We start from the raw sequence: 72,089 nt of genomic DNA on the forward strand, positions 1-72,089 counted from the left end.
ATTTTCATCATTTCATTTCATCGACTTTCATGTACCATCATGTTTAACTTTTACACAAGTTGACACAGTTCCCTGAGGTCTTTATAAGATAGATGTGATTTTTTTTTTGTCAAAATACCACAAGGATGAAACGTGGAAACGTGCAGATTAATGGGTGGTAATATTATAACTAGATGTACCGCATGGCGGTACAAAATATGACCGCCGCTCAGGCCTGCACTGGCTTTCCACAAAAATAAATGACGTGGAGCAATTTGGCTGTATTGCGTGTTTATGTATATAAGTTGTATATTTTAAAAGACTGTCTGGAGTATTCCTGTAGATCATGGATAATTTAGAGTTTTGTAATTATTTGCCATTACTATTTAAGTTTTATATCAAAAGTCATTAGTTTAAACACTTAACATCCATAATGTGAAAACGTCACATCCATAACAGTGGTTTTCCCTACATAATGTATTACAAAAATGAGTTTCAAAAACACACTTATTGTGTTCAAGCAAGTCTTTTTCATCGGCAGTTTGTTTAATAATTCACAGAGTTTGTAGGACACTTGTAAAGTGTGTGTATTTCATGTTATGTCCATAACGCTGATAAAATGTATTCATAGTGTGTGTCTGTGTGTGTGTGTGTGTGTGTGTGTGTGTCTGTGCGTGTATGTATGCGTGCGTACATGTGTGTGCGCGTGTGTGTTTGTGTGTGTGTGTCTGTGCATGTGGATTTGTATGTGTGTGTATGGGTGTGTGTCTGTGCGTGTGGATGTCAGTGTGTGTGCATGCTTGCGTTTGTTTGTATTCCTGCATGTGTGTGTGTGACAGTATCATCCTAAACCAGCTACCCTTCGCTCAACACCACCATCTACAGGCCGATGAGTGTACAGTCACTAAATGTGCACATAAATGAATTTATTTTATACCCCCCCATGGATGAAATTCTACGAAACTTAGCATACCCCAGAGGATGTCAAGTTAATCATACACATGAAATATGGTGCAGTTCTGAACATCTCCACTGAAGATAGGGGCGATTAAAGCAGAATAATATTGCATTTTCATTTTTTATGGGAGGGGCGCAAATCACAAATGAGTGATTATGGGCTAGGTTGATGTTGGCCCTTAAGACCAACATACCATAAAAATGTCTTCATCCTCGGTGCCACGGTTCAGGTAGTTATTTAGGAAAAACTGCATTTTTTGGGTTTGGGGGGGCCCAGCGCGGGGGGGGAGTGGCCCCCGGGGACCAAACGGAAATTTTCCGTAAAAGTCTAGTGGGGCTACATGCCCACCAAATTTCATGTTCCCCGGTGTTTCGGTGTCCCTGGTATCGTTGACCAAAAATTCAGTAGATGACGAAAAAAAAAAAAAAAAAAAACTTTGACAATCCCTATATGACCGCTTTCGCTAGCTACGCTAGCGGCGGTCATAATAAGATCCCCTTCCTACTTCTGGACGGCTTATTTAATGGCATGCTTGCAGATAAAGGCTTACCAAAACAAAATTACTGGGTTTTCACGTTTTCTGGGTTGGTAGATGCACTTAAACACTAAGGGTGTAACGGATCGCAGTTGAACTTTGTCAGTTAGGCTAGTATTTTTTGATGTAGTCAACTCCTCCCCCCCCCCCCCCCCCCATATATATATATCATTTGTATTAATTTTTTTGCTGATCCAAAACCATAAATGATCCGAACCGTGAATTTTGTGATTCATTCCACCACTATTAAAAAGTCAGATTTTCATGATATGTCCCCTTTAATTTCTTCTTGCTATGATAGTCATTGATCTGCTAATGAATAGTCTCTCATGACTCCATACTGCCACCTACGGCTTTGGTATGAACAGAGAAACACATTTGTGTATCTATTAGTTGCAATGTGGCCTTCATATGAATGCACAGTGTATGTATTTGTGGTGTGTATGTTTGTGTGTTTGTGTGTGTGTGTGTGTGTGTGTGTGTGTGTGTGTGTGTGGGTGGGGGCTTATAAGTGCTTGCCGTATTTATGTGTGTGTTCACATAATGATGAGATGATGTTGTCCGTCGCTCAGATGCTGATTTACTCCCACATGTGAGAACAAAGAGAGTGTTTCTACACACACAGATGAAAGTTTGACAACATCAGCTCGACACACAGACGCTCCTCAGACACTGTAAGTACTGAAGATATATAATATAAATTATGTATAAATATATGGTAACACTTTATTTCGATAGTCCACTTTAGACATTCTACTAACTATAAGTATCTTTGCAACTACATGTCAACTAACTCTCATTAGAGTATTAATAGACTGTCTGCTTAATATTTGTTAACACTTAATTGTGATGCAAGTAACTTGGCAACTGCAAGTCAACTTATTCTACTAACCCGAAACCTAACACGTAACCATAACCTGACAGTCTACTTCAGCTTACTAATACTCTAATGAGGGTTAGTTGACATGTAGTTGAAAAGTTACTTATAGATAGTAGAATGTCTAAAGTGGAAATAAAGTGGAACCAAATAGGTATACAGTATATACATGCAAATTATCTTAAATATAAACATGCATGTGTATTTATATATACAAAATAATTACACACAGTACACACATATATTATGTAAACACAAACCTTTATTTTGGATACGATTAATCACGATTAATGTTTGCCTAGCACAAATTTTTATATATTTTTAAGGGAGGGTCATAAAACTCTTTCCCAAACCTAGCGAATGTACACACACACACAAAAAGGAAACTTTTTTTTTTTATAAATAAATCTCCTGTATTTTAAACTCCATTGTCTTTCACAGAGTGAATCAATCATTGGTCATGGCGAACACGAGTCTTCAGGTGATGGGTCTGGTGCTGGGCATCGCAGGCTGGGGTTTCGGGGTCCTGGTCTGCGCCGCCCCCTGGTGGCGTGTGTCTGCATTCGTGGGGGGCGAGCTGGTGGTGTCGCAGGTGCTGTCGGAGGGGCTGTGGATGACGTGTCTGTCGGAGCGGGGCCGGCTGCAGTGTAAAGCCTACGACTCGGGCCTCGCGCTCACAGCCTCCGTCCAGATGTGCCGCGGCCTGTGCGTGTTGTCGCTGTTCCTGTGTCTGCTAGCGGTCCCGCTCAGCGTAATCGGGCTGAAGTGCACGCGTTGCCTCGGCAACGCTCACGAATCCAAGGCTCGGATGGCGCAGGTCGGCGCGGTGCTTTTCCTCCTAGCTGCGTTTTTCTACCTAGTGCCGGTGGCTTGGACCGTGTACGTCGTGATTCGGGATTTCTACGACCCGAGTGTCGCCGCACCGCTCAAACGTGAACTCGGATCGGCGCTCTACCTGGGATGGGGCGTGACCGCGCTGATGCTGGTGGGCGGGGCTGTGCTATATTTAGGCTCCGCCTCCCCTGGAGCTATTCCTGTGTTTGGACGAGGAGGAAAAGCGAACCCTCCCTCCACGGCAGAGAGTAAACCGGAGAAAGTCTTTGTGTAAAAGGAAAAAGAATCAACCTGGAAAAAGTGGTCACATACAAGGTTTAATCTTCAGAAATTCGGGAATATCATTATTTACGCACTGTCATGTAGTTCAAAAACTGTATGCGGTTATTGTTTTCCGTGGAACACAAATTGGAGAGTTTTGCATAAATTTATGCAGCTCCTGTGATTTAACTCTTATTATCCATTCTCATGGATTCTTAATTTTCATTTTTTATTTCTACTTTTGTGTGCTAGAAAGAAATAACACATTGTTTTGGAACGACATGAGGGCAAATTTTAATTTAGACAGTCCAATTGCATTAAGAAATCTGACTGTCCTTCAAAGACTGAATTTGGGTACATTTACAATTCATAAAGTCTTTTATTTTGATTTCTAATGAATCTTTTATAGGAGGTCAATTCAAGCTCTGTAATTAGTTTACTCTTTTTTTGGTGCTGTTGTTGCATAACAGTCTCACATATTGTTTTTGTTTGTCTTTTTTCCAATGCTCAGTATAATTAATGATTATATCTCATGTGATTTTATTTATTGATGTATTACTGTGCATTATTTGTCTAATAAACCTCATGTAATAATATAGACTGACTATGTGCACATGTATATGTTGATGTGTGTTGACAACATGCGTTGGCAGAATATCACACAACACAATAGCAGAATACAGCGCAGGGACAATAGACACAGTGTCCACTGTGAGCCCGATGATGTCATCACAGTGTTCGTGTTCCATAGAACTCCTTCAGAATCATCCGTCACGAGAGGAGGAGGAATGCAGAAACATCAACACTTCAGAGACACCAGGAAAGAGTGAAGGGTCTGTTAGTTCTGAACGGGGTTCATTTCAAACCCTTGCTGGTTTAAGCGGGAACATTATTGATAAGGAGGGATTTATAGGCCCACTGAAGTGCCTTGAAACGTGCAGCATTATTTAGTGTGTTGACGGAATTTCCCCTGAAAAGAAGGGGCGGGGCATATTGAGCAGCTCCTCCCTTTTTTAAATTAGCCAATAGCGTTTCGTTTATATCACAGAGCTGTTGAGCTCAGTAAAGCCGCACTTTCCTCCTAACCGTTTCTCCTCCTAATCTCATCCATGTCACTTTAAAATACATCATTCTGTGTTGAATTCAGATGGATCCGATGTGTTTTCTGGTCCACAGAGACTCGCTCATAGGATCCGCTCTGTGTATCGTGTCTCTGGATCAGAGCTGCGGAGGTTCACGTGACACTAACATGAAACCAAACTTCATTCGCCCCGATGGAAAGCATTTACACTGTCTGAATCGTTCCCTATCCCCTATATAGAGCACTATGTGCCATTAACCATGTATAAAATAGTAAATGTGTGAACAAGTGACTGATTTTAGCTACAGCTTCTGCATTCATTTACAGTGTAGGGGGCGGAGCTTCAGATTCTGGAGAGCATCTGATTGGACAGAAAATTTGATGAGAAGCAGAAGTGCAGAGTGATATCATCAAAATCATTGAGCCCTATAGGCGGAAGTGAGAGACTGGCGGAAGTTTTAAATACGTACATCTTCTAAATGCGAATTGTGTCATTGTTTTGGAGCAAACTAGCTTATATATAACTATAGAAGCTTGTTTCCACCACAGAATCTCACAATTGTGAGTTTACATCTCGCAATTCTGACTTTTTTTCTCAGAATTTCGAGCTATAAAGTCAGTATTGCCTGTAATTGTGTGATATAAAGTTGCAATTGCATATTTTAAAGTCAGAATTGCGAAATATAAACTTGCAGTTGCGACTTTATATCATGCAATTCTGACTTAATGTCAGAGTTGCAAGATAGAAACATGCAATTCTGAGAAAAAAAGTCGAATTGTGAAATAAAAAGTTGCAATTACCTTTTTTATTTTTTATTCTGTGGCGGAAACAAGCTTAGATAACCGTAGATAACAGTAAGAGTAACGTACTAAAAGCCAAAACACTTTTTCATGGGGACTTTTAGCATGAGCGTTTCAGCCGCAGTAACTGAAGTACTGCAAATGTCCACAAGATGACAGTCAAGCGCAAGATCCCATATACAAGTATTTTTATTTAAACAGAAACAAACTTCTATTCTTTTTTCTATTCAGCATTTCTTCTCAGTTTCTCGTTGTCTTTGGATTTAGATTTTACGTTAATTATGATGATACAAGCACAAAAAGAGTATAAAGGTCTCAGTTAAATATTAATAATTATATTTAATTATTGACTAGTTTATGGATATGTCATATATTTTGTGCATAGTTTCGCCACCTGAAAAGCAAAGATCGGGGTTCTGATGGCAACAAATCCCTTAAGCAAATGATGATGATGATGATAATAATAATAATAATAATAATAATAATAATAAAGAAATGTTTTCTTCATGGAACTGGCAGCTGATAAAGATACTTTAGATTGTCAGGTTAACTTTTCAATGTTAAAGTACTTGATTTTTAGACAGACGATAAATATTATATGGTAATAGATGATAAATTATATGTTATTTTTATTATATGGTAAAATGATAAATATTATATGGTAAATATAAGGCCTACATTATAAATTGACATTTTATAGAAAGATAGTCATTCATTCAGTCAGCCATGTCTCCGTTTATTGTTTTTTTGTTGTTGTTGTTGCATAACAGTCTCACATATTGCTTTTGTTAGTCTTTTTTCCAATGCTCAGTATAATTAATGATTATATATTTATTAATTGATGTTTATTGATGAATTTATTTACCTGATTTTTTAGACAGACGATTGATATTAGCCTATATGGTAATAGGCCTACATAACAAATGGACATTTTATAGAGATACAGTCATTCATTCAGTCAGCCAGCCAGTCATGTCTCCAGAACAAACGTTTACTGGCACACTAAACATTTTACACAACAGTATTGCAACTCTGTTGTGCCAATGCAGTGGCTCCACTCCTGCTCTAGAAGTTGCGTGTGAATGAGGAAGGGCCTCGTCTTAAAGTGACAGTGCAGTAACTCCGAGTCCCTCCAGTAGCAGTTTTAACATTAGCGGCTACTGTCCCTTTAAGAGTCCAGCCCTCGTTCTCAATGAACACCGAACACTCGGATTGATGTTTTTTTCTCTCTCTTTTTTGTGCGTTTGTAATGTGTGTGTGCCAGTAGGAGGATCTGGCGCACCGGGAGGCCGTTCCAGATTCCTCGCGAGCAATTGGCTGCTCGTGAACTTTGCGACGCTTTGTTTGTCCGCGCGCACCGGTCACGCACGCCACGCACTCGGCATGTCTCGAGCACATCGGAAACATCACCGTTCCGTTCTTGACCTCGCGGAAGATTAGCGAGATCATCCACGCACGCAGCAACGCGCAGCACGGGACGCGTCGCTCGCAACCAGCACGAGAGAAGAGAAGTTAACGGGGACCGGAGAGATGGCGGAGAAACGCATGTCGCGCTGGTATTTCGGTGGGATCGCGTCGTGTGGAGCCGCTTGCTGCACGCACCCGCTGGACCTGATCAAGGTGAGTGTGTGTGTGTGTGTGTGTGTGTGTGTGTGGATGGTTAGTTAAGGTAGAATGCCAGATAATCGGTCTAATCTTCATCCCCAGAGGAAGACGACATCCGCTCGAGCACATGACTTGTGTGTGGCTTTGAAGAGAAAACTGTGCATATAGTTCCTCATTTTGATAATTGATATTTAAACATATTGAGAGCCCGAAAATATCGGCCAGACTGATAACACAAATCTGAACATATTTGGCTATTTTAACACTATTATCATAATTCTGCTAGTCTGTTCTAAAATATTTTCTGAATATTTAACGTCAGAAAAATCAGACAATATTTGGTCATTGTAAATAAGTTTGTGTGTTCCAGAATCTCCCGACACACACTTGTCAAATTGCAATGAATGTTTGTTAAGCTTATATCTGATAATTTGCATAATCTTTGGCCATTTTAACACTATGGACATAGGCTACTTGTAGTTTTTCAGATTCAATATTTGCCAACATAATTTACCAAATATTATCAGATAATAATCACTCTATCAGTATAATGCTTGTATTTTGTCCCAAAATCTACTGACAGCCTTGTTAAATTCTAATGAATATTTCACGACTGTAATATTTGGCCATTTTAACAACTTGTTGAATTGTAACAAACATTTTACATCCAATAAATCACATAATATTTGTCCATTTTAACACTATCAACATATAAATGCTTATTTATTACAAAATCTATGGAAAACCTTGTGAAGATGTTACGTCTGATAAATCGGTTTGACCATTTTAACAATATCAACATAATAATCCTTGAAATAATTTTGTCTTTCCCAAATCTACTGACAACCTTGTCAAATTATGATATACATATTCAATCTAATTTTGTGTAAAATGAGTGTTTGTTTAACTTTTTTTTATCAAAGCAATTTTGTACATATTTAAATTTAAGCTTAAATGAAAAGCATTTAAATGAATTATATAAATAGTGAATAAATTCATCCTGCACTTTAGCTGTTAAAATCATTGACAGGCAGATGTCAATAGTCTGAGGTCTGATTTGGGATCAGTTTATTGTCCTCATGTGATGTCGTGTGTGACTAAACCAGAAGAATGTGTGTGTGTGTGTGTGTGTGTGTGATCACATTATAACAGGACGGATGTCAGTCCGACTCCCAAAAACGTCCTGAAACTGTTGAAGGGCGTTTAATTACGGTGTTGTAGTTCACAGACGCTCACACTCGAGGTTCTCTGTTGTTCTTGTAATGGATGTGAGGCTTATAATAGAGTTGGATGTGTGTGTGTGTTAATTGTTTTCCAGAACTGTACTGAAGTATTTCACATGGACAGTGGGAATGAAAGGCTGTAAATGTTCTGCATGCTGTACTTTTATATTAAAGGCCAGTGGTATTTTAGGATCAGCTCTCGCTGCTTTATGGGACAGGAAGTGTTCATTCACTATCGACATCAGTATACAAGCGTGTGTGTGTGTGTGTGTGTGTGTGTGTGTGTGTGTGTTCATGCATGCTTTTGTCCAGATTCGTCATGAGTCGCACACGTGTGAGATCGGCACATGTCTGCCATCTGTGTGTGTCCAGTTGAGTCCGGTTTGCTGGACTTTGACTATCTTGTCTTGCTTTGACCTTCAGTGTGTGTGTGTGTGTGTCTGCTCCATGAGACTGTAGTTTTACTGTGTGTTTTTTCCTCAGTTTCACAGAGAAAAGTATCAGGTGGCCGGAAAGCACCGGCAATGAATGAAACACGAATGAATGAATTCAAAGAAGGAGAGCGAGTTTATTGAGTTTATTTATTGAGCAATCCGTCATTTCTCAGCCTCAGATCTTCTGAGGGCTCTCGTGTTTTTGAGAAGATAACAGGCTGAATGATCTCAGATTGTCTGCTATTCACTAAAACCACACAAAAGCCACAGATAAGTGCCCTTCAAACACACACACACACACACACACACACACACACACGCTCACACACACACTGGCTGAAGTTAAAAACAGCGTGTTGTGAGTTCAGAAGTGGTGCTTGACCCGGTTACCCTTCAGACAACTGTGTGTTTAAAGAGAGACAGCGAGACCTTCGTGAGTCCAATCTGAGCGTGACCTTTGACCTTTATAAATCATCTGCAAACGCTTTCGTTTGTTAACATTAGTAAACTACGTTAGTGAACACGAACTAACGATGAAAAACATTTATTGACATTTACTAGTAAATCATTAAAATCAAAAGTTGCATCTCATAATATTATTTAACGGACCACAGCTGACATTACAGATACAGTGTATGTTTATGAACTGATATTAATAAAGATTAATAAGTGCAATAACACATGAATTGCTCATTGTTAATGTTAGTATTGCATTAATGTGAACTAATGGAATTGTATTATAAAGTTTTACCAATGGTCTGCGAATAAACAGGTAAAAACAGGTTGATACAAGTTGCAAACATATTTCTGTAAATAGCCTATTCTTCTTGATATTGTAATATTTCCCCTCTATATTCTGCACACTTGATCTTGTTTATCGCCGACCTGTAAAACTCCTGTTCACTCTCTTCAGAGTTACAGTGGCGTTATTAAACTGCATACAATAACAAAGAACATCTACTTTGAGCAGAATGAAATGAAGTTATTGTTGGCCACTATTCAAACCCTGTGTGGGTGTGGGTGTGTGTGTTTGTGTTTGTGTTTGTGTGTGTGTGAGAGAGAGGTTTTGTTATAACCTGTTGCTGTGCAGGTATTTATGTAATGCTTGAATGAGAAAATTGTTGCACATTTTACACACTTGAGCTCAACTCCGTAGCTCAACATCAGTATAACAGGAACTGTCTGTCTATTTGGATAGATAATATTTACTACACGCGATATATACATTTTCCTGAAAAGTGCATCCTTTTATTCACCAAGGATACATTAAATTGACCAAAAGTGACAGACATTTATAATGTTACAAAACATATTTAAAAAAATGCTGTTCTTTTGAACTTTTTATTCTATTCACATAGAAAACAGCTGATTTAGAGTGCAGTAATATTTCACAATATCACTGTTGTTAATGTATTTTTGATAAAGATAAATGCAGCCTTGGTGAATAGAAGAGAAAAACATACACACGCACACACACACACACACACATCACTCAACTGACTCATTTATATAGGCCGTATATTTTAAACCAGACACAAAATGCGTTTAACACTTACATTTAGCAGACGCTTTTATGCTAAGCGACTTACATTGCATTTCAAGGTACACATTTAACATTGTTATCAGTTCTTGCTTTCCCTGGGAATCGAACCCATGACCTTGGTGTTGCAAGCGCCAACGCTCTACTGTTTTGTGTTGTGTGTGAGCTTTTTTGTTTTTATTGTATTTTGTATCTGTTTCAGACTCATGGGAAGGAAAATGCTGTTTGTTGTTGTTGTTTGTGGTGCTGGTGATGTTGTTGTTGATGATGATGATGATGATGATGATGGTGTTGTTGAACAGGTGCACCTGCAGACGCAGCAGGAGGTGAAGATGAGGATGGTTGGCATGGCGATGCACGTGGTGAAGAGCGACGGTGTGCTGGCGCTCTACAACGGCCTCAGCGCTTCCCTCTGCAGACAGGTCAGATCCCGATCCCATTCATATCCGGCATATCCGGAATTCTGGGAAAACTGAACACTGATAACGCCTGTGAAACTGGAGACACGAAATATGACACCAGCCACTTTCACACAGACAGCCTTTGCCTTGCATTTAATGTGTTTTTTCCGTTAGAGAGAGAAAGGTCATGTGATCAATATAGCGTGTGTGAGCTTTAGACACTGATGTAAAACTCAGAGAGTTTGAGTGGTGAAGAAGCGGACACAAAGGAATTCACTTTGTTTATTTACTGAACATCTTCTTGGTTTGCCTGAGTTTTGGAAAAGATGCAGATGACAAAACAAAACTGAGTTATGAACGTTCACCGTGATAATGCAGAACAATAGTGAGGACGTCATCTTTATCAACAGAACTGATCTACACAACGGCATGAACGTTCACCGTGACACTGCAGAAAGCCTGAACAATAGTGAGGAAGTCGAGCTTTCAGATAAACGACATGCAACACTCACCAGAATGACACATTCACTAACACATTTTGCCCTGTCTTTCAGATGCAGATCTGGCAAAAAGTGTTTCATGGTGTTTCAGTGCTGCGTGTGAATGATAACAATAGCTATAAAACACAAATAAAACAAAACAATAGGTGTAAAACTCCTAAAAGAGAAGCTGTGGTTGTGAGAAACATTAGTCCAGTGACTTGTGAAAGTGGCCATTATGAAGCGTTGGATTACACATGTTTCCGTATAGTCAACCGTTATGAAACTCCTCCACATTATTTCCCATCTGTGATCCTGTAGAGAAGCCGTTCATGTTCCCAGTCTGTGTTTATTCATGAAACTCAGCATCTTCAGTTTAAAGTGTGAAATCTCTCATGGTTAAGTGTGAGATTAAGGGCTGAAGATTAATGTTAGTGTGTACAGGCTAAACCTCTCTAACACAGAAGATGAAGATGATGATGAACTGAACGTGTCTCTCTGCAGATGTCGTATTCTCTGACGCGGTTCGCCATCTATGAGACGGTGCGAGACATGATGGGCAGCGGCAGTCAGGGACCCATGCCTTTCTATCAGAAAGTCCTGCTGGGCGCGTTTGGAGGTGAACACACACCAGCACACAATCACACACCAGCGATCACCTTATGATGAGATGTGATCATAATTAGATGTAGAGTAAGTACCTAAAGCTTTATTTATGAAGCAACTTTGCTTTACAGAAGAGAAGTACATTCACAGAAAAGAAAAAAATATATAATAAAAAGCTTTTTATTTTGGTACAGCCAACAAATTACCACACAGAGAGAGAGAGAGAGAGAGAGATACATAAACATGAACGGGCACATAAACACACAATGATGTCTAAATACCCGTCTCAGCATGTATTCTCTTGGTTAGCCTGTCATAAGTGAACAGTTGAGAGAGTTTATTCAGTCTTAAAGTGACAGCACACACCTAATAATTCTGCTGTTGTCCGTGTCATTAATGTTAATAAAACAACAAAATGCAGCTTTAACAAAGATTAAATTATTACTTTCTACATGAACAATTATTACATTGTGGTTTTTTTTTACATTTAGGCCTAATTATTCATTTCTGTACCTGAATACTACCGTTAGACTTTTGTATTCATCTCTGCTTGTAATTTGTTTTATTACTGATTGTTTTATTACTTATTTTATTACTGACTGTTCACTTGTCTTTAATAATGTTTGAACTTTATCAGTTAGGCTAGTAGTTTTTGATGTGGTATCGAAGAACTTCAAGTGAGCTTTAAGTAAGTGAACTTACATTTTACTAGGAAAAGTAAGAGGATCTTGAATTGAGTTGTGAAGGATACAGCCAGTGAAGGGATCTGAGTGTTGTGAGTAATGTGACTCTAGTTTTAGAGCGAGTTCGCATTCGTGCAGCTGCGGTCTGAACTCTTTTTAGTGTTTAATAGAGAGAGCTCTTTGGTAACCCAGCAAAAACACTATTGCAGTTATCAGGTCTAGACGTAACAAATGCATGAACGAGTTTCTCACTGTCAGAAGGGGAGAGAATGTCACGTACTGTGGAGATGTGTCTGAGGTGATAATATAATGTTTTTTTAAAACTGAGGTCATGTCAATCACGATTCCCAAGTTCCTGACCTGATTACTGGCTGTTAGTGATAAAGAGTCAAGATATGGAGCAATAGATGTTCGCCGCGCGTCATTACCGATAACAAGTACCTCTGTCTTATCTGTGTTTAGCTGTAGCTCTGAGACATCAACACTGTTATGCTCTCTAATCTATGCAGGACAGTACGGTGAAAACTGAATTGTGGGAATCTGGTGCAAGTGAAAGATAGAGTTGAGTGTCATCTGCATACTGGTGAAATTAAATATGGCATTTAATGAGCCTATTAAGCGTGTATTGGTTAGATATTAGAGGAAGGAAACTCAGAGGTGAAGAGCAGGAGAGTCGGTTGTATCTTCGGCTGGATTCTTCATGAAGAAGAACACGAGCTGTTCGGCATTGTGTCTAATGAAGGCAGTGCACATTGTAGCTTATATAGATTTTAGGAGGCAGTGCTTAGAAATGGAGAATGAGAACCTGGCTGACGACCTCAACCTTCATCCTTCCCTCGCACTTTGTAACACATCTTTCCCTCGCGGGTCAAAATGACCCGGAGCCCTAAAATTATACTTTTTTTTTTTTTTTGTCCAGAAAGCTTATTTTATGTCATTTTGATTATATTTTTCTATTTTTTAATGCATTTTTTTTTGGAGATTTTTATTTAATTGTATTTACCTTTAAATTACTAGATTTGATCAATAAATAAATAATAAATAAATAGTCATTTAAGCACATTCCTCACATTCGTTCAACTTCAATTTAAAATAACTCACAATTTCATGCCTAAACCTTTTAATTCAGCTCAAAATATCTCACATTGGGTGTCTTTGCCGATCTCTTGCGGGGAAAAAATATATATAACATGATATTTCATGACTCTAGCCACTAGATGGCCTTAAATCTCTATGTGGATCAAATGAGCTGTTCCGCTGGGTCCTAAAGTCAGTTTTGTCTTCAGTTTGCATTTAGATACGCATGTAGACATTATAAAATAATTTTTAGATTGAATTTTGAGCATTTTTAGGTTTTTCTATGTGTACTGAAGCATTCCTCGCATTTCATTAATTCCTAAAGGGGTCGAATTGACCTCGCAAGAGAAGGATTTGTTATATTTTACAATTTCAACCACAAAACTCCTCAAATCCATAAAAAAAGAAAAATGTGTGTATTCATGGTTCAAGTGCAACCATGGAAAGGATGTAAATGAAGTATCCAGGTGTAGGAACTCGCCCCAGACTCTAGACTAGAGTGTCACCAGTCCTAATACAATAATCATAACTATACAAAGAACTAAGAGCCATTAAAGACAAAGGGTGAGAGTCTCAGTAATCTGACTCATTTGACTTACAATAAAGAGAACAGGACTGGCAGGAACCGCTTGATAAAATCTTTGCTTAAACCGAATCAGTCATCTGATGTCGTCATCTTTAATGCTAAATACAATGTACTTCCCCATAGTTTTTTATGTGATGTTCTGTAAGGATGTAAGATCAACAGATCTTACACAGATTCTTAAGTTTGTAATTCCACAAGGACCCAAAACTGAGCCTTGAGGAACACCACAAGAAATGACGTAACGCCTGACCGACCCAGACATGATAGACCGACCCAGATCTGAAGTCGGTCGAGTAGAATCACATGATCATCGGTGTCAAAAGCAGCACTCAGATCTAAAAGAACAAGGATTACCAAGTTTCCTGAGTCCCAAATAACTTTCAGAAGCCAGACTGAAATATCTCTCTAAATTTATTGGATTTAGTCTAATATCTCTCTAAGTTTATTGGTGTTGAGAGTTATTAATCTGTATGGACACTGTCTTTTCAGTTGTTTTGCCAAGACATGGTTGATTAGAGATTGGTTTGTAGTTCCTGAGCACAGAAGAATCAAGGCTGTTTTTCTTCGGCAGGCCCTAACAATTGCAGTTTTACAAATTTATGGGAAAAGTTTTTGCTGAAGGGACTGAAAAATGATATTCAGGAATCAGGATGTCTGGTAATATGAAGTTCATAACAGTTTTGAGAAATTTAGTGGGTTCATAGAGCATAATTACAGCAATTGAAAGTGTGGTAAATGTGCAAGAGACCCATCGTGTTTATCGCTCGCAATTCACTTATGAAACTACTTGAGCTTATTTAGACAACATGCTGTATGAAATTTTATAAATGCATGCATAAGTGTTATTTTAGTATAGTTCACTTACTATTATGGTTTTTATTAAATATGAACTCGGTTTGCTCAAAATATTGTAATTTTGTTTTGTTTTTGTAACTTTTTGTTAGTTTCAGTATGTATATTTGACCTATATATATATATATATATATATATATATATATATTAGTGAAGTATATATTGTATATTAGTTTTTATTTCAGTTTTATTTATTTTTATATTTTCATTTGAAAGTTTGTCTTTTTTTGTTTTTTTTGTTTTTTTATAATTTTTGTTTATATATAATTTTGTTTAACTAATAAAAAGGACAAAAATACTAAATTAAAATAAGTTTTACCTTTTTTTTTTACATATTTTATTTTCTAGTTAATGTTTATTTCATTTCAAGTAACGACAATATTTATTTTTTAGTTAACGATAATAACCCTGATGCATATATAAATCAAAATATATTGCGATATCCTCTCACAGTCTGTGTTTCTCTGCAGGATTCACCGGCGGCTTCATCGGGACTCCAGCGGACATGGTGAACGTTCGGTGTGTATTGTGGGCTTTGTGTTACTGATGTGTGTGTTTTTTTAGCTCATCTGTGTCCCATCTGGTCGTGCGTGATTATTTCATGTTGTTTATGTCTTCAGGATGCAGAACGATATGAAGCTTCCTGCAGATCAGAGGAGAAAGTGAGTGTGTCTCCATCTAAAAACAGTCTTTACACTCCAGACAGTCATGATGTGATTTACCTGAATCATGTGTGTGTGTGTGTCGCAGCTATAAACACGCGCTGGACGGACTCTTCAGGGTCTGGCGGGAAGGTAAAGCACATTTCTGGATCTCTGACTGTCATTAACATCTGTACATGTGTGAATGTCTCTCTAAACATGCTTTTCTCTCAGAGGGAACCAGGAAGCTGTTCTCAGGAGCCACTATGGCGTCCAGCAGAGGAGCTCTCGTCACTGTCGGACAGGTGAGGGAGCAGTGCATGATGGGAGGATATCAAATATCTGTTACTGATTATCCTTAAAACATGCAATACACTGTAGAATTGAGATTTACCCCAAAATAAGTGCCTAAAGACTCAAGAGTATAAAGTCTATCAGGGGCTGGTTTTATTTCCACACAGATGGATACATAAACGCTTGAATCCACTGTGAACTGCATTGGATTAAGATTAGCATTTTTTTTATTTTATTTTTTTTATTGAGTGTTCATCAGAGAGGTCCAAGACCCCATAACTTTTGTCACATTTGAAACACAAATACAGAAATAAATATAATGGATTTGAGGAGTTTTGTGTTGTTGAAATTTAGCACTTCCCTCGCGGGTCAGTTTGACCCTTAGGAATGAATGGAATGCGAGGAATGCTTCAGTACACATAGAAAAACCTAAAAACGCTAAAACTTTACCAAAAAATTACATTATAATGTCTACATGTTGTATATGAATGAATACTGAAGTGACTGTAGGACCCAGGGGAAACGGCTCATTTGCTCTATATAGAGCTATAAGGCCATCTAGTGGCAAGAGTCATGAAACATCATGTTATATTATTATTATTATTCCACAAGAGGTCAGCAAAGACACCCGATGGAAGATATTTTGAGCTGAATTAAAACGTTTAGGCATGAAATTGTGAGTTATTTTGAATGTAAGTTGAAAGAATGTGAGGAATGTGCTTAAATTACTTTTTATTTATATTGATTTAATCTAGAAATTTATAGGTAAAATATAAAATAACAAAAATTCTCCACAAAAAAAAAAAATTGTATTAAAAAAAAAAATAATTATAAAAATGAAATATAATGAGATTTCTGGACAATAAATAAATAAAAAATAAGTATAATTTTAGGGCTTCATGTCATTTTGACCCACGAGGGAAGGATGAGGGCATGTACCTGTTTATGATGATGAAATGATGCTAAACGTGTGTGTGTGTGTGTGTGTGTGTGTGTGTGTGTGTGTGTGTGTGTGTGTGTGTGTGTGTGTGTGTGTGTGTGTGTGTGTCAGCTGGCATGTTACGATCAGGCCAAGCAGCTGGTGTTGGGCACAGGACTCATGGGAGACAACATACTCACACACTTCCTGTCCAGCTTCATCGCTGTGAGTACCGGAGCCTCTGATTGGTCAATCATAGGATATTTTTGATAACTGATAGTTATTGGACAGTGTTGATTATATTTACTTGTAGAAGTGTAATTGTTTTACATTTTAACTCTTTCCTCACCATTGAAATGTCCGTGTTCTCACTGTTATGCGGTAGGGGGCGCTATTACACATCTTCTGAAAGACAATCTCCTGATCAAAACACAGGAGAAGCAGCAGAAACATGCGATCTCATATGCAAGCAGATGAAAATGTAAAATGACGCGATCATCAACATTAAACAGCATATAAATTAAAACTGCCTAATGTTACTGAATGAAATGTGGACCCAGGAAGAGCTTTAGGGGTGTTGATGGACTATATACACACACACAGTCAAACCAAAAAGTATTCAGACACCTGATATAATTTTTATATGTTTTTACTAGTGTGTGCAGGACAATAGAGTGAGGAGAGCAAAATAAAGTAAACTGTGACATATTATACCCAAATATTCTTCATACAGTGACTACCAGTAACATTTATAAAAATCTGGGACCAAAAATGATTCCGACACTTTGATCTTCAGTGTGTTTTCTTTAATTGCTAATGCTCTTTTCACACACAGACTGAACTAAATGAAGCACTGCTTGGTGATCGGTTGAGCTAAACTGGTATTATATAATTGTGTAGTTAAATTTAACAGCTGACAGATATTCAACATAATTAATTTATGAGACAGTCTGACAGAAGGATGGACAAAACCAGAGAAATATCCACTGATAACTTGTCATATTTTATTATCATTTTCTAAACCATAGCGAATAAACTGTGATAATGTGAGAAATGTTGAATGTTGGTTTGACTGCACATGTCATGTCATGTTTCTCTGTTCAGGGAGGTTGTGCGACGTTCCTCTGTCAGCCGCTGGACGTCATAAAGACGAGATTAATGAACTCCAAAGGAGAATACAGAGTGAGTTTCCCCTCTCTCTCTCTCTCTCTCTCTCTCTCTCTCTCTCTCTCTCTCTCTCTCTCTCTCTCTCTCTCTCTCTGATCATAGTTTCATTATGTTTATCACTAATTAGTAATATGTGTTTGTGTATATTAGGGTGTGATGCACTGCCTGTCTGAAACCGCCAGACTGGGACCACTCGCCTTCTACAAGGTACCAGTGTTGCTTTATTTTTCTTAATTTCTCAAAATAACATTGTGATCATGCTACATTTTCTAAATGTCATAATCATTAGTTTATGACAAATATTCATTACATCAATGAGCTCATTATATCTGCATTCAATTATTACATTGTTTAAATTAATACATTTCTCGCTAACTGTGATTTTGTATATGTACATTTCTGAAACACATAACTTAGACGTTTCCTCTGATAACAGATCACTCTACATTGTAATGTGGACTCGTGTATTTGCTGTAAAGCTGCTTTGAAACGATGTGTATTGTGAAAATAAATGTGAATTGAATTGAATCTTTACTGATGGTTTTGTGAATCGTCTGACAGGGTTTAGTTCCGGCCGGGATCCGCCTGATCCCTCACACCGTCCTGACATTCGTCTTTCTGGAGCAGCTGAAGAAATACTTCGGCATCCTAGTGATCAGCTGAACTTTGACCTCTTGACCTTTCCCCTTTGGCCTCCTCTTGAAGCTGCACTCACTGCTGTATTCTTTCTGGACAGTCTCTCTCTTTCTCACACTACACAGTCATGATAGACGTCACACACCGAACGTAGCGAAAGAGGACTTCATCTCTATCCGAGTGCCAAACCGGGACAACTGAACTGGATCTTCTGGGAAAAGACGACTGGACGCTCATCCTCATCTCTTCAGGGTGAGGTTTAGATCATGGATGTTATCTATCAGGATAGATATGTTTGTAGATTATGAATGAATGATGATTCCAATTATTATTATTTTTTTTTAAATGCTGCTGTTCATAAATACTCCTATTGCTGATAAAGGGATAATTCACCCAGACATAAACATTATCTCATCATTTACTCACAAACCTGTAGGATTAGGATCTCTTTTTGTTTTCTACATAATGTGTTCATGCATCTCTTTTCCATTTAATAAAAATGTATTGTTTCGTTAGGGTGAGTAAATTATGACATTTTTGCGTGAACTATTCCTTTAAGACATAAAATGCACACACAAAACGGTCCATATTTACGGTTTTAAAGTTTAATGCAATTTGTATGAATTATGTTTTAATGATACAAATACTGTATTTTCAAAGATCTGTATTTGACACTGCACAGATATGTTGCTGAGTTTGATTGACAGATGTTAATTAGGGTCAGGGGTCACAGAAAACATTCAAGAGGACAGAAATAAAACGAGTTTTACTTTTATAAACCAACTGGCAGCATCAGAGGAAAAGAAAACAAGAAATGACCGACTAATGGGGATCCAACGTTTTTTTGCAATGTGAAAGACGATTTGTCATTATATTTCCGTTCTGTTCATCTCTGTTTGTAATAATTCAACAATCGACACGGATCCTGCATCATTTCTGACAGAAATGAGCCTCTGTAATTCCTGCAAATGTGCTTGTAGTTTTTTGTGTTTCAGTGTAATGGGGGCATTTAGTGAATAAGTTGCACAAATTACTTATTACTAATTCAGTTTCACGGTTTGGTCCTAAATTTCTAGATTTATCTTAGTGTTTTACTTGAACTAAGCATGTAACAACAAACGTTTATCACATATTTACTTAACGTTTAAACTTAATATTTTAGATTAAGTTGGTAAACTACCATATTGGTAAATGCATACAGACAGTTTGATGATTTGACACTAAGAATGAAATCTGAACACTGGAGAAGCCTTGTTTACCCGTGACCAGCAGAGGGCGCTGTGTCATGCAGTGAATGTGTGTGTGTGTGTGTGTGTGCTTGTGTGAAGTGTTAAAGGGATAGTTCACCCAAAAATGAAAATAAGCCCATGATTTACTCACCGTCAATCCATCCTAGGTGTAAATGACATTCTTCTTTCAGACGAATACGATCTGAGTTATATAAAAAAAAAGGCTCTTCCAAGCTTTATGATGGCCGTAAATGGCTGTTTCTGTTTTGAAGTCCATCAAAGTGCACATATCCATCATAAAAGATGATGGATAGATGCACTTTGATGGACTTCAAAACAGAATCGTCCATTCACTGCCATTATAAAGCTTGGAAGAGACAGGACATTTTTTTTAATATAACTCCGCCTGCATTCGTCTGAAAGAACACCTAGGATGGATTGACGGCCAATTTTCATTTTTGGGTGAACTATCCCTTTAAGGGTTTGCAAGCGAGTTTGTGTTTACCTGGGTACGAAAAATGTTTGTCCACAAATTGAATTGTAATTTATGGTTTGGAAATGGAGGTGTTTGTTGCTTGAACAGAATGTAATTTAGCTGCTCCCTCTATCTCGAAAAAAAAAAAAAAAGTGTGAATATGCAAACTAAATGAGAGATGAAAATGGTCTAAACTGAAATTGTGTCAAACAAAAATGGAAATAAAAGTACTAACACCAGAAAAATGTGACAGTTTTTCTTTAACCTTTTGTATATTTATATTACTTGTATTTAACGCACACATATCAACAGATCTCTCAACATGTTTTCGTTCTGGTAATACAAGCAATGATCAGATGCAGAAGTGCATAACAGTGAATGCCGTATTTTGTCTCATCTCGAAACGGGAAACTCACGAATATATGCATGCTTGTTACCAGGGCAACCAAATATCTCAGACACCAAATAGTGCAACGCTGACCAAAATGTGACCAAAAAGGCGGCTACATGACATTTGCCTACTTCTGTAAAATAACCAATCACTGTCAGTGAAACCCATAGTAATACCCTTGCAGTTTCACTTTAGTGTGTCGACAAGTGAAAAGGAGATTGATCTGAACACAGGTAAGAATTGAGTCTCCATTCATAATGGTCATAATCTGTAGGCTATATGATGCTAGGCGATTTGTTCAGTTTTGTTTATTATGTTGACAAGTTTTATGTTGGTGATTAGTGATTATAGGCCTGGACAGATCACAGCTTATCCACAGCCATAACACACACTTTCGCCAAACAAGCATTGGATGTTATTTAAATGTGAATAACAGGCAAAGTAATAAATAGTAAAAATGCTACAGTAACCTTTTTGGTTAGTCTTCTATGGTGCTCAAGTCCACCTGGGAAGTCGTGTTTAAAACGTCAGGTGATTAACTACAAAAAAAAAAAAAAAAAAACATGTTTTTAAACTACTTATGAAGAACAAAGAATGTGCATCAGGTGTGTTTTTTTTTTTTTTTTTTTTACTTTTTTTTTTTACTATTCATTTATTAAGTCACTTTATCCTTACATAGGCTATATATTATATAAATGTTTCAATGCCATTATATTTTGTTGTAAATAAAAAAGCCTGATGATGTCACTGCTAAATATAGCCTACTGTGAAAAGTTTGTCACTTGTGTAAACCTGCTGAAAATAATGCTTCCAAAAATAATGTCAAAAAATTGATCAATTAAATTCTATAAACTGAATTAGTTTCAAAAAAAAATTTTTTAAAACACTTTCAAACACTTCCGTGTGCGCTCAAATGCTCCCGTGTGTTGATCATTGTAGCCAATCACAGACATATGATGAGCGAGTGAACACAACAGCCAATTGTTTACGTGTTTACGATTCTGCTCAACAGCATTCAGAGTAACAATTTTAAAATTTCAGGGTGTATTCACACCAGGAAAGTCCGATAGTTCACTTGCTTTGGTCCGGACCAAATAGAATGTTGATTTTTTTTGTTTGGTACGGTTCGCTTTCACACTGCTCTTTTTGCAAGTGAACCAAAATGTGTAAACAAAACCACACGTGTGCTAAGGTCGTCCATTCATTGGACAGGAATTCTCAAGCAGGGAAAAGCAGGAAGTGCACAAACAGGCTCAGCATGGAGATATTTCGTTATGTAATATTTGTTATTTTACTGATTTGGTGTTATTCTCTACAAACGCAATATGAAGAAACTAATGAGCATCATATGATACAATGTCATCTATACAATGTTGTAATTAGGATTTAGAGAAGACAACGACGTGCTGCAAGACGGTTCCGGCGGAGAGAACAAACTTTTAAACCATTTAAGCGCGATAAGACAAAAGAGAACGCTCTGTCTGTGAATGTCCTGATGCACACACGACGCGCAGAAAGACGCGCAACAGTATCGCGTGCACAGACAGCGCGCCGGAATTCTCTTTCTCTTTCACGCTTGAATGAACAATAAGACACCATTATGCCAAAATGTCCGTTTTGTTAAGTATCCTCATAAGAGCAGTCAAATAAAAAGGCGCAGTTTTCTGCAATTGGGTCGGTTCATGTTCACACCGTAAACGAACCGTACCAGAGTTCGTTTGGAACCGTACCGAGACCACCTCTTCAGCTGGGTCTCGGTTCGATTGTTTGGTCCGCACCCAAGTTCGATTGCTGTATTCACACCTGCCCAAAAGGTCCGCACCAAGGGGGGAAACGAACTAGAGTTCGATTCAATCGAACCAAACAAGGCAGGTGTGAATACACCCTCAGGACCGACTTGGTACCGAAGTGGGTACTCACAGGTGTCAACTAGTCCAATGGCAAGAGTGAATGTCACGGGCGAGTGACGTCACGACCAGGAAAGGATAAAAGCACATCCGGTCTGACCGGTGTTAGCCTCTGTGCCTCAGCAAGTGCCTCTGTGTTACAAACGGTCTGTCATATTCATTGTTGTCTGACACAAAATCATACAGCTCAGTATCAGTTTATATAATGCCATACAAACACTGATTCAAGTTGTGTGCTTCTCCCTGCCCTCGTTATCTCACGGATGGGGATACACACGAACTTTGTGTGATGTGTTTGGGAGCGGAGCATGCTCTGTCAGCCGTCGAGGGGGCTGACCATGAGCATTGTGAGAGGCTGCTGCTTCGCACGCTCCGCTCTCGCCTGTCACTCTTAGATGAGGGTGTTCAGGTGAACGTTCCCTGCAGTTCGGGCCCCGCTGCTTCCGAGACATCGCAGAAGCTCTTAACGTGGGGATCGCAAATGGATCTCAGGGCGGGGTTTGGGATGGGTCCCGCCCTTTTTCAGCCTCTACCCGTGTGATCCAGTGCTCTATCTCCGGAGTTGGAAGCCCGCCCTGCTGTTCCTTCCGCCCCGGGGGAGAGACTGGTGCTTCAGCTGTCTTGTTCCGAGGAACTAGATGTGCTGAGCGTCGAAATGGTGGAAGATGAATCGCCAGCTCTTTCCCCAGCGCATAAGAAACTGGTGAAGGTGTTGTCTCGCGCTGTGTCTAAGTTTAACACAGAATGGCCAGCCGAGAAACAAGGCGCTCGTCCCAAAAGTTTATTAGATGAGCCCTTATTAACCTCAAGCACAGTACCTCCATCAAAGGGACTTCCATTGTCCATTGTCATAATCTGCAAGAGAATTTAGCCCCCAGATCCACGTCTACTCTTATATAAGGGGGCTAAAAGAACATGGTTATGGGGCGAAGCCCAAAGTAGAACAGGCGCCTGCCAGTTATCTGTCCCCAGCCTCGGCATTGTCCCTGAAGTCCCCAATGCTGCCCACTAAGCCACTAATACATAATCTATGCTAGTGGGTAAAGCATATACGGCAGCAGGTCAGACGCTCGTTATGAGGTATGAGGCCTTCATACTATGGCATATATTGCATATGCTATACGCCCTGAAGTGGAGAGTTTTTACTTGGTGTAATCTATGACAATGGGATCCAGTCAAGGTTCAAGTTTCTTCAAGATAGTTTCTCATCAGGGTTATCTCCTTCCACACTGTTTCCTTCCATAAGGTAAATGTTGCGGCCATAGCAGCCTACCACATCCCCCTGGGGGGTTTATCTATCGGGAGAGATCCTTTGATAATAAGTTTCCTTCGTGGCACACTGAGACTGAGACCTGCAGTTCGTACCAGAGTTCCAGCTTGGGATCTGGCACTTGTTCTAGAAGGTTTATCCTTTCGAGCCCCTTGATTCTGTTCAGAAAAGTTTCTGACCCTCAAAACTGCGTTCCTTACTAGCCATTTCCTCACTAAAAAGAGTAGGAGATCTCCAGGCCCTATCAGTATCTCCTTTGTGCCTTGAGTTTGCACCCAGGATGGTCAAAGCGTTCCTCTATCCGAAACCAGGATATGTACCAAAGGTTCCAACCAATATACAGCGGCCTATCGTACTGCAGGCATTCTGTCCTCCTCCCTTTAAAGATCAAGACCAGGAGAAATTTAATCTCATCTGTCCAGTAAGAGCACTGGACACATAGGTCCACAAAGCTGCCATGTGGAGAAAGTCTGATCAGCTGCTGGTATGCTTTGGGCCCCCTAAAAAAAGGCTTTCCTGCATCCAAACAGGCTGTTAGCAAATGGATAGTCGAGGCTATCTCTCTTGCATATGAGGTTGTGGGCCAGCCTTCACCTTTGACCACCAGAGCCCATTCTACTAGGGGTATGGCGGCCTCCAAGGCCCTAATTTCTGGGCTGTCCCTTCAAGAAGTTTGTTATGCAGCGGGCTGGTCTTCGCCGCTCTTGTTTGTCAGATTTGGATACCCCTGGGTCTAGAATTCTCAAGTCGTGACAGTTTTAACATTACAGGTTCTTGGCCGTACGGCGTTCAGGCATTCTCGTTCCCAAAACAGCATTGTCGCAGTGCGAGTTTCCCTCGAAAGGGAACGTCTCAGGTTACGACTGTAACCCTAGTTCCATGAGTAACAGCAGCAGCAGGGACAAAGGTCATATGGGCTGTATCTGGGCCACACGCAGTAAGCCACAACTCACACTAAGACCGATTTGCTGTGTGTGGCCCTGATACGGCCCATATGGCCTTTGCCGCTGCCAGAGATGAGCCCTTTGTGCCATAGTTTTCTGGATTTTGTCTGTCTCAGTTTTATCTGTTTCTTTTTTCGCAGATAAAGTAAGAGAGAGAGAGAGAAAAAAAAATCAATTATATCACAGAAAGATGCAGAGGAACATCATGGAAGAACCTTCTATTGTGAATATTATGCTGTTGGGCTCGACTGGATCTGGAAAGAGTGCTTCAGGAAACACCATCATAGGAATTAGAAAAACATTTAAAGAAGATTTGTCTCCTGAGTCTGTGACCAGAACCTGTGAGTCAGCACAAACAGAGCTGGATGGACAAACAATCACAGTGATCGACACTGTAGGACTCTCTGATACATCAGTAAAGATTAAAAATGCTGAATCTCAAATAGAGAAGATGCTTACTCTTCATAGTGTTGATGTGTTTCTGCTGGTGATCAGACTGGGTGAGACATTCACAAAGGAGAGAAGGAATGTTATGCAACTGAGCCAGCTTTTTTTTGGATCAAAGCTCTTAACTCACACAATAGTGCTCTTTACTCACGGAGATCTGTTACTTGAGCCAATAGAGAAATATCTGAATAAATGTGAAACACTGCGGTCAGTAGTTGATCAGTGTTTGGGAGGTTTTCATGTTTTTAACAACAAAGATGAAGATCGATCTCAGGTCACTGAGCTTCTGGAAAAGATAAAGAGTCTGCGAGAGAAGAATGGAGACAGCAGATACACAGAGCAGGATAAGAAGACTCTTCTACTCAAACAACATGATGCTGCAGTATCATTATTAGCAGGAGCAGTGGCAGCAGCAGCAGTAGGAGCAACAGCAGGAGCAGCAATAGTAATAGGAACAGTAGCAGGAGCAACAGTTGGAGCAGCAGTGGGAGCAACTGAAGCAGCAGCAGGAGCAAAAGCAGCAGTAGGAGCAGGACTAGCAGCTTCAGTGGGAGCAGCTGCATTAACTATTGGGAAAGCAGTGATAATGGGAGCAGCAGGAGGTGCAGCTTTGGCAGCAGCAACAGCAGTTAGTGCTGGAGTATATCTGTGGTACGCTAAATAATTCTTATAATTATTGACAGTTTCTTATTCCTTAGATTCCCCTTAGATTTCTTACCCCACCCCCCACCCCATGTGATGTTGCATATGTAACAGTGTTAAACAAAAGAACATTCATTTTTATTAAACAGTTTTGATGTGTGAATTCCATAAAAAATGCATTTTGTTATAATCATTGGTGTTGGAGGGCTCCCCTCCTGTGGTTATTTATGGTACTGCAGACAGTATATTTTGTCCCTATAGATGGGTTTCCGTTTCTCGAATTACCCATTATCCTTTGCGGCGCGCCGCCATGTTGTGTGTCAAAGCTGTCATGCTCATGTTTACCGCCTTTTCATTTACCCAAGTATTTTTGACTCTTTTGTGTTGAGATAACGATGACAAATTCCTCCAAACCTGATGCTAGCTCACATTGTCACATTGCAGGTTTCCAGAATGCGACCATTTTTGGAGAATGTGCGAGTTAAAATTTTATGTGGTCGCATTTGTGCGAGTGCATGGTCATGTACTACTCCGTTAAATTCACGCATGAATTCTCCTGCATTGAACTTGTTTTAGCGCCCGCCAAAATAAATTTTTGTCCCGCCAAAGACTTATTTGATCGGTGAGTAATGTAGATGAACTGCTGCACTTGTGACAGGGCGCATGTTTAACTGAAAGAACGAGCAGAAAGAGAAGAGAGAGAGCCGGTCGCGCGCGCGCTCTCTCTTCGGAGAGCCAGGCGAAAGTGTAAACAAGACTTCACCTTCTCCAAACTAAGCGCTGTCTTGCTCTCTCCCTCGTGGAAAAGTTAGTCTGGAGCCCTGCATTGACGGTTCACATCGCTGTAGCCAGGCGGCTGATATCTGCACAGCCCTTATTATACGGTAAGTTACATTTAGACTCAGTGTCAAGACAACAACAACACAACGTTCCGAACTAATTTAGTGTAGGAGAGAGATGGAGAGCAAAGGCACGGAGCAATGTGCTCCAGGTGTAGCCTCTGCCTCTGGCTTGACCAGCTGATGTGGCCACAGAGAAAGTGATGAAGGTGGACAATCGTCAGAGTGTGCTTCTGCCCAGCCTGAGCCAACACCTCTCAAGGGCTGTGTCGATAGTAGCCGCCTGGGTACAGCGATTTGACAGCCGATGAGAGCTAACGTTAGCACATTTAGCTAGCCCATCTTGGAAATGATTAGATAAAGTGTCACATCTCCAGAGCACAAAACCTCTAAATGTTTACAAGAGCAGCACTGAACATTAACTCCAGCCAAACGGAGAATAATCATATGATTTTCATGATCAGAATAAAGCCCAGTTTATTTGACGATACACAATATTATCATGCTCCGTAACACAAACGCTTGACCCACTTGACACACAAGATGGCGCCGTAAGGAGTTGCGGGAGAAATGACATCATCGTAAATCTATCTATTATCTTGCTGTAGATTCGAGTGTCGCTGCTGTGGTCTTTCATGAATGTCTGCAGTAGTTTCTCTTCAGATAACGTGATTTGTACTTGTTCTATCTAAAAGAATAAATCAGAGTTGAAAGAATCCACGTGTGAGTGTGTCATTCCACATCCATTCCACAGTCATGATTTTCTTATTATGTGATTTTCATGAAAAATGCAGCATGTTTATTACACATATTTTGGGTTCTTTAATTAAGCGTTACTGTTTCAAATTAATATGTTATATTGTTGCTGGAGATGGATGTGTGTGATTGGTTACGTGCATGTGCACATTTTTTTTTTTTGCATCATTGTGTACATTTGTAGAGGGAGTTCTCGAGATACGCCTCATTCACTAGCCTAAAAAGTGAAGAAGCATCGCTTGAAAATGTGTTCATTTAATATCATCTTTACAGATATAAAATGTACAAATACACACCATCATTGTTCTGCTCGAGTTGCGAGAAAGACTGTTCACTATATTGTTTTTCCGATGTATATGTGAGTCTTATGTCTTTGTTTTTAGCGTTAATGATCGTTGATGTGCATGTCACCGGGTGACGAATGGGAACTTTGGGGAACGGAACGAGTTACCCTGGGGGGAGACTTCCGGTGTGACACCAGGCCGGTTCCGGCGGCCTGTCATGGCCGCCCGTATTGACAAGCGGCAGCTGCAGCGGCTAATCAAGCGGTCACTGGAGCGCGTGTCTCCAACGGGGGATTTAAAAGCGGCGTTTTGAAGAGGCACGAGGAGAAGAGAAGAGGCAGAGCGGTTGCGAATTAAAGCGTGAGTCACGAGAGCAAGAGAGGCAAAAGTGGTGGATTCTGTACTCACCATTGTTGTTCTATGAACAGAGATCCCGTTATCCGCCGCTGCATTCTGCCATTACTGTCCTGTGGTAAGAAAAGACTCAGTTATTAACTGCTGGATTCTGTACTCACCATTGTTGTTCTATGAACAGAGAGATCCTGTCATCCGCCGCTGCATTCTGCCATTACTGTCCTGTGGTAAGAAAAGACTCAGTTATTAACTGCTGGATTCTGTACTCACCATTGTTGTTCTATGAACAGAGAGATCCTGTCATCCGCCGCTGCATTTCGCCATTGCTGTCCTGTGGTAAGAAGAAGACTCAGTTATTAACTGCTGGATTCTGTACTCACCATTGCTTTTCTGTGAACAGAGAGATCCTGTTATCCGCCGCCGTATTCTGCCATTACTGTCCTGTGGTAAGAAAAGACTCAGTTATTAACTGCTGGATTCTGTACTCACCATTGCTGTTCTGCGAACAGAGAGATCCTGTTATCTGCCGCTGCACTCCTATTGCTGTTGCCCTGTGAAAGAAAGGTGACACTCAGTTATCTGATGCTGTCCTGTGAAAAGAGAAGGCCCACCGTCTGCCGCTACCTACCGGTAGTCCCTTGTGTCCTGCCCGCCACCTACTGTCGTCTGCTGTACCTTATCTGATGGTCATTGCCCTCTATCTAGTGCAAACTGTTGTCTGCTGTTCTTCATCGGACGGTCCTGGTCCTTTGTCCAATCCCCCCTTTCCCCTTCACTGTGGTTCTACGAGCAGAGATACCCAGTCATCGGCTGCTACTTACCTGAAAGCTCACGCCCTTTGTTCCCCCCACACTGCTGTTCTGTACAAGTAGATGGCCAATTGGCGGCTGGCCTGAGTCTTCTTCCATCAAAGACTCTTTTGACCTGTTTCAACGAGCGGCCCCTACGAGGAGTTCTGTGACAGTGACATTCCCTTAAAGTTGTTTTTACATTAAATAAAAAGAATTAAGCTTTTGTATCACGTCGTTGTCTGGCCTCTTGGTGTACTTTGGTGTAGCTCCTCCGGAGTGGTGGGTGTTCTCGGCCCTAGAGCGGTGACATGCACATGGTTTGCATAAATGTGTCGCAATTAGCATGCGCTGAAGATGATTGAAGTACAGACCATTTTAATTTTCATTATAAGAAAATTCCCACTCCTCCGTGAGAGATACGAGACCGGTGCGTCTCACAGGTGTCGCTCATCAGTAATCACGCCACCGGCCTCGCGCCGTTCTCCCGCGCCCCTCAGCCTCGTCCTGCTCGCCACAGTAAACATGATGAATGGCGAATGTAGAACGCAAAAGCCGAATCCTGGACATTTTGGGCGATCTCGAAATCCCGACCAGACTCATCACGGAGACTCACTAGTAGTCTAGTCTTTTTGTTTAACTGCGCGCTCTTACCGGTAGGCGTGGCTTGGGAGTGGCCTCGTAGAGCAGCGAAGCAAGTTCATTCTGGGAGTTGTTGTCTTTCATCCACATAAGCCAAAAATACATTTTCTGGCTTTTCTCAGTCTAGAAAGCTCCAAATTCAAAAATAATTTCACATTTCTTCTACATAAATGACCCATTTTAAATACACATTCATCTTTCCAGAGGTGAAGTATCCCTTTAAGTTTTATGCAAAATAATTGTTTAGTGTTTTTATTCATGCTTGTTATTTTTTTATTCATCCGTGACCACGTTGTTTGCTATTCTGATCATTTTGCTTTTTTTTTTTTTTTCAGTTTGTGCAATATATTTTTACGTGTTTTTAAATGTTTTATTCTCGGTTATTATTTTTTTATCCATGGCTGAAATACATTTGACGAGATATTGATCCCATAGTAGGAGTGTAAAAAAACAAAAGAAGATGATTATGGCTGCCTTTTTTTTTTTTATTCAGTTGTTTAATTGTTAAACAACTGACAACTGCTGTTATACAAACAACTGTTATAACATTCTAAAAGCTCTTCATTCCAGATACTACTAACTGGTAGGTGTATTCACTAGGTTGCTTCAGAGGCATTAGATACTGTACTACATGCAACAATGCAACTATAATAAAACAATGCATTGACATGTACTTTTTACTTTTGATACTAAAGTACTTTTAAAAATGAGTACTTTTGAACTTTTACTTAAGTAAAAATGTAATGGAGTAATATTTGACCAGTATCTGTACTTTCACTCAAGTAATACAGTTGTGTACTTTGTCCACGCCTGCTTGTTAACATCAGGAAGTGAAGTGAAACTTGGTGGAGCTCATCTTGATTCTTCACACAGGTGAGTAGATGTTAAATCTATAGGGTCTCCTGTCATGTATTAGTGTTCATAATGGTCATAGTTTTATATGACACTTTTATAATTTGTTCAGTTTTGTTTAGTTTGTTGACATTGGTGTGTTGGTGATCGGAGCTATTATAGGCATACGCACGTCACACCAAGTGTGCCTGCCTAAACGCACACACTGTCAAAACAAGCACTGGAAGTTATTATGAGATTAACATCACATCATGAAAAATTGCTACGGTAAAATAATCTTATGAAATTCAACGACTTTAGCCTACTTTGATCTGCCTGTACGTGTTTTGAGAAGTGTGTTAGTGTAGGAGCGTTAGGAGCTCAAAAATGAAAGTAGGCTATAGTAAAACTATTTCTACTTTTTTTTTTACAAATGTAAATAATGAAATATAGACCTGTTTTGATCCGACAAGCCAGTGAAAGTAATGGAGTTCGTCGTCATTTTGATGGCTGCAGGTACAGTACCATATTGGCGCTCGTGCTTCAGTTTTTGATGCAGAGGAGTGAGGACAGGTTGTCCTTCTGCTTATTTTCTTTCTGATCGATTAAAGATGAACTAGTTTAAAGATGAACTAGTTAAATAAACATAAACGCCACCACACAAAGTCATATTACCACTGCAATACAACTGGTAGCCTAATTTTAATCAATTTTGATGAACTTGCTTGCTTTTATTTAAAAAATTAAATCCATTATTTATTTTTCCCCCAATAATGGGCAAATATATTTGGGGTGTAATGCTACACAAACATGGTTACGTACCTCGGTGTTGAAGTATTCGGTACAGCAGGGGGGAGAAAACTAAACCCAAAATTACTTATTTTTTCTTTTTCTTTTTTTCTCAAATATGTACACGTGTTTAAATCAATTATATTATTTTTTTTAAAAAACTATAGGGAGCCCTTAATTACACATTACTATAATATTAAAGGTACCAATTAACAACCGAGCTCAAATGATTAAATTGCTGCTATTTATTTTTAGATATAATAATAATAATAATAAAAAAAAAAACGTAATTGCACATAAGGCTGGTTTTCCATCAACTTCTAAATATAATCATAAAGTTAATTTTCTACTCCAATTAATTTTTATCATTTACACAATGGCTGCCATAACTTGTAGTCATGACACATTTATTTAAACATACATTAAATAATCAAAACATTACTGACAGGTTAAATAAATATAATAAATATGCTTATACAGTGCATATATATGAAATGCTCCTCTTTAGAGTTCATTTCTCTAGCGAACTAACATGCTCCGGACATTAAATGCCTGAGGTAAATGTAATGCGTGAGATATTATTCTCAGGCTGTTTTATTGATATCTTTCCGCAGTTGAAACAGTGGTTGAGAGATTGATCGATTGTCTCTTCTTATTCTTCTGCGCTTTTTACTGGTATCAAACAGCGTTGCAATGCCGCGCGTCCCCTTCTGGATTGGAGTTTGGATCGCCTGTAACTGAATGTATTCCTTGCGTGACTGCATGCACCGAGCCGTGACGTCCTTACTGTACATTTGGGACGAATACATGTACCCAGGGGCGCTGCAAAGACCCCGCATTTTGAGGGGGCTCCTGAGGTCTAATAATTTAAACAATCAGAAAATGTTAATATAAACACACAGCAACATCTCTGCATCCCCCTCTAGTTACGCTGGCTATGCTTTTACCGCCTCGCCTCAGCCGACTTAAACTGATGCAGAGCTTATTCACAGTACTGTAGATAATGCATGATTTGATTTGTTAAACATGAAAAGGACTTCTCTGTCTGACATGGCCGCTCACTCTAACCTTTAGCCTAGATAAATGTGCGCTATTATTAGGTTAATCTCCAAGGCCCAATCCCAAGGCGCCTATCCCTAACCCTTCGCCTACCCCTTACCCTTGCCCCTTGAAACAGAGGGGCAAGGTGTAGGGGTGAAAATATTCCCCTAAGAAATGGGACACCACTACTACACCGTTACACGTCATTATACGTCGTTGCTAGCGCTTACGTCACAGGAGATGCGCTAATGTTTATCACAAACTTCCAAGATGCCGTCGTCAGCTGTAGTCTTGCGTGAGTTACAGCTATTTTTTTGCATTTTTCTTCTGAAGTTCGCAGAAAACAACAGAGATGACGATATCTTCGACGCCTAATGCTGCTTTCACACCAAACGCGAATAGAGCCTCTGGCGCGAGTGATTTCAATGTTAAGACGCGTTTACGCGCGTCTGAAGGTCTTGCGGCGCGAATGAGGCGTTTAGCGCGGCGCGGTGGACGCGAATTCGCCTCATTCGCACGTCCACTTCGCTTCAAACTTTAGCTTTTTACACGTGTCATATTGTTAAAGAACTTTAGTGATTTTTTTGCAAACGTTTCTTTGAAGAACATGACCGTAAATATGAACACAATATTGAATGTGACATAAAGAAAATGATTATTGGCAGTCATGTTGCCTCTGTAGCCGGTGTATGCAGGTACATTTCTCATACCCCTTCGTTTGAAGTGTGGTCCCGAAAAATCTTCGTTTCAAGGGCTATCTGGCCCTTCCCCCTCCCCCTACCCCTCCAACCAAAAGAGAATCAAGACAACCCTACCCCTTCACGGGAACACGCTAAACGGAGGGGTAGGGCCAAGGGGTAGAGGCAAGGGGTGAATTGGGATTGAGCCCAAGTGTTTGTGTGGAGTGTGGAAGCTGAAGAATAGCGCACTTTACTGCATGATACGGAGGCGCCGGCGTGATCACAAATTTGAACCGGAACTCAGCGAATACTTGCCTTACAGACATAAATAGAAAAAAGCTTGAAATGTCTACTTTTAAACAAACCATTTCAAATCAAAACAAATACTCTCTGTTTATGTAATCCATATGAAAGGTGCATTTCTCTCTATAGGCACGTTCACTGAGAATATGGCGAGTCAGCATCGTCAACTACATCTATGCCGCTGAAACAGACTCAGAAAACACTAGTTATTAATAAACAATTAAAATGTCTCCTTCACAATTTTTTCCTTTTGCTGGTGCTTTTTGGCAAGCTTTATGCATGCGCTTGTATGTTGTATAATTATGTCTAGGTAACAAAGATATGTTAAAAAAAATATTAGAAGGGCCTCATTATTTAATTGTGCCTGGGGCCCGACCTTAATGCAGGCTCGCCTATGCATGTACTGTTACACCACTATATCTATATATATATATATATATATTTAAGCTGTGTAAAAGGCAACAGGTTTAGTTAATTTAATTAACAAAATATGTTTCCTTGTAATAGAGAGAGAGATGGAGAGGAAAAAATCTGTTCCACTCACAGACAAGATGCGGAAACGCAGCATAGATGAACCTCCTTATATTAATATTATGCTGTTGGGCTCGACTGGATCAGGAAAGAGCGCTTCAGGAAACACCATCATAGGTGTTAGAGAAACATTTAAAGAAGATTTGTCTCCTGAGTCTGTGACCAGAACCTGTGAGTCAGCACAAACAGAGCTGGATGGACAAACAATCACAGTGATCGACACTGTAGGACTCTCTGATACATCAGTGAACATCACAGACGCTCAGACTCAAATAGAGAAGATATTGCATAGTACGCGTGATGGTGTTGATGTGTTTCTGCTGGTGATCAAACTGAGTGAGACTTTCAAAGATGAGGTCATTGCAGCTGTGAAATGGATCCAGAAAATCTTTGGAGCAAAGTTCTCAAATCACACAATAGTGCTCTTTACTCACGGAGATCTGTTACATGAGCCAATAGAAGATTATCTGGGAGAATGTGAAACACTGCGTTCAGTAGTTGATCAGTGTTCAGGAGGTTTTCATGTTTTTAACAACAAAAATGAAGATCGATCTCAGGTCACTGAGCTCCTAGAAAAGATTGAGTCACTGAGGAGAAAGAATGCATACAAGAGATACACAGAACAGGATTACAAGCAGACTCAGAGAGCTCTTCTACTCAAGATATGTGCAGCAGCAGCAGCAGCAGCAGGAGGATTAGCAGTAGTAGCAGCAGCAGGAGTAGTGGCATCTATGATGGGAACTGCATCAACTGCAGAACAAGCAGCAGTAATAGGAGCAGCAGGAGGTGCAACGGGAGGATTAGCAAGCACAATGGGAGTAGGAGTAGCAGCAGCAGGAGTAGCTATGATGAGAACTGCAGAACAATCATCAGTAATAGGTGCAGCAGGAGGATTAGCAGTGGCAGTTCTGGCAGTAGCAGTGGGTGCTGGAGTCTATTTTTTGGCAAGAAAATATAGCTCTAAAGAAAAAGATAAAAGTAACTAAAATACTGTATCATTACAAAACATGTATATAACATGAGTAGAACAAACTCATTTGAAATAAACACATTTACTTCCACATGTAGACAGTCAATGCTTCAAAATAAGTAATCAGGTAGGTTAATATGGAGGCAGAATAGTCTCAATTATAATTCACGCAAAAAACATGATTCACACATGCGTAGACAATTTCACATGCATGAAACCACATACACACAAAAAATTCACGTGCGTGAAAAAAATATACATTCACAAAAAGCAATTCACATGCGCAAAATAAAATTATATATACATAAAATACATTTCACAAATGCAAAACACAATTCGTAGATATACAACTGTGCACAAAAACCTTTGAATGTTTAAAATGTACGAGTTTATCCTTGAATGTGAATGTGCAAATCGTCATTTACGTGTGAATCGCCTTGGATTTGTGTGTGTGTTTTTGAGACTTTCCTGGCAGCGAACTCCTCCTACACAGAGCAGTCGTACTCTTTAGCCAATCAGATTTAAGCTTATCAATCGACCAATCAGTATCAAGTGAGGGCGGGCCTACCTGCATGTTACGTCATCAGCTTTCACCAAGGACCGGTTCGTGGCTGAGCAGAGGTATGTGCACTGCAGTTGATCAGATTATTTATGTGTTTACTAAAGTTAAAGAGTTCGAGATCAGTTTAAGCTATAGTTTATGAACTGCTGTTTAGTCCACATGTGAACATAAACATTTATTTTTTAGTATTGATGGATTTTCATGTCCTTTCCACCACACATTCAACTGATGATAATGTATGTAATGACGTGCATATGGAGAAATTTTTTTTTAAGCTGCATATATTATGTAGTTTTATTGTTTCAGATTTCCGAGACAAATGATGTATGAAGTTGCAGACAACCAGTATTGTGATCTTACCATTCCTACTGTAATTCTTTCAAAACAGTCATGTTGCAAGCCATCCATTTTGACAGTTGTTTCAACAAGAGGTTGAAAGTGATGCATTGTTACTGTATTAAAGGGATAGTTCACCCAAAAATGAAAATTCTGTCAGTAATTACTCACCCTCATGTTGTTCCAAACCCGTAAGACATTCGTTCATCTTCGGAACACAAATTAAGATATTTTTGATTAAATCTGAGAGTTGTCTAACTCCTCCATAGGCTTCTAAGGGACTGAAACTTGCTGGCCCAGAAAATGTATTAAAGACATCATTAATATAGTCCAAGTGACTCCAGTGGCTCAATCTTAAGTTTATAAAGCGACGAGAATACTTTTTGTGCGCAAAAACAAACAAAAATAACGACTTTATTCCACTTTTCATTACCTTCTCTCTGGGCCTCGGGTCTTTTCACGTAGTGTTTAAGCGTAGCGCGTCTGTGTTGCACGTAGCGCGTCTGCTAATTTACGCCTGCATGATAGGTAGCGCTGGCCGAGAATACATTTTGCCTCGTGTATTTCCCATTTGGCATACTTTATTGTTATAAAAATATCCCGAGCCGCATGAAAAACACACACAGAGTATATATCGTCGTATTCATATTTTTATTTGGCTTCATGTTTCATCTGTATGTTTCTCTCAGCTCTAGAGCGAATGAGCTCTGACTCATAACAGACACGCACAGAAGAAAACAGCACTCGCTCTTCAGATCGCATAATTCAGTGGAAAATTTATAGAAATTATAATCTGTATAAACACTGTCCACTCTTCACCACTCTCACACTGTCCACTCTTCACCACTCTCACACTGTCCACTCTTCACCACTCTCACACTGTCCACTCTTCACCACTCTCACACTGTCCACTGTTCACCACTCTCACACTGTCCACTCTTCACCACTCACACACTGTCCACTCTTCACCACTCTCACACTGTCCACTCTTCACCACTCTCACACTGTCCACTCTTCACCACTCTCACACTGTCCACTCTTCACCATTCTCACTCTTCACTACTCTCACACTGTCCACTCTTCACCACTCTCACACTGTCCACTCTTCACCACTCTCACTCTTCACCACTCTCACACTGTCCACTCTTCACCATTCTCACTCTTCACCACTCTCACACTGTCCACTCTTCACCACTCACACAGTCCACTCTTCACCACTCTCACTCTTCACCACTCTCACACTGTTCACTCTTCACCACTCTCACTCTTCACCACTCTCACACTGTTCACTCTTCACCACTCTCACTCTTCACCACTCTCACACTGTCCACTCTTCACCACTGTTCACTCTTCACCACTCTCACACTGTCCACTATTCACCACTGTTCACTCTTCACCACTCTCACACTGTCCACTCTTCACCACTCTCACACTGTCCACTCTTCACCACTCTCACTCTTCACCACTCTCACACTGTCCACTCTTCACCACTCTCACACTGTCCACTCTTCACCATTCTCACTCTTCACCACTCTCACACTGTCCACTCTTCACCACTCTCACACTGTCCACTCTTCACCATTCTCACTCTTCACCACTCTCACACTGTCCACTCTTCACCACTCACACAGTCCACTCTTCACCACTCTCACTCTTCACCACTCTCACACTGTCCACTCTTCACCACTGTTCACTCTTCACCACTCTCACACTGTCCACTATTCACCACTGTTCACTCTTCACCACTCTCACACTGTCCACTCTTCACCACTCTCACACTGTCCACTCTTCACCACTCTCACTCTTCACCACTCTCACACTGTCCACTCTTCACCACTCTCACACTGTCCACTCTTCACCACTCTCACTCTTCACCACTCTCACACTGTCCACTCTTCACCACTCTCACACTGTCCACTCTTCACCACTCTCACACTGTCCACTCTTCAGCACTCTCACTCTTCACCACTCTCACACTGTCCACTCTTCACCACTCTCACACTGTCCACTCTTCACCATTCTCACTCTTCACCACTCTCACACTGTCCACTCTTCACCATTCTCACTCTTCACCACTCTCACACTGTCCACTCTTCACCACTCTCACTCTTCACCACTCTCACACTGTCCACTCTTCACCACTCTCACACTGTCCACTGTCCACTCTTCACCACTCTCACACTGTCCACTCTTCACCACTCTCACACTGTCCACTCTTCACCACTCTCACACTGTTCACTCTTCACCACTGTTCACTCTTCACCACTCTCACACTGTCCACTATTCACCACTGTTCACTCTTCACCACTCTCACACTGTCCACTCTTCACCACTGTTCACTCTTCACCACTCTCACACTGTCCACTATTCACCACTCTCACACTGTTCACTCTTCACCACTCTCACACTGTCCACTCTTCACCACTCTCACACTGTCCACTCTTCACCACTCACACACTGTCCACTCTTCACCATTCTCACTCTTCACCACTCTCACACTGTCCACTCTTCACCACTCTCACTCTTCACCACTCTCACACTGTCCACTCTTCACCACTCTCACACTGTCCACTCTTCACCATTCTCACTCTTCACCACTCTCACACTGTCCACTCTTCACCACTCTCACACTGTCCACTCTTCACCATTCTCACTCTTCACCACTCTCACACTGTCCACTCTTCACCACTCACACAGTCCACTCTTCACCACTCTCACTCTTCACCACTCTCACACTGTTCACTCTTCACCACTCTCACTCTTCACCACTCTCACTCTTCACCACTCTCACACTGTCCACTCTTCACCACTGTTCACTCTTCACCACTGTTCACTCTTCACCACTCTCACACTGTCCACTATTCACCACTGTTCACTCTTCACCACTCTCACACTGTCCACTCTTCACCACTCTCACACTGTCCACTCTTCACCACTCTCACAGTCCACTCTTCACCACTCTCACACTGTCCACTCTTCACCACTCTCACTCTTCACCACTCTCACACTGTCCACTCTTCACCACTCTCACACTGTCCACTCTTCACCACTCTCACTCTTCACCACTCTCACACTGTCCACTCTTCACCACTCTCACACTGTCCACTCTTCACCATTCTCACTCTTCACCACTCTCACACTGTCCACTCTTCACCAATCTCACACTGTCCACTCTTCACCATTCTCACTCTTCACCACTCTCACACTGTCCACTCTTCACCACTCTCACTCTTCACCACTCTCACACTGTCCACTCTTCACCACTCTCACACTGTCCACTGTCCACTCTTCACCACTCTCACACTGTCCACTCTTCACCACTCTCACACTGTCCACTCTTCACCACTCTCACACTGTTCACTCTTCACCACTGTTCACTCTTCACCACTCTCACACTGTCCACTCTTCACCACTCTCACACTGTCCACTCTTCACCACTCACACACTGTCCACTCTTCACCACTCTCACACTGTCCACTCTTCACCACTCTCACACTGTCCACTCTTCACCACTCTCACACTGTCCACTCTTCACCACTCACACACTGTCCACTCTTCACCACTCTCACATTGTCCACTCTTCACCACTCTCACACTGTCCACTCTTCACCACTCACACACTGTCCACTCTTCACCACTCTCACACTGTCCACTCTTCACCACTCTCACACTGTCCACTATTCACCACTGTTCACTCTTCACCACTCTCACACTGTCCACTCTTCACCACTCTCACACTGTCCACTCTTCACCACTCTCACACTGTCCACTCTTCACCACTCTCACACTGTCCACTCTTCACCATTCTCACTCTTCACCACTCTCACACTGTCCACTCTTCACCACTCTCACACTGTCCACTCTTCACCACTCTCACACTGTCCACTCTTCACCACTCTCACTCTTCACCACTCTCACACTGTCCACTCTTCACCACTCTCACTCTTCACCACTCTCACACTGTCCACTCTTCACCACTCTCACACTGTCCACTCTTCACCATTCTCACTCTTCACCACTCTCACACTGTCCACTCTTCACCACTCTCACACTGTCCACTCTTCACCACTCTCACTCTTCACCACTCTCACACTGTCCACTCTTCACCACTCTCATACTGTCCACTCTTCACCACTCTCACTCTTCACCACTCTCACACTGTCCACTCTTCACCACTGTTCACTCTTCACCACTCTCACACTGTCCACTCTTCACCACTCTCACACTGTCCACTCTTCACCATTCTCACTCTTCACCACTCTCACACTGTCCACTCTTCACCACTCTCATACTGTCCACTCTTCACCACTCTCACTCTTCACCACTCTCACACTGTCCACTCTTCACCACTGTTCACTCTTCACCACTCTCACACTGTCCACTATTCACCACTGTTCACTCTTCACCACTCTCACACTGTCCACTCTTCACCACTCTCACACTGTCCACTCTTCACCACTCACACACTGTCCACTATTCACCACTCTCACACTGTCCACTCTTCACCACTCACACACTGTCCACTCTTCACCACTTTCACACTGTCCACTCTTCACCACTCTCACACTGTCCACTCTTCACCACTCTCACACTGTCCACTCTTCACCATTCTCACACTGTCCAGTCTTCACCACTCTCACACTGTCCACTCTTCACCACTCTCACACTGTCCACTCTTCACCACTCTCACACTGTCCACTCTTCACCACTCTCACACTGTCCACTCTTCACCACTCTCACACTGTTCACTCTTCACCACTCTCACTCTTCACCACTCTCACACTGTCCACTCTTCACCACTGTTCACTCTTCACCACTCTCACACTGTCCACTCTTCACCACTCTCACACTGTCCACTCTTCACCACTCTCACACTGTCCACTCTTCACCACTCTCACACTGTTCACTCTTCACCACTCTCACTCTTCACCACTCTCACACTGTCCACTCTTCACCACTCTCACACTGTCCACTCTTCACCACTCTCACACTGTCCACTCTTCACCACTCTCACACTGTCCACTATTCACCACTGTTCACTCTTCACTACTCTCACACTGTCCACTATTCACCACTGTCCACTCTTCACCACTCTCACACTGTCCACTCTTCACCACTCACACAGTCCACTCTTCACCACTCTCACACTGTCCACTCTTCACCACTCTCACACTGTCCACTCTTCACCACTCTCACACTGTCCACTCTTCACCACTCTCACACTGTCCACTCTTCACCTCTCTCACACTGTCCACTCTTCACCACTCGTCCACTCTTCACCACTCTCACACTGTCCACTCTTCACCACTCTCACACTGTCCACTCTTCACCACTCTCACACTGTCCACTCTTCACCACTCTCACACTGTCCACTCTTCACCACTCTCACACTGTCCACTCTTCACCACTCTCACACTGTCCACTCTTCACCACTCTCACACTGTCCACTCTTCACCACTCGTCCACTCTTCACCACTCTCACACTGTCCACTCTTCACCACTCGTCCACTCTTCACCACTCTCACACTGTCCACTCTTCACCACTCGTCCACTCTTCACCACTCTCACACTGTCCACTCTTCACCACTGTCCACTCTTCACCACTCTCACACTGTCCACTCAATTTCAATTCAATTCAATTCAATTCAATTCAATTCAATTTTTTTCAATTCAAAATGAGCTTTATTAGCATGACTGTGTAACACAATGTTGCCAAAGCATCAACATATTATATATAAATAATAAAACAAATAAAACATATATGTATAGATCATGTCATATGTAGCATAGTAAATATAAATAAATAGATAAATAAACACAATCTATCCTAATAAATGAATAAATACAGTGGGTCTCTCTAGAGAATTAGCTGACTCTGGCGTTGTGAATAGCTAACACATATTTAGCCGCGAGTGCAGCTGTACTATCATCTTCTCCCAGTAAGAAGAACATTTTCTCAGCGTCACTCAGTTCAGAGAATGATGGAATCAAGATTTCAAATCTGGGCAGAAAGGTTTCTCTTATACTGGAGTATCTGGAGCAGAAGAGCAGAAAGTGTTCCTCATCCTCGATGTGCTGTAGGTCACAGTGTCTACAGATCCTCTGCTCTCTCTCTGTCCATGTTAGTCTACGTCTTCCTCTCTCTATCTCTAGATCATGGTCACTTAATCTGTATTTGGAGAGGATTTGTCTTTCTTTAAAATGTTTAATAAATAGATAACTGGCCAATTTAGTGGTTCTATTGAGGGTCGAGTAACATTGGAGTTTATTCTGGAGGGCAAAATGTGCTTTTAGTGATTCATCATGGGTGTCTTTTAGATGTTTGTGGATTTCTTTAATGATATGTTTGGGGTTGATGGGGAGTATAGTCTGATGGACGAGTTGGAGAGCGAGTGTGTTCAGAGGATGAGGTTCTGCTGAGGTTTCATTGGCGAGGAGGGCTTTATATTGCACTGACTCTGGGTCAGACTGATGGAGATGATGCCAGAACTGAACACATCTCCTCTGGATCTCGATGTTCAGCGGGTACAGGCCCAGCTCAGCCCTGCAGGCGGCAGTGGACGTGTTTCTGTGAACCCCGAGAATATTTTTGCCAATTTCCAATTGTAATTTTTCTACTGATGTTTTATCCCAATTTTTACAATTTAGTACTGGTCCCCAAATTTCACATCCATATAAAATTATTGGTTTTATTATTGAATTATATAATTTTATCCAGGTTTTAATGGGTAATTTTAAGTGTCCACATCGTGACTTTATAGCATAGAAAGCCCTCCGAGCCTTTTCACCGAGTGTTTTCCCCCTTTCCGAGTTCACGCGCATGATCATAGGTATTAAACCTATGCGTGTGAACTCTGCAATCGACTACTTTGGACTTCAACCGAAAAACAGGATGTAAACAAAGGTATTTGCGCTGGCTTAAATAACATCATTTTTATACATTTCTTTCACATCTACTGCAGTCAGACTCACTCGTGTTCACTCAGAAGGAATCACTCACATTTTCTGTGCACTTGTAATGACACATCAAGGATGTTAAGAGGCTAAAAGCAGGTTTAGTACTTGCCCCATTGAAGTCAACAGGGTGCAAATTTTAAAAATAGAATAACTCGGTGTAGGCAACACCGATTTTTGTCGTTGTTCTCTGTATTGACAGCACTCCAAATGTACAAAAAAATGAGCTCAATGATAAAATTGACCGGAGTTCTCCTTTAACACTGGGGAAATGTTCTTGAATTGTGACATAAGATGAGACTGGACTTTCTTAGGGTGGTTTGAAGTATACACTGTAAAACATTGTTAAGTTGTTAATGCAAATTGTTAAGCTACTGTTAAAGCAACATGCAGCATATCATCAATGTTTGTAGATCTTGTACATACTGTAAAAAAAGGAGAGCTGAATGGTAGAATAGGCTGTAAATTAACAGTACGCTACTGCCAAACACAGCTGTCAGTATTTTACCGTTATTATACAGCACAGTTGTTTTCAGTGTAGCTTTGCAGAAAAAAAGACTTGCTGGGAAATAGGGTTTTTGTGTAACATGTTTATGGAGAGAGTGTGATCTATTTCCAGGTTTTTACATTCAAAATACAACAGATGATCATCAATTCATACACCCAGCATGGGAATTTATAATTATCTGAACTCAGTCCAGCTATTCTCATTAAATCTGTATGTGAAAGATCTCAAAGAACAGAGTTAGACAAAGACTGCCATAAGAAGATCTGTGGCCAGTTGCATTAACTGCTCAGAGTCTTCCAAATTAGTCATCTGTACACACAGCAAAAACCCCAGTGTTAAATTAACTTTAAATTACGTTTATTTGACTCCACACTCAAGAGTGTTAAAATTAACTTTGAACTTTTTAAAGTTAATGAGATAATTAAGTGATTAATGGAGTGATGATTGCGCATTAGTGATGAACACTTGCTGTTAACAAGCAGAATCCCTGAAGGAAATAGTCACCATGATGGTGATCGTTTTTTGCTGTAGCTGTCCTTGACTTTTTAAACATCATTTTTAGTGCTGGCATTGCTAAAGCGTTCACGCATGCGATTAATTTGTGTCCAGTTTAACGTGTTAAAATAGTTAACACAATTAACGCAGCATCTGTTTTTTCTGTCATCCTTTGATTAGTGTTACATTATGTGATCACGCTCTTATTCAAGCAAATGCTTTTAAACCATTCAGGCGCGACAAGACTAAAGAGGATGCGCTGCCTGGGAAAGACAGCACAGAAAGACGATTGCCAGTATCGTGTGCACAGACTGTGTGCCAGAATAGAGTTCTCTTCCGCGCTTAAACGAGCAACAACACACACATTCATGGCAAAATGTCTGTTTTGTCGAGTATTCTCATAAGAGCAGTCTTAAATGAGTTAAATTAAGTCTTAAAGGTCCCGTTTTTCGTGTGTTTTTGAAGCTTTGATTGTGTTTACAGTGTGCAATATAACGTGTTCATGTTTCGCGTGTAAAAAAACACAGTATTTTTCACACAATTTCCTTATCTGTATACCGCTGTTTTCACTGTCCTAAGAACGGGCTGATGACTTCCTTGTTCTATGAAGTCCCTCCTTCAGAAATACGTAACGAGTTCTGATTGTGCCAGCGGTTCCTATGTTGTGATTATACAGCAGCTTAGCACACGTTGCCCGGAAAGGTCACGCCTCTTACCATAACGTGGAGATGCATGCGCTCAGTGTTATTATATGAAAATAACAGCGTCTCAACGACATGGCGACAAACACACTCTACAAACGCAACTCTTCCTCTTCTCCGTGGGAGCGCAACAAGACCACGCCCCCTTTTTGTGTGTATTCCTGTGGGCGGAGGTTAGTCAAAAAACTGTTCTAGTGACGTCATTACAGAAGGAAGTAGAGGGATGTAGTCCAAACCGGCCGTTCACTGTAGGCGACTTCTGTTAAATAAAATATCTCGCTTGGCATTGAACTTTGAGCTTTATAATTTTACAGATATTATTTATACTCTAACAACAACATTACACACTAACTAAAGTTTGAAAAATGAAACATTTGAAACCTTTAAATGAACATAAAGATTTGTGAGGGAATGAGGCGCGTATGAGATCCACATCTCTGTCAACAGCGGCTGGTCTTTAAAACTGCAGTTTGAAGACTCGCGTGCGGCGAACTGCTGCATACATAGCGCTGCAAAGGAAACTTTCGAAAGATGATTGAAAGAATGTTTCAGGAACATCACACTAACCTTTAAATAACATTGTAGTAACATTAAGGAAACTGGACATTTTTATGTTCTTGGAATGTTAGAAATCAACGTTCCTATAATGTTGAATTTAAAATCAAAATTAAGTTGAAACAACGTTTGAGGAACATTATACCTTTTAAAACACGTTCCTAATGTCAAGAAAACTGGAAATTTTTCACGTTCTCAGAACCAACACTGAATATTTGAAGAATGTTCTTATAACAAAAGTCTGTTAGCTGGGAGGTATCGCCGGCACGACCGCCAACCCCAGGGGGTTAACATCAGGTATCTTCAATAATGGTCAATCATCACTCAATCAATCACTAAATTATCTCATTAACTTTAACACTCTTGAGTCTGGAGCCAAATAAACTCCCAGGAGAGTTCATTTAACACTGGAGTTTTTGCTGTGTGAGTTCATGGGTGGAATAAACATATGGCAGGACTTTTGCTTTCTGACCCCTGGACTTTCCACCTCTGCAGTCTGGGTCTAGATTTCTCAAGTCGTGACACAGTTTTAACACGACAGTTTCTTGGCCGGATGGCGTTCGGGGATTCTCGTTCCCAAAGCATCATCAACGCAGCACGCGTTCCCTCGAAAGGGAATGTCTCAGGTTATGACTGTAACCCTAGTTCCCTGAGTAGCACAACTCACACTAAAACTAGTGGTCGACCGATATATCGCCAAGGCCAAATATATCAATATTTGGCATTTTTAAAACATCGGCATCGGCCGATACGTTTTTCTGATTGGCCGGTGTGTTGGAAGCGGTACTTTTATTTTGACGGCTCTCCGGACTTTTATTTTGACGGGCGGCGCCGAGAACACCAGCGGCTGAGAAGAGAATGGCAGTCAGGGGGGCAGGGTTTGATATTTTATTGAAGGTTCCCTGGGCGCCGCCATTGATTAGCGGACCCCCACCTTCTGTTAGCATTCCATTGACTCCCATTTATTTTGGCGTCACTTTGACAGCGAATAACTTTACATCTGAGGCGTTTAAAGACTCCATTTGTCCATTATTTATTTCTAAAGAAACACGAAAATGTATAAAAGGCTCCATTACCTTGTATCTTACGTTATGGCCCCGTAGAAGCAGTTTTTGTAAAAATAGGTCGCACAGTAGAGATATTACCGTATGGACAGGAGGAGAAGCTCGCGGGCAATCGGGGGGACGTGGAGGCAAAATGACAAAATTATTAATCAGAATACTTAGCAAAAGTTTCTCCTGCTCCTAGCTAATGGACACCTCCTACTCACACTCTCCGTCTCTGCAAGATTCAGAAGGGAATGATTCAGATTTCTCTCGGCACAGCTACTAGAAGACAGACGGGTTGCTCACGTCACATCTATGTCGTCAAGCTCAGTTTGAGTCTGCGCAGTACGCTCAGCCATCAGGAAGTGAGTGCTTCTAATTGACTTCACTTGTCTCCGTTGAAACCTATGGGGTCGCTGTGTCCATTTCTTTTACTGTCTATGATGGCAGTCGGCAGCGCCTGATCACAGCGCTCACTCTCATTCTTCGTCTTCATTAGTTTATGATCTCTGTCAGTCATATATAATACTTTGTTAGACAGAACTGGTAAACAAAGAAAGTAAATGGTATGCAAAAAAGTAAAGTGTTGCTTTTATATTATTTGTTACAGTCTGTAACTTACAGAAAAAGCAAACAATCAGGCTAAAATACTTTCTCATTTACCGTCAACATTCAGCAAATGCACATCTACATCATTTAAACAAATATTTAATGGAATCCAGCTGTGATATCTTGTGCATTTGTAGCCTGTATAAACGTGTTACTGCGAGTAACGGTCGGTCCGTGCGAAGTGAGAGAATGCGAACAGAAGATCAGCTTCACAGGAGATGCGATCGAAAAACTTTAAATCCTTAATTTTAAAATATGCTGTGCTATATCCAGTTGCCCACTGTGTCGTATTCATATCGTTTTCACTGTGTGCTGTATATAAATTTACCGTTACCTTGTCTTTATTTGAACAAATATGATTACCAGTGCACACGAAATTACCAGATTACTGAGTGCCCTGTTACTTACCTGTTACCTGTTTACTTCCTTTTTATTCACATATTCATATATTTTTAAACAATTACTTTATTTGTGGAAAAAAAAAAAAAGTGTAATAGGATAGTAATAGCAGATACAAGAAGTTGCCATTTTAAGTATAAGCATGTTTATTTTAAAGATTTGTATTGATATTGATTATTGAATATTGATTAAACTAATTATAAAGTGTCTGTATATGTCCCTGGATCAGGAAAGAGCACTTCAGGAAACACCATCATAGGAATTAGAAAAACATTTAAAGAAGATTTGTCTAATGAGGCTGTGACCAGAACCTGTCAGTCAGCACAAACAGAGCTGGATGGACAAACAATCACAGTGATCGACACTGTAGGACTCTCTGATACATCAGTAAAGATCACAGACGCTCAGACTCAAATAGAGAAGATGCTTACTCTTCATAGTGTTGATGTGTTTCTGCTGGTGATCAGACTGGGTGAGACATTCACAAAGGAGAGAAGGAATGTTATGCAACTGAGCCAGCTTTTTTTTGGATCAAAGCTCTTAACTCACACAATAGTGCTCTTTACTCACGGAGATCTGTTACTTGAGCCAATAGAGAAATATCTGAATAAATGTGAAACACTGCGGTCAGTAGTTGATCAGTGTTTGTGAGGTTTTCATGTTTTTAACAACAAAGATGAAGATCGATCTCAGGTCACTGAGCTTCTGGAAAAGATAAAGAGTCTGCGAGAGAAGAATGGAGACAGCAGATACACAGAGCAGGATAAGAAGACTCTTCTACTCAAACAACATGATGCTGCAGTATCATTATTAGCAGGAGCAGTGGCAGCAGCAGCAGTAGGAGCAACAGCAGGAGCAGCAATAGTAATAGGAACAGTAGCAGGAGCAACAGTTGGAGCAGCAGTGGGAGCAACTGAAGCAGCAGCAGGAGCAAAAGCAGCAGTAGGAGCAGGACTAGCAGCTTCAGTGGGAGCAGCTACATTAACTATTGGGAAAGCAGTGATAATGGGAGCAGCAGAAGGTGCAGCTTTGGCAGCAGCAGCAGCAGTTAGTGCTGGAGTATATCTGTGGTACGCTAAATAAGTCTCATTATAATGATTAACACAGTTTCTTATTCCTTAGATATTTTTTCCAGTGTTAAACAAAAGAGCATTTAATTAAAAAAAGTTTTGATGTGTGAATTCCTTAAAATAAGGAATTTTGTTATGATCATTGGTGTTCGAGGGCTCCCCTCCTGTGGCTATTCATGGTACTGCAGATTTTGTCCTTATTATCTTGGTGTAGATTCGAGTGTCACTGCAGTTCAGTTTCTGTCATTTCCAGATTCATTGTGATTATAATGTTTTAAGTGAATCTTTTCGACGCAATTTCTTTCATACATGTATTTGAACAAATAGACAAACACTTTAGGACAGTTTTAGATAATGTATTGAGTTTAGGCTACATGTGCGTCACACGAGCGGGAATTAGTTATCGTGGTCTTTGTGTCTATGTCTTAACAAACTGACAATTATTTGTATTAAGAGTTGAGTTGAGTGCATGTGTCATGTGTAATTTCTATTTTTCTAGTCTTTTATGAATGTCTGCGGTAGTTTCTCTTCAGTCAACGTGATTTGTACTTATTTTTCTGTATAAAAAGCATGTTGATTTCATGTTTATTCTGTTATAAGTGTTAACTAGTATTTAGCAATTGATGATGTTTTCCAGTTATCGTCTAATGTATTGTCCTGCATTAGTACACTGTTATTACAGGTAGGCCTATATTGTTATAGTTTTCACGTTGTACTGCATGTGTTTGCATATGACCAGTTTGGCTTTATGGCTCGAGTGTCGCTGCTGTGGTCTTTTATAAATGTGTGTAGTAGCAGAGAATGTCTAATAAGGGGAGAAGTTTCACTCTCAGTAAACTTCCGGCTTCTGAACTGGTTGCATTTCCACTCTAGTTCCACATGAGGGCGCTCACAGGACGAGTGCAAAATGAATGGAGGTCTATGGTGATATACCGATCAAAATCCACTTTTCTCAGGATATAATTTTTTGTCTAGTAATTTGAATGTTGTATTCGAAAGGAGATGCAAAGAAATTACACATTGCTGGGTGTTAGATTTTTTAGAGTCACTTATTTGCTTTAAAAAGTATTTTAAAATGTCAATGACATCACACATCGTACGACCAGAGATACTGCTTTACGGCAATCCTTCAGTTGCTTTGGTGCTTACGACAATCCGTCAGTCACTTTGGTGCTTTTGCACTCTACACTTTCTTTTCTCTCAAGAAATAGAACAACCCTTTGCCCACTATTAGAACAATTTATCATTGCACACCTGCAAGGCATTTTTCTCCTTTTTCAATTTTTATTTATATTTAGCACTATTGAGCGGGACATTGGTTGTTGTTGTTTTTTTTTTAAGGTGGCAATACTATACCATATGTATCCTGTATTTCATATGCAAGCATGTCAGCCAGTCACAGCAGTGGGCGTTTACACTGAAGTCTCACAGCCAATCACAGCAGTGGGTGTTTACACTGAATTCTCACAGCCAATCACAGCAGTGGGCGTTTACACTGAAGTCTCACAGCAGACACGCCCCTTCAAACAGAGTGTTCAAATCAGAGGCTAAAATCAGGCTAGAAAATATGCCTTTTATTTCTAAATTATAAAAACTTTTGATCTAAAACACATACTAACATTATAAGGGCACCACAGGAAACATTCTAAAATAATAAAATAATCCATGCAATGGGACCTTTAAGGTGCTTGTTGCTTGAATTGAATGTAATTTAGCTGCTCCCTCCATGTCGGAAAAATGCAAACTAAAAACAAAACACAAAAATATTTTGTCTAAAATTAAAATGTATTGGAAAAAAATGTACTAACATGAGAAAAAGAGGTTTGCTTCATTGGTGCTCACAAATATAGGCAACTCAAAAAATATCACTAAATACTAACATATTCACTGATTCACTCGTGTAGCTAATATTGGCCTCATTTCTATGATGAGAAATTCAAGTTTTCCCCAGATAGATTTTGACGAAAACAGAAGCACGTAGGCTACCATGCAGTTGTTTCACCTAGCCGCGTTAACGCGAAACAGGAAACTCATGAATATGTTCTGTCCAACGCAACCTAAAACTCGAACCAAAACGCGCCCGATCCCGACAAAGTCAAGAGGAAGGCTACACGAAATGTCCTTCGCTCCTTCTGCAGAAATAACCAGTCACTGTCAGAGGTAACCATTCATTTGAATAATTCAGACTTTCAGTTTCACTTAGTGCGTCACGACTCATGATCAAGCTTGTTAACTTCAGGAAGTGAAGAGAAACTTGGTGGAGCTCATCGTGATTCTTCAGGTTAGTAGATGTTAGATGGACTATAGGGTCTCCAGTCATGTAGCTATTGTGTTCATATTGGTCATAGTTTTATATGACGCTCCAAGATTTGTTGAGTTTTGTGTATGTTGACAAGTTGTGTTGTCGGAGCGATATAGCTATACGCACGTCACACCAGGTGTGCATAAACACACTGTCAAAACAAGCACTGGAAGTTATTTAAATGAGATTAACATCACATCATGAAAAATTTCAACGGTAAAATAATCTTATGAAATGCAAGTGACTGTACTGTGATCTGCTGTAACGTGTTTTGATGAGAAGTGTGTTAGTGTAGGCGCGTTAGGAGCTCAAAAATAAAAGTAGGCTGTAAAAAATATTTTTACTAATGCAAATAATGAAATGTAGGCCTGTTTTGATCCGACAAGGCAGTGAAAATGGACTTCGTCGTTATTTTGACGGCTGCAGACCACTTGCCATATTGGCGCTCGTGCTTCAGTTTTTGACGCAGAGGAGTGAGGACAGGTTCCTTCTGCATTTTCTTACTAATCGATTAAATATTAACTAGTTTAAAGATTAACTAAATGCACATGAACGCCACCACTCTTAAAACGGATGTGTTAAAAACAAAACAACCTGTGTTATATCTTAACACACTTGTGTGTCTAGTTAAGGACAACACATTTTGTGTTACTTTGAACTCATCCAGTGTGTTATTGTTCTTAACACAGGGAATGTGTTGAAACCTTTTACACACTGTGTTATAGTTACACAACTTGTGTCAGATATGTGTCACATGTGACTGTAGTCGGTGTGTAATTGCCAGAGTTACTTCCTGTGTTTTTACAACTGAGAGTTTGGATGAACACCGAAACTTATTGTTAACTTGTGTTTCTGGAGTCCAGTGACGTTTAATAAAGAGTTTGTTTGAACATTTGGATGGTTTAGACATCATGAATCTACATAGACAAGCTCTTATTGAGAATTAACTGAGGCTTAGATGTTGATGTTTCACTGAATGTTTTATTTGAAGTCACCAGAATCGTGATTAATGGCTCCTTTATTTGAGCTCTTGACCCTTTACTCTTCTTTTAGTTTTTCTCTTGCTGTAACTGTATTTAATAAAATACATTTGTTATGGCGAGAGAAAATGTGATCAGATGTTTCTTGATGATGTCATAATCAGCAAGTGCTGATCTGATCAAGTTTATGAGTATATGGACGGTGCGCATTTAATTTATGTGCTATTAGGTATAACAATCTTGTGAAACTACATCATTCTATCCAGCAGTGCAGAATAAAAAAAAGGTTTTCTGCAAATTTTAATCTGCGGCAGAAATTAGTCAAACACAGACCTCAAGAATCAGCGTATGAATCTCAACAATGGTGACAAACGAAAAGCTTCATGCCGCAATGCATGCTGGGAGTCATGGATGAGATTTGTACTATGGTGGCACCCAGCATGCATTGCGGCATGAAGCTTTTTGTTTGTCACCATTGTTGAGATTCATGTGCTGATTCTTGAGGTCTGTTTGATACCATTGACTGTAAAGTCCTGTTTAAACTGTATAATTAAAAACTATTTTTAAGCTAACTGTAATATGCTAATCCTTTTAAAAGTCATCTTTTAAAATCACATTAACCTATCAAATATTAAACTCTTGCTGATCTTTACAACCCTACATGTCCATGATGATAATATTATCATCTCAGCACATTTTTCTCATGATTATTTCTGCTGTTTTAAATGTGTTAAATTAAAGGAACACTTCGACTTTTTGGGACTTTAGCTTATTCACCGTATCCCCCAGAGTTAGATAAGTCCATACATACCTTTTTCATCTCCGTGTGTTCTTTAAGTCTGTTTGACGCACCCACCGCTAGCCTAGCTTAGCACAAAGACTGGATGTAAATGGCTACAGCTAGCATACTAATCCCAATAAGTGACAAAATAACGCCAACATGTTCCTATTTACATGTTGTGATTTGTATAGTCACAGCGTGTACAAATAACAAGGTCACATGAGACACAGCCATTTTTTAAACACAGAGGTGGAGAATCCAGGGGTCAGAAAGTAAAAGTCCTGCCATATATTTATTCCACCCATGAACTCACACAGCAAAAACTCCAGTGTTAAATGAACTCTCCTGTGAGTTTATTTGGCTCCAGACTCAAGAGTGTTAAAGTTAATGAGATAATTAAGTGATTGACTGAGTGATGATTGAGCATTATTGAAGACACCTGATGTTAACAAGCAGAATCACTGAAGGAGAAAATCTTTTTTTTAAGTTGCCATTATGGAGATCAGTGTTTGCTTTAGTTGGGCTCTTGACCCTTAAACTAATAACTTTAGATTTTGTTTGGCTGTTGTATCTGGGTTATAACTCTCAGATGAACAAAGAGAAACGTTGATCAGGTGATGTTGGTTATGTTTTGACATAATCATAATTTGACCTGAATCACAAAAGTCATTTAGAGAGTTAAGTTTACCTTGATGATTACAGTTGCCTGTGATTCTAATATTATGCCATGTTAATCATTTTCAATGTAATCAGAAAGATTTCTTGAAAGTTGTTCTGATCAAAAGACTTTGAAAAAATATATTATTTGGACACACTGACACCAAGAATCAGCCTGTGATTCTCAACAATGGTGACAATAATAAAGCATGTTGCAGTGCATTCTGGGTGTCACCAATCAAAACTCATCCATGGCTCCCATCATGCATTGCGGTATGAATAAATTATGATCTGAATTGTCTTGTTTTCCTAATTGAATATTCTTTTTGTCACCATTGTTGAGATTCATACACTGAATCTTGATGTCTGTGTGTGCCTTAAAGAAAGATTTTCCTTTTCTTTATCAGAACAACTTTTAAGAAATAATTTGAATTATATTGAAAAATCTGGATCTTAATCTGTAGAATCACTGTGATGTTGTAATGACCAATATACATTTAAGTCAGAGATTAGGCTCTAAATGAGTTCAGTGATTCAGATCAAATTATGATTATGTTAAAATATAACCAACACCACCTGATCAACTTTTCTTTTTGTTCATCTGGCTGTTATAACTCAGATCAACAGCCAAACAAAATCTAAAGATAATCATTTGAAGGTCAACTGCCCAACTAAAGCAAACACTGATCTCCATAATGATGACTACAATTGTGATTTTTCTCCTTCAGTAATTCTGCTTATTAACATCAGGTGTCATCAATAATGGTCAATCATTACTCAATCAATCACTTAATTAGCTCATTAACTTTAACACTCTTGAGTCTGGAGCCATATAAACTCCCAGGAGAGTTCATTTAACACTGGAGTTTTTGCTGTGTGAGTTCATGGGTGGAATAAACATATGGCAGGACTTTTACTTTCTGACCCCTGGACTCTCCACCTCTGTTTAAACGTTTAAATACTGGGAACTATTTTCTCAGAAGGCGAAGCACTGCTACTTCTGCAGAGTGATTAGCGCAGCACTAGGGCTGTGCGATATATATCGTGAGATTGTTATGCGCATCTCGTCAGTAAAGCCGGTTCCTTGATTAGTAGTAAATCGCCATCACCTGCTTTCAGATGAAGCGGCATTTAGGGCTGAGGAGATAATTAAGTGATTAATTTAGTGATGATTGAGCATTATTGAAGACACCTGATGTTAACAAGCAGACTCACTGAAGAAGAAAATCACAAATTGTAAGTTACCATTAAGGTGATGGGTGTTTGCTTTAGTTGGGCTCTAGACCATTATATGTTTACTTTAATATTTACTGTTGTTTGTCTGCTGTTATTGATTTATAACAGTTAAATGAACAAAGTAAAATGTTATCTATCTTATAGTGTTGGTTATGTTTTGACATAATCATGCTGTGATCTGAAAAAGGAAACTTATTGAGATAGTTTGGTTTAACTTGTTAGCTGCAGTTTAGTGATTCTTCAGCCTATGATTATCAGTATTTTACTTATAATTCTAAATATTTAATAAACATTGTTTTGATCAAAAGACATTCAGATAAATTCATTTAAAACACAGACATCAATAATCAGCCTGTGAATCTCAACAATGGTGACAATAATAAAGCATGTTGCAGTGGCTGCCACCAATCACAACTCATTAATGGCTCCCATCATGCATTGCGGTATGAATAAATTATGATCTGAATTGTCTATGTAATTTACTTTTCCTAATTGAATATTCTGCTCCTCACCATTGTTGAGATGCATAGACTGAATCTTGACATCTGTGTGTGCCTAAAAGAATGATTTTTTTTTTTAAGCAACTTTCAAGAAATCCTTTATATTATATCAAAAATGCTGGGCATTTATGCAGATTCACTAACCAACAACATAAATCGAAGTCAGAAAGAAGGATTTTAATGAGTTCAGTGATCAAGTTCAAATGATGATTGTCATAATATAACCTACACCATCAGATCACTTTTTTTTTCTTTGTTTATCTGTCAGTTATAACTCAGATACAGCAGCCAAATAAAATCTAAAGTAAACATATAATGGTCTAGAGCCCAACTAAAGCAAACACCCATCACCTTAATGGTAACTTACAATTTGTGATTTTCTCCTTCAGTGATTCTGCTTGTTAACATCAGGTGTCTTCAATAATGTTCAATCATCACTAAATTAATCACTTAATTCTCATTAACTTAAACACTCTTGAGTGTGGACTCATACACTCCCAGGAGTGTTAATTTAACACTGGAGTTTTTGCTGTGAAAGAGCCGTAGTTAACTGACAAGCTGAGCCATATCGCATTAAGTATCGCTGGCGATACGTCCGCGATATTAATGCGATATGGCTCAGCTTGTCAGTTAATTACGGCTCTTTGTAGTAAATGCCGCTTCATCTGAAAGCAGGTGATGGTGATTTACTACTAATTAGGGTTGCAAAATTCTGGGAATTTTCAAAGATGGAAACTTTCCATGGGAATTAATGGGAATTTAAGGGAATTAACAGGAATTTATGGGAATAAACGGGAATAAACTGGGAATTTTGAAATTTGAAGGTTGGCTCTTCATAGGGAACTTAAATATAGTTGAGGAAAGTATATTTTAGCATAATCTTGACTAAAACAAACAGATGCCATTCAAATACACTTGAATATATCCATGCCATTCCTCAATCATATGCACATAGCACACTGCTTACTGCATGGCTACTGAGACCACACCCCCTACTGGCACTGTGCATGCCTCAATCACATGTACAGAAGCCCAAAGCACAAGCACATTTGAGCCTGTGGACTAAACAAAGTGAAGTAAGTTTTGATAATATTATGGGGTAATATATTTATTAAATGTTTAAATTGCAAATATCACATACAAATGTATTCATCTAGTAGATAGCAAGCTGATAAGTTAGATGCTAAATAAGCTAGCATAACTATTTACCACATAAGTAGGGCTGGGCGGTATGACGGTATATATCGTTACCATGGAAGAAAATATCAACCATAACAGATTTTTTTATTCCTTGTATGCCGCAACATATAAATAAGTAGGCGTGGTTAACTCGCGTGCAGCGTGCGTGAGACTGAGACACTGACATATGTCAAAGAAACATGAAGAAAGACCAAGAGGATCCACAAAAGGAATTATGTTTTCAAAATTAATGTGATATTTTCGGGGGGGAAGGCACAGAAGTCAACTAGAGCAGTGCAGCACACTGAAAGTTTAGAGAGCCTTTGCTCTTGCTCGCAACGGGGCTTACTTGACAACAAGTTCATATATCAATATTCTAATGAATAGAAATAACCTTAAATAATGTATCTATCCGTCTCTTATGTGTACAGTTACTTTCAGAGTGGACGCACAAGCGGTTGCCGTGGTAATGAATATTTCCAAAATTCCCCAGCTTAACTTCCCATGGAAATTTACCGGAAACTTTCTGGAAATTTACCGGAAATTTTCCGCCCCTTTGCAACCCTACTACTAATCAAGGAACCGGCTTTACTGACGAGATGCGCATAACAATCTCACGATATATATCGCACAGCCCTACGCAGCACCCGAGAAGCGCCGTGGTGAGGAGCAGAGAGTTCGCTAGAGTCAGCAATTACTAGTAAATGCAAAGTTTACAATCATGGGTGTTCGCTGTATTGTAAAGAGCTGCGACAATAAACAGGGGAGACCAGGTAATACCATGATGTTTCATAGAATTCCAACCAAAAACGCTGACCTGATGAATCAATGGCTAGTTGCTCTGGATATAACGTTAGATCCAAACACACCTGTAGACATCATCAAGGACAAGGACTATCGCGTTTGCTCAGAACAGTTCACTTAGGACGACTATTTTGAAAAAAATGGAATTTGCCACACGGACCGTGAAGCGTGTGCTGAAGGATACGGCCATCCCATCGATAGTAAAGACAGGACAAAGTGGATCACCTGCGGCTGCGGTAAGTGTTCCGTTATGTTTTTAGATGACTAGCCTACTGTTATAGTGCCATTAGCTAGATGTAATGTAACCTTAGTGACACTATTACATGAATAGGTTGCTCACTACTATTACAGTTGTTCCCGGGCTCCATATATCCCCTGTAATGTTAGTATTGTGTTGTCACAAACACGCTCTATCGCCCCAGTAACAAATAAGCGGCGCTAAAGATAACTTTCAGCCTTCAACTTGCTAATGAATTGGAGGGGGGGATAGGCAGTTTTCATTTTTGAGAAATGGTTACCTTGTTTGTGAAATAGTAGGCTACTCCCGTTCTGATTCTCCCCTCGACCTCAGTCTGTTCGGCTTCTTGTCTATCAGATTCCAAAGTTTGTAACTCCTCGTCTGTGTATTCTGGCTCAAAACGATATGGCTCTGGATCTTGGTTTGATACCAAATAAAAATCGTCTGACAATTCCTCAAAGTCAGCCATGATCACGAATCACGTTCGCTACTAGCTAGTCACGTTGGTTTTGTTGACGGAACGGCGCTTCTCGGGTGCTGCGCTAATCACTCTGCAGAAGTAGCAGTGCTTCGCCTTCTGAGAAAATAGTTCCCAGTATTTAAATGTTTAAAAAATGTCTGTGTCTCATGTGACCTTGTTATTTGTACACACTGTGACTATCACAACATGTAAATAGGAAAATGTTGGCGTTATTTTGTCACTTATTGGGATTAGTATGCTAGCTGTAGCCATTTACATCCAGTCTTTGTGCTAAGCTAGGCTAGCGGTGGGTGCGTCAAACAGACTTAAAGCACGCACGGAGATGAAAAAGGTATGTATGGACTTATCTAACTCTGGGGGATACAGTGAATAAGCTAAAGTCCCAAAAAGTTGAAGTGTTCCTTTAAATACACATTTACAGCAATCAAAGAAAACTAATGGTAAAGAGTCAAGAGCCCAAATAAAGCTGACACTAATCATGATTCTGGTGACTTTAAATGAAACATTCAATGAATCGTCAACACCAAAACCTGTTAATTCTCAATAAGAGCTTCTGTAGAGTCTGACAGAAATAAAGTCAATCTGGTTATTAAAGCAGCATTTGAAAAAGACATTGGAAAAGAGGCATGATGTGATTGGCTGCAAAAAAACACCCGTTAATCTTTAAGTTTTCATGATTTAAGATTTAATTTATTTATTTGAATGTATTGTTTTATTTATTTTAGAGCATTTTATGGGATACCATATAAAATATACCTATCATTTTTTTTCATAAACACAAACTCTCCTCCACCCAGTGCTATTATATACAGAGTTACATTTTAACACACATTGTGTGTTAAAAATATACACAACATGTGTCAAAATCAAGCGGCAACCTCCCCGTCTCTCTCTTGAAACCAACACGGAAGTGAGTTAAACTGCAATTCGTTGACTGGCCACTTGAGGCTGGTGTCAAAAGTGAGTCAAATCTGTATCTCCCCCATGTTAAAATGCCAAATTTTACAGCAGAAAAAAACGTGTTTACAGCCTGGTGTCTGTATGTTTTTTTGGTCTATACAGTTAATTTTGCCCTTCATGACAACTGTGAGGGGGGGTGATTTTTTTTTATAACTCATACGTTTAGTTGATTAATATTTAAAGTTCTGCATAATTAAGGGTGTGTCCACTTTTGAGTGACAGGTGGATTCCCGCTGATGTCAATGCTAGCCGTTTGTCTGCTGTTAGCCGTCACTTCACCTCAGCAAATTTTAGCTGCTGAACTTGCCATCTCTGCAATGTTTGTGCTTTTTTCGGGATTATTTCATACAATTTAATACACCCATTACTTCGCCCACGGTTTAAGATTCCGTCGTTGTCGTTGAGAGAACAACCAGCGCTGTATTTCAGTTGTTTTCCTCTGTGAACATGCACTAATGCAGTGGTTCTCAACTCTAGTCCTCGGGACCCGCTGCTCTGCACATTTTGTATGTCTCCCTTATTTAACACACCTGAATCAGATCATCAGCTCGTTAAGAGAGACTCCATGAACTGAATTGAGTGTGTCAGATAAGAGAGACATACAAAATGTGCAGAGCAACGGGTCCCGAGGACTGGAGTTGAGAACCACTGCACTAATGGATGTCTGACAATTTCGTTGCTTTTTGGAGTTTTCAGATTTAAAAAAGGTCTATAGATATAAAGGCTCGTTTGTTCTGCTCTCACGGAACAGATAGATTATAATATGCTTATGTTATGTACCGTCAGATGAAATCCTGCAGGTGTCGGCGCTTTCTCCGTCATGCAATAAATCCTTGAATGAGCGCGGATTTCTAGCGCATTTACTTGAACTTCATAGGTAATATATGGTTTAACCCATTTGAGAGGCGGCCAAAATCAGAATTTAAAATGGACTGAATAAGCTCTCTACGAACTTGACGAGCGATGCCGCGCTGACGGAGACTATAAAGAGTGACTGACATGTAACTGTTATGCACATAAATCACTGTCACACACACTCTCTCAGAGTAATAGTTACTGCATCATACGTTTTCAACTAGCAGAATAGTACAGAATCACGATACACAGTCTCACTTGTAGCCATGTCTTTTAATAATATTTCGAAGGGCAAAAACAGCAACTTTTAATTGGCTTTTCATCATCAACTGTCACTTTAGCGCGAGGCCCTGTGCAGTCGCAGACTTGGTACTTTCCATAGGGTACTTTCAGTAGCATATAGCATTACCTCCCAAGCCTGAGCTAACTCGATCACGTCGAGCGGTGAGCGTGGTTTCAGATAGCCAGGCTCATCAGCTTCACACACGCCCCGCCTCTTTGCCCATTTTCTGTTATCCGGGAGTGACGCAAGGTGACGCGAGGCCAAGATGGCGACGGCCGACTCCGCCCACTTTATGCTTCAAAAATGCTCTTCAGAAACCTACGGGTGACGTCACGGACACTACGTCCATATTTTTTTTACAGTCTATGGTCAAAATACCATCAACACATGCTGTGTGTTGTTTTTTAACACATCTCTTTTAAGAGTGATTACCACTGCTAACTGGAGATTTTAAAGGGTTAGTTCACCCAAAAATGAAAATTCTGTCAGTAATTACTCACCCTCATGTTGCTCCAACCCCGTAAGACCTTCGTTCATCTTCAGAACACAAATTAAGATATTTTTGATTAAATCTGAGAGCTGATCACTCCCCATAGGCTTCTAAGGGACCGAAACTTGCTGGCCCAGAAAAGTTATCAAAGAGATCGTTAATATAGTCCAAGTGACTACAGTGGCTCAATCTTAAGTTTATCAAGCGACGAGAATACTTTTTGTGCGCAAAAATAAACAAAAATAACGACTTTATTCCACTATTCATTTCCTTCTCTCTGGGCCTCCAGTGAGTTCGCGTAGTGTTTTAGCGCAGCGCGTCTGTGTTGTGCGTCACACGCATCACACACATGATCAGCGTCGGCCAATAGTGAGCCTACGTGGTGACGTGCAACACAGACGCGCTGCGATAAAACACTACGCAAATTCACTGGAGGCCCAGAGAGAAGGAAATGAATAGTAGAATAAAGTCGTTATTTTTGTTTGTTTTTGCGCACAAAAAGTATTCTCGTCGCTTGATAAACTTAAGATTGAGCCACTGGAGTCACTTGGACTATATTTACGATCTCTTTAATAACTTTTCTGGGCCAGCAAGTTTCAGTCCCTTAGAAGCCTATGGAGGAGTGATCAAGCTATCAGATTTAATCAAAAATATCTTAATTTGTGTTCCGAAGATGAACGAAGGTCTTACGGGGTTGGAACAACATGAGGGTGAGTAATTACTGACAGAATTTTCATTTTTGGGTGAACTAACCCTTTAATAAATTTTGATTAACTTTCTTGCTTTTATTTCTAAAATTCAGTCTTTAATTATTTTCCCCCCAAATATGGGCAAATACATTAGGGGTGTAACAGTACACAAACATGACGGTTCGGTACGTACCTCGGTATTGAAGTATTCGGTACAGCAGGGGGGAGAAAACTAAACACAAAATTACTTATTGTTTCTTTTTCTTTTACAATAAACTGTTATTTTATTTTATTTTTTTTACAAATATGTACATGTGTTTAAATAAATTATATTATTTAAAAAATAATTACATTACTATAGTATTAAAGGTACCAATTAACAATTGAATTATATTAAATTGATGATATTTATTTTTAGATATAATAATCAACACTAAAAAACAAACAAAAACAAACAAAAAAACATGTAAATTGCACACAAGGCAGGTTTTCCATCAACTTCTAAATAGGCTATAATTACAGATGGTGGTCAACCAGAATGCCTATTACCGCCGCGCCAGCTGCCGCGGCGAAATTACCGCGGCGAAAATAAACCAGCCGCATTTCAAAGTCGTTCCCGAAATGACCGCCAGGTGGCGCAAAGGGACATTGTGCAAAACAGCAGCAATTGCCGTATTTTAAAATGTAAGTGGGTTAAATAATAGGCATATTTTTCATATAAATAGGCCTATTAGGCTACAACAGAATAGAACCAAAGATAGAATCAATTTTACAGCTGAAAAAATAGAATCAAAAGTTAAAAATAGAGACGATGTTAGGAGCAATGACGCTGAATATTTTTACTATTCTATTGAGGAATTAGATAAACGAAGAGCTCTCGTGAGCGATACAATTGCACAGTAATTTATAGTGATTTCAAAAGCAGTCCTTAAAAAAAAAAAAATTACATGGAGTAGTGTGGCATAATTTTTGAGAGATTACGCGGAACACGTTTTAGTTAAGATCCTGGTTTCAATGCCCTTAATGTATATAGGCTAGGCTTTAAAAAAAAATTCACAACGCGTTTTGAGATTGTTTTGAATTAAACATTGAAGTTTAAAATGTAGTGTTTTGGCACACCAGGCCGAGTGGCGTTACGCATTGTTCAAAAATCAGGTTTTATTCTGGCATGTTGAATTGGCGTTAATATTTTTTATTTTTATTTATTAGATTTAGATTTTAGGTTTTGTTAGATTTATTTTTCTCATAACAGCTAAAATAACTTAATATATGCCTTGTCTTCATATGATTTTTATCAATGAACTAGTGTTTTCTGACAGTGTCGACTGCAAAGATGAAGTTGACGATCGCCATATTTGTAGTGAACGCACCTAGAGAGAAATGCACAAAGACATAATCAGAGAGTAGCCTTTTTCTTTTTCGTTTTGAATTATTTCGTTTGAAGACATTTCAAGCTTTGTGTATTTGATGTATTTATCATGTCTGTGTGAGGCATACGCTGAGTTTCGTTAAATTAGGAGGATGAGATGCGCTCCAGCTGACGTGCAATGCAAGTGACCTCACGGGCGCCTCTATGATTAGTGTCTGTTTGCTTCTCTTACTTATTGAATCCAGACAATTGGGTGATGAAAAAATGATTAAAATTAAGATACAATTTATAGAAAACGAAATTAACTTTAAAAAAGGTTTTCTACTAAACAAAACTTAATGAAGTGGTCAAAATCATGTCTGACCCACTCCATATCCATCTCTCGATATAATGCATCTTATCTTACTCATGCTGTTCACTTTTCATATTCAACATAGATTGAAAAAACAACATTATAATATTTTAACAAATATGATACTAAATGAGATTATTTAATGTCTACAACAGTATAGTAGGCCTATAGACTCTATTTGTACAAATTGCTGCACATTAATGTAATTAAATGAAACCTTGTAACGAATTCACACTGTAGACTGTGTACAGTTGAGACACCTTAAATAACTTGCGTTCGCAGCAAGCACAAGTTGTGATTTTTGCTGTGCACTTGCATAGAAGTGTCAGCTGGGAAGGAAATATAGAGACCAGACCTCTTGGAACTTTAATTGAATACATAGCGATGGTAAAGCATACTGAAATTACATCCCTACAAATGTATTAGGCCCTACTGAAAATAAATGTATCGAATTTAAGCAAAGTAGCCTAAATGTTAAGACTGTAAGCCCTTTACTTTTTTACGTATTTTAATTGGTCACATATATGACATCTATGACACAAATTGTGTGATTTATGACACATTAGTGTGTTAAATATTTTAACACACTCACTGTGTTAAGAACAATAACACACTGGTTGAGTTAAAAGTAACACAAAATGTGTTGTCCTTAACTAGACACACAGGTGTGTTAAGATATAACACAGGTTGTGTTGTTTTTAACACACCCGTTTTAAGAGTGTAGCCTAAAGGACTCTCATAGCCGACTTTGGGTTAATTTAATTTGTAGAGGATTTTTTAACTCAAACATTAACACTGAAATAAATTAAACTAAATTATTGTAATTTTTTGGCACACCACGACGAGTGGCACTATGCATTGTTCTAAAGCCAGGTTTTATTCTGGCATGTTGAATTAGTGTTCAACAAATGCGGCGGCGCGTTCATTTGAATGAAGAGCGTTTCTCGCTCGTGTGAGCGAACACACACTGGAACGTTAGGCCGTATCGCAACGAGTGAATAGTGGCCGAGTGGTTGAACGTACGTTACGATCATTTAGATGACACGGGTTCGAATCCCGAACTAACTTGGACTACTGGTGTTTTTATATTAGCCTATTAATGCATTTTATAGTCTATTGTTGATGCAGAGAGATTTGTCTTCTAAAACATTTTTTTTTTGCCTATTTACAAAATAAAATCGCCATGCATTTCCATTTTACACTAAGGAACAAATATTATACAATGACTTTACTTCTGTAGCCTATAATAATTCATATATATGACGTTTAAACGACAAACAATAAAATCAGAACCAGTATTCTGTTGCGTTCATGGTTCCAGTGGCAGTAATGCATCCACGGCTTTTCAAAATGTCACAAAGCGTTTTGAGATTGTTTTGAATTAAATATTGAAGTTTATAATTTGTTTGGCACGATGAGTGGCAAACTCTTTGTTTTGTTTTGCAAACTCAGCTAGCCTGTGGGGGGTTTGGAGAAGGCAATACTTTGCTTTATCGTGGGGGTGCAGGACAGAGGTGTTAATGTTCCGTCTTTCATATGGAGAGTGTCGGAGCCAGCCTGATGAGCAGGCAAAGGCAAAATTCTTTTAAGGATTAATCTCAAAATCTCCAAAAGTCCATAGCCTATGTACAGTAGGCCCTATATCTTATTAAATTATATATTGTAGTTTTATTGATTGTATAGGTTTTCCACAAACAATTTAAATTTAGCAGATACAGAGCTCTTTTATTGGCGACCCACCTCGTTTTATTGTAAGGTGAATTCAGCAAGGCATGTTGTATCTTTGAAGGAACAAAAGCTATTTGTTACAGTTTTTTCTTTCATGATTTGTGTGGATGACACACAGCGACATATACAGTATTATCAGCTGTATGGTGTTTTTTACGCTGAAATGCTTAATTTCGAGAGAGACCCGCCGCGCGCAGTGAGGGAGACCAAACTTACTAAAAAAATATCCAGCGCGAGAGAGGCAAAGAAAAACGCCTGTTCTTAATTTATGTTGCTTTGAACTTTTTCCGTTTTGTACCGTTTTAATTTTTTAATTTAGCTGCAATTTCTTTGACAATAGAAATTTAAAATGTTGCAAGAATAGGCCTGTGTTTCTTATTTTGCATCACAAAGGGAATAAACTCTATCGATGCAACCCTGTTTAAATAAATAAACTGTCCCGACACTTTATTCATATCTTAAAATGTGCGATGGGTTTTCAAACTTAATTAATTTTCTTTTTCTTTTACATTTTCATTGTTTATTTTTTAATTGAAAGCAATACTGTATTGAAAGTATTTTTCTGATTTGTTCGATCTGTTTTGAAAAATGTCTTCCGTTGATATGGCCGGGTATCACTGTCAGTCATCTCAATCTCGTGAAAGATTCACACACACACAAAAAAATAATTTAGCAGATTAAAGACGAGCTTCATCATCTTCATTTTCTGGTGCAATCGGCTGACAGTCTTCCTTCATCAGATGTGTCGTCTTTGCAGCGGGAATGTAGCAAATTTATGTTGTAATGTAGCCTACAATTGATAATTAAACAAGATGATTGACTTTAATAAACAGATACATATTTAAGCATCAACAACACTGTCGGCTACACTGAGATTCGATCTCAGATCGTTTGAAGCTCCGAGAGGCTCTTGTTAATGCTTTGACCACAGAGCTACCGTCTGAATCGCCAACGTCTATTATTTTCTCTGTTTTAAAAGTTTGTAACATGTAAGGCTATATTTAGTTCTGAATATAACAAAGAATGCTTAAACCGACTACATCGGTTAGGAGCTGCAAGTCCTGAAAATGTTTTAATTTCACGGTAAATTATTTTAATTTATTTCACTGTTATGTTTCAGTTAATAAATCTACAAACACATTAAAATAACACGAAGAAAATGACAAGTAACCTATTGACATAGCCTTTCTAAATTATAGAAAAACTGGGCACACAATGTTAACGTGTGTCTACTTTGTTTAAATTTAATGAATTTGAATTCGTTTAACCACAATATTTATCTTGAATTTATCTGTGACCTCAGCTCAGATTACTGCCGCGGCAGATTAAGTCATAAAGAGAATAACTGACACTTTTCAAAGTCTGTGATTACAGCGCCACTCAGCGGTAAAAGGCAGCAAATACACATCCCAATTTTGCCGCCGCGGGAACGGCGGCGGTAAAAGTCTCATTCTGGTTGACCACCATCTGTATAAAGTTAATTTTCTACTCCAATTCATTTTTATCATTTACACAGTGGCTGTCATAACTTGTAGTCATGACAAATTTATTTAAGCATACATTAAATAATCAAAACATTACTTGTTGTGATGATACATCTTCTGATGCAACGCTAGGGCACATCATCAGTGATGTTCCTGATCTCATTGGGTGTTTCGGGTCTTTCGAAACATCAGACACCCTCCTTCAGGCGACCCAGCTGAGGTTGATCAGGCCTCAGCTTGTGCCCTAGCAGCATTTAACCACGGATCCGCTCTTTTAATCCAGAGCCACCTCGAAGCCTTCTCTGCAGCCTCTGTGCTATTGCTGATAGCCCTTCTCCTTCTCTCTCCTGTGATGCCGAGTGCAGTATAGGCCCCATAGAGGGACTTCCCTGCAAAGCCTCTGCACCCCACCTCCACATGTAAGCACCTTGCCTTCCAGCCTTGGTTGTGGCAGTCGTTGACGAGGCCATCATATTTCTCCCTCTTCCTCTCATAGGCTTCCTCCATTCGGTCTTCCCATGGCACGGTGAGCTCCAACATGATCAGGTTCTTTGTTGCCTCAGATACCAAGACAATGTCAGGTCTCAGGGTGGTCTTAACGATATCTTGGGGGAACTTAAGCTGTCTGCCCAAGTCAACTTTCAGCTGCCAATCCTGTGCAGTGTTCAGAATCCCTGCTGTTATCCTGGCAGATCTTTCTGGCCTTTCTCCGGCCCTGATGAAACTAATGGTTTGCTTGGAGGGCTTTGACCTCCGACAGCTGCTGATGCTAACCTTGATGCTCTATGCAATTGTTTCCAGCACCTGGTCATGCCGCCAGCGATATCGGCCTTCCCCCAAAGCTCTTGGGCAGCAGCTCAAGATGTGCTCAAGGGTTCCCTTTCTCTGGCACAGGGCACATGCTGGAGTATCGACCAGACCCCAGGTGTGCAGGTTGGATGGGCTGGGGAGGACGTCATAGACTGCCTGAACTAGGAACTTGATGCGGTGTGGCTCTGCCTGCCAGAGGTCTGTCCTCGTGATCTTCCTCTCCACAGCTTGTTCCCATCTTGTTCCCATCTTGTTACTAACAGGTTAAAAAAATATAATAAATATGCTTATACAGTGCATATATGAAATGCTTCTCTCTAGAGTTCATTTCTCTAGCGAACTAACCTGCTGTCGACACTAAATGCCTGCAGTAAATGTAATGCTATACGTGAGATATCATTCTCAAGCTTTTTTATTGATATCTTTCCACAGTTGAAACAGTGGTTGAGAGATCCATCAAATGTCTCTTCTTATTCTTCTGCGCTTTTTACTGGTATCAAACAGCGTTGCAATGCCGCGCGTCCTGGATTGTAGTTTGGATCGCCTGTAATGCAATGTATTCGTTGTGTGACTGCATGCACCGAGCCGTGACGTCCTTACTGTACGTTTGGGACGAATACATGTACCCAGGGGCGCTGCAAAGACCCCGCATTTTGAGGGGGCTCCTGAGGTCTAATAATTGAAACAATCAGAAATGTTAATATAAACACGCAGCAACATCTCTGCATCCCCCTCTAGTTACGCTGGCTATGCTTTTACCGCCTCGCCTCAGCCGACTTAATCAAACTGGCGCAGTGCTTATTCACAGTACTGTAGATAATGCATGATTTGATTTGTTAAACATGAAGAGGACTTCTCTGTCTGGCATGGCCGCTCACTCTAACCTTTAACTTAGATAAATGTGCGCTATTATTAGATTCATCTCAAAGTGTTTGTGCGAAGCTGAAGCTGAAGAATACCGCACTTTACTGCATGACATGGAGGCGCCGGCGTGATCACAAATTTGAACCGGAACTCAGCGAATACTTGCCTTACAGACATATATAGAAAAAAGCTTGAAATGTCTACTTTTAAACAAACCATTTCAAATCAAAACAAATGCTCTCTGTTTATGTAATCCGTATGAACGGTGCATTTCTCTCTATAGGCACGTTCACTGAGAATATGGCGAGTCAGCATCGTCAACTACATCTATGCAGCTGAAACAGACTCAGAAAACACTAGTTATTAATAAACAATTAAAATGTCATATCATATTTTTTTCCTGACACATTTATAATCATTACTTTTGCTGGTGTTTTTTGGCAAGCTTTATGCATGCGCTTGTATGTTGTATAATTATGTCTAGGTAACAAAGATATGTTAACAAAAAAATATTTTAGAAAGGCCTCATTAATTAATTTTGCCTGGGGCTTGACCTTAATATAGGCTCGCCTCTGCATGTACCGTCACACCCCTTATAAATATATATATATACACTGTTAGACCTTACCAGGTTTATTTACAGTAAAATATATACCTGTTTTATAACTTACAGTTTATTACTGTTAAAATACATTTTGTGGGTGTGTCTTTTTATCTTACACTGTTAACCCTTTCAACACCACAGGAAAATTCACACTACAAAGAGTAAAAGTAACATTGAGACAGTGTTGCAGTGAGATAATTAAGAGAATATGTAAGTGATTGTTGAGCATTAGTGATGAACACCTGCTGTTAACAAGCAGAATCACTGAAGGAAAGAGGAACACACGAACAGAAAATAGAGAAACACAAGACCTACAACTGACTTCCAGCCATTACACATTATTACACTTATTATTAACCAGTATGACTTTATTTCTGTCATACATCTACAGAAGTTGTTATTGAGATGTTTAATTGAAAATGTTTGGTGTGAAGTTACCATTATAGAGATCAGTGTTTGCTTTAGTTGAGATGCTGACCCTTGGCTTTTTAACATCAGTTTTTCTCTTGCTTGAACTGTGTTTTTGCAAACCACACTTGTGCACACACCCCTTCTGTGTATGCAGTTTGTTAAATTGATTATGATGAGAAAAATCCTCCTTTAGGCTGTTTATTCACTAATCTCATTCAGAGTTAAATTCTGTATCAAAAGTGTTACATTACCAATGCTGTTGAAACTACAGATGACTTACACTTATAATGACAATTTTCTTTAACACATCATGCACAACCAATGAAACAGAACTATACTGTCTTTCAGAAACATAGAGATATCAAAAATCAGCACGTCTCTCAACAATGGTGGCAATATTTTTTTTCTTATTCATACTGCAGTGCATGCTGGGAGTTTTATATTATCCAGTAACCCAGCATGTATTGCGACATGAAACTTTTGATTGTCACCATTGTTGAGATTCATGTGCTGATTGTTGATGTCTGTCTGTGTCTTAATCAAGCAGGAGTTTGAAGTGTATTAATGCACTATATTATTTCTATATTTTTCACAATAAATGTTAACAGAAGCATTGCTGGATTTTTTATTTCATGTTGTAGATTCACAGATGTATGATTAACAAATGTTAAATACCCATAAATTCAAAGCTTATGCACAGAAAGAAATCAGTGAATCAGACGTGTCCAGGATGATCACTGCATCATCACAACAGCCTACAACATCTGATCATCTTCCTCTTGACTTTGTTTTGCCAAAACAAATGTGTTTTATAAACTCACTGTTAAAACATCCAGAGAGAAATTTGCAATAAAAAGTCAAGAGCCCGACTAAAGCAAATACTGATCAACAACTAAATATCTGTTAATTCTCAACAAGAACTTTTGTACATGTATGAAAGAAATAATGTTAAACTGGTTTGTAAACTGGTTTCACACTCAGTGTTGCTGGAAGTCAATTGTAGTTTTTGTGTTTCTCTTTTTTCTGTTCTTGTTTCTCTGTCCTTCAGTGATTCTGCTTATCAGTTGTTCATCAGTGTCTCAATTCACTCACTTATTTACATTCACTTTGTCAAGGGGACTATATTAGTGAACTAATGTAGGGAATAGTGAATGAGGGTATATGGTGTGATTGGGAAAACAGAAAATATATATATATATATATATATTTATTTATTTATAAAATGGTTAGTTCCAATCCTTGATTCTGATTGGTCAATAGCTGTGCTTTATTCACGATAAAACATGGCTATGACCGCTTCAACCAATGGTTCTATGTATCACTACAACACCCCTAGCAACCACTCTTAGCAACACATGTGTGATCCCTATGGTGTGATCTCATTGATATTGTTCATTGAAGCTATAACGGTAGTGGAGTATTGTGAGAGATCGAGAAAGTGGGTGCATTCACAGTAGACATTGCATTTTCCTTCAGGTCAGTCCTATATTCATAATAAAATAATCCGTTTGAATGTCCTCTGCGATATCTTGTCCTTTTAACAGTTAACCGTTAAGGGGTTTTCCCGTGCCTATAACGTTAGTCATCTGTCAGTTGCGTCTTCCTTCTCCGTGAAAACAAGTTTGAGTCTTTTCAATATAAAAGTCTTCTCTACCGACTGACTCATTCATAAGCAGAGGTGGGAGTAAGTCACTAAATTCAAGTCTCAAGTCAAGTCCAAGTCTTAACATTGCAAGTCAAAGTCAAGCCAAGTCATTCTGTTGTAAGGGTCAAGTCAAATCAAGTCAAGTCAAGTCAAGTCATACTCTTTGTCAAGTCAAGTCAAGTCGCAACTTAGTCATCAAGTCATACCAAGTCACACACAGGCTCGTTTTACACATTTTTTAACTCTGGGACTTTTATTTCTTATTTAGACACAGAGGGCTGATGGGTAAAAAAAAAAAAAAAAAAAATTAACTTGTGTGTAATAAATAAAATATTGTTAAGAAGCACATTAAATGCTCTAAAATAAAAATAAATTAAATGAACACAAGTAAACAAGAATTAATAAAACTTTTCCCATCTTGTGCTAGCCCTACATAGTTATTTTGCTGTGATGTCCTCTATGAAAGTGTAAACGAAACAAAAACATTAAAAATGTCAATTTAATCAAATTAGGCCAACGTGAACACACTCAAAAAAAAAAAAAAAAAAAAAAATGTCTAAACGTAAGATTTATGTATTTAAATTGCATATATAATTTCCATCCATTACATAGTTTTAACATAAACCAATTAATAATCTGAATGTAATTCATATTTTTAAGTCATATATAAATGAAACAGATAAGATTTATGTAATTGTATTAATAAACTGAATGTGATTCATATATGTCAGTCATATGTAAATGAAACGGGTAAGATTTATGTAATAGTACACAGAAAAACGCCCATGTTAAATTAACACTTCTCAGTGTTCATATGTGTGCACACTACAGAGTTAAAGTACCATTGAAGCAGTGTTGAAGTTAATGAGAAAATTAAGTGGTGATTGAGCATTAATTATGAACACCTGCTGTTAACAAGCAGAATCACTGAAGAACAGAGAAACACAAGAACTACAACTGACTTCAGCCACAGTCTTAGATGAAATCAACTGAAGAGAAAAGAAGACATTAAATCTGTGAAGATCTCAGCAGAGGAGGATTAAACAACTCAAACAGCTTTACCAGCTTCACCTATTAGTAACCAGACTGACTTTATTTAATATCCGTTTTAATGAAATCAATAGTTGTATTTTAAAGTCACCATGATGGTGGTTAGCATTTGCTTTAGTTGGACTCTTGAACCTTGACTCTTTAATGTAAACTTTTCTTTGGTTGCTATACTTGTGTGTTTCTAAAGCACAATTGTTGTAGTTAAGAAAGCCATGAGATCAGATGATGTTGGTTGTTTATTGATGATGAAAACGTCATCATTATGTAATTTCCTTAATCCCTGATATTATGCAGTATCTAATGCTTTGATTATATAGGACTTGTGTTTTTAATATTGTTTTATTCATAATAGAAGTCATTTGATTTTATAGTATATCTAGCAGTGTTGTTTATCAAATACCTATTATTTAAAATAGGTTTTAAAAAAAATACTTGGTGCACAAAAACTTGAATCTATGGCATTACTTAGACAAACACAGACATCAAGAAACAGCATATGAATCTCAACAATGGTGACAATCAAACAAAGTATCCAGAAAATCCAGCTGCATAATGTATTAATGTCGCAATGAATGCTGGGAGATATGGGTGAGTTTTGATTGGTGGTACCCAGCATGCACTGCAGCATGAAACATTTCATTGATTGTCACCATTGTTGAGAGTCATACACTGATTCTTGAAGTAATAATGTAGAGAAAAAAAGATTAATGCACTAAATGTTATTTGACTATCAACATTGCTCTCATGCTGTAAATTAACATGGCTTCTATTATATAACAACATTACAAACACAACTCGTATATAATCAAAGCATTAGACACAGAATAAGATCAGAGATTCAAACAATTACATGATGATTAAACATCCAATATCACCTGATCTAATCTTCTCATGGCTTTTTTTGCCTCAACAAATGTGCTTTATATACACACAAATATAGCAGCCAAAGAAAATGTAATACTAAAAAGTTAAGGGTCAAGAGTCCAACTAAAGCAAATGCTAACCACCATCATGGTGACTTTAAAATACAATTGTTGATTTCATTAAAACGGATATTAAATCAAGTCAATCTGGTTAGTAATAGGTGAAGCTGGTAAAGCTGTTTGAGTTGTTTAATCCTCCTCTGCTGAGATCTTCACAGATTTAATGTCTTCTTTTCTCTTCAGTTGATTTCATCTAAGACTGTGGCTGAAGTCAGTTGTAGTTCTTGTGTTTCTCTGTTCTTCAGTGATTCTGCTTGTTAACAGCAGGTGTTCATAATTAATGCTCAATCACCACTTAATTATCTCATTAACTTCAACACTGCTTCAATGGTACTTTAACTCTGTAGTGTGCACACATATGAACACTGAGAAGTGTTCATTTAACGTGGGCGTTTTTCTGTGTACTATTACATAAATCTTACCTGTTTCATTTATATATGACTTAAAAATATGAATTACATTCAGATTATTAATTGGTTTATGTTAAAACTGTCACATCCATAACACCAACACAATGCCATGGTATTTAGTTGGTAT

General features: G+C 39.4%; 5 protein-coding genes across 5 annotated transcripts in view; all 5 read left to right on the plus strand.

Annotated features, from left to right (window-relative positions):
- The first annotated feature begins 2,031 nt into the window (after positions 1–2,031).
- On the plus strand, positions 2,032–4,040 carry cldn31 (claudin 31). The gene is made up of 2 exons (XM_079864250.1): positions 2,032–2,146; positions 2,791–4,040. The coding sequence occupies exon 2, from the start codon at positions 2,810–2,812 to the stop codon at positions 3,455–3,457; it is 648 nt and encodes a 215-aa protein (XP_079720376.1). The 5' UTR covers positions 2,032–2,146; positions 2,791–2,809; the 3' UTR covers positions 3,458–4,040.
- A 2,471-nt stretch (positions 4,041–6,511) lies between these two features.
- On the plus strand, positions 6,512–18,537 carry slc25a10b (solute carrier family 25 member 10b). The gene is made up of 11 exons (XM_079851410.1): positions 6,512–6,946; positions 10,431–10,550; positions 11,513–11,627; positions 15,283–15,331; positions 15,433–15,474; positions 15,563–15,606; positions 15,688–15,758; positions 16,799–16,891; positions 17,771–17,848; positions 17,984–18,040; positions 18,395–18,537. Exons 1-11 carry the CDS (start codon positions 6,857–6,859, stop codon positions 18,494–18,496), a joined length of 861 nt encoding a protein of 286 aa, XP_079707536.1. The 5' UTR covers positions 6,512–6,856; the 3' UTR covers positions 18,497–18,537.
- Positions 18,538–20,726: 2,189 nt separating this feature from the next.
- LOC307147000 (uncharacterized protein) lies at positions 20,727–27,323 on the plus strand. The gene is made up of 2 exons (XM_079851423.1): positions 20,727–20,797; positions 24,826–27,323. The coding sequence occupies exon 2, from the start codon at positions 24,876–24,878 to the stop codon at positions 25,794–25,796; it is 921 nt and encodes a 306-aa protein (XP_079707549.1). The 5' UTR covers positions 20,727–20,797; positions 24,826–24,875; the 3' UTR covers positions 25,797–27,323.
- Positions 27,324–30,256: 2,933 nt separating this feature from the next.
- LOC307152549 (uncharacterized protein) lies at positions 30,257–35,620 on the plus strand. The gene is made up of 2 exons (XM_079861313.1): positions 30,257–30,310; positions 33,589–35,620. Exon 2 carries the CDS (start codon positions 33,597–33,599, stop codon positions 34,596–34,598), a length of 1,002 nt encoding a protein of 333 aa, XP_079717439.1. The 5' UTR covers positions 30,257–30,310; positions 33,589–33,596; the 3' UTR covers positions 34,599–35,620.
- A 14,407-nt stretch (positions 35,621–50,027) lies between these two features.
- Positions 50,028–72,089, plus strand: part of LOC307152541 (uncharacterized protein) — a 25,616-nt gene continuing 3,554 nt past the window's right edge. Inside the window, exon 1 of the mRNA XM_079861301.1 lies at positions 50,028–50,098. The gene's annotated coding sequence lies outside the window, so the exon portion shown is untranslated. The remainder of the gene's footprint in view (positions 50,099–72,089) is intronic.

Source organism: Squalius cephalus (genome assembly GCF_949319135.1).
Source record: "Squalius cephalus genome assembly, chromosome: 2".
Lineage (NCBI taxonomy): Eukaryota > Metazoa > Chordata > Actinopteri > Cypriniformes > Leuciscidae > Squalius > Squalius cephalus.

What these genes read in the sequence shown, in the direction of transcription:
- cldn31 (XM_079864250.1), top strand. Translation starts at nt 2,810, where the DNA reads ATGGCGAACACGAGTCTTCAGGTGATGGGTCTGGTGCTGGGCATCGCA.
- LOC307152549 (XM_079861313.1), top strand. Translation starts at nt 33,597, where the DNA reads ATGGAGAGGAAAAAATCTGTTCCACTCACAGACAAGATGCGGAAACGC.
- slc25a10b (XM_079851410.1), top strand. Translation starts at nt 6,857, where the DNA reads ATGGCGGAGAAACGCATGTCGCGCTGGTATTTCGGTGGGATCGCGTCG. An exon ending in CCTGCAGATCAGAGGAGAAA is followed by an intron (nt 15,475 to 15,562) that starts GTGAGTGTGTCT and finishes TGTGTGTCGCAG; the next exon opens with CTATAAACACGCGCTGGACG. An exon ending in CTTCAGGGTCTGGCGGGAAG is followed by an intron (nt 15,607 to 15,687) that starts GTAAAGCACATT and finishes CTTTTCTCTCAG; the next exon opens with AGGGAACCAGGAAGCTGTTC.
- LOC307147000 (XM_079851423.1), top strand. Translation starts at nt 24,876, where the DNA reads ATGCAGAGGAACATCATGGAAGAACCTTCTATTGTGAATATTATGCTG.